General features: G+C 37.7%; 1 protein-coding gene across 5 annotated transcripts; it reads left to right on the top strand.

The window, feature by feature from the left end:
- Window positions 1-37808: 37808 nt before the first annotated feature.
- Window positions 37809-70557, top strand: LOC127623164 (mitogen-activated protein kinase 6-like). 5 transcript variants are annotated; one of them, XM_052097461.1, is made up of 6 exons: window positions 37809-37912; window positions 51529-52668; window positions 65930-66074; window positions 66547-66711; window positions 66947-67148; window positions 68013-70557. In XM_052097461.1, exons 2-6 carry the CDS (start codon window positions 52114-52116, stop codon window positions 69112-69114), a joined length of 2169 nt encoding a protein of 722 aa, XP_051953421.1. In that variant the 5' UTR covers window positions 37809-37912; window positions 51529-52113; the 3' UTR covers window positions 69115-70557. The 5 variants fall into 5 exon arrangements, with proteins under 5 accessions (XP_051953421.1, XP_051953419.1, XP_051953423.1 ...); XM_052097459.1 differs by having other exon boundaries at window positions 37813-37978; XM_052097462.1 differs by lacking the exon at window positions 37809-37912 and adding an exon at window positions 42644-42969.
- The last annotated feature ends 1532 nt before the right edge of the window (window positions 70558-72089 follow it).

The following is a 72089-nucleotide window of genomic DNA, read 5'->3' as shown; positions in this document are numbered from 1 at the left end:
TCGGAAGCAGAGAGCTCAAGCATTGGGACCTGATCGTGGGCAGAAGAAGCCGCGACGCGGGCTTCTGCACCACTCACAGTAGGCTCGGGATCCTCAAATGAAGAATGAGAAAGTGCCGCAACAGTCTCATTCTCATCTGCAAGATCCCGCTGCGAACCCCACGATCTCAACCGCCGCGCTGCCTCAACAGACGCAGGACCAGATCCGTGGGGAACGCGAGCCTGACCGTGATCATCAAAGCACGCCAACCAGGAGCGCAGCACTCTCATGGGTAGTGCTTCACAACTTTCACAGGCAGATCCCTCGAGAGCTGCCTGTGCGTGCTGCGCTCCCAAACAATTCACACATAAAGCGTGCGTGTCCCTACCCGTAATGAAACGAGGGCAGGGGTGCACGCACTTCTTGAACTGTTGGGTGGCCATAATATTTTTAAATCAGACAAACAACACCAAATAAGACAAACAATACACATAGAGCGCTTGAAGAGCGAAAGCTAATGTGTTTGTGTGCCGGCGTCACTTTTATGCATCCGATTATGCCGTCACATATTACGTCATGACGCAACACCAATCAAGATTGGAATAGTTTCATTCATAATTCAGAGGCGCACGCTAAGGAGCGTTCCCCAAAGAGTCGTTTTCAACGACGCAGTGCGAGTTCCCTCGGAAGGGAACTTCAATTAATGTATCGTCAAATCAATGTGTGATACAACAAAATTGATTTTCTTCTCTTCTGATACCAGAGACAATAGCGAGAAGGACAATGAGGACTTTTAATTTAAGAAGAAAATAAATCAGTGACCAAAAACCAGGACTGTCCTGTGTAATCATACACTCACCTAAAGGATTATTAGGAACACCATACTAATACTGTGTTTGACCCCCTTTCACCTTCAGAACTGCCTTAATTCTACGTGGCATTGATTCAACAAGGTGCTGAAAGCATTCTTTAGAAATGTTGGCCCATATTGATAGGATAGCATCTTGCAGTTGATGGAGATTTGTGGGATGAAGGGCATGATTCAGGGCATGAAGCTCCCGTTCCACCACATCCCAAAGATGCTCTATTGGGTTGAGATCTGGTGACTGTGGGGGCCATTTTAGTACAGTGAACTCATTGTCATGGCCAAGAAACCAATTTGAAATGATTCGAGCTTTGTGACATGGTGCATTATCCTGCTGGAAGTAGCCATCAGAGGATGGGTACATGGTGGACATAAAGGGATGGACATGGTTAGAAACAATGCTCAGGTAGACCGTGGTATTTAAACGATGCCCAATTGGCACTAAGGGGCCTAAAGTGTGCCAAGAAAACATCCCCCACACCATTACACCACCACCACCAGCCTGCACAGTGGTAACAAGGCATGATGGATCCATGTTCTCATTCTGTTTACGCCAAATTCTGACTCTACCATCTGAATGTCTCAACAGAAATCGAGACTCATCAGACCAGGCAACATTTTTCCAGTCTTCAACTGTACAATTTTGGTGAGCTCTTGCAAATTGTAGCCTCTTTTTCCTATTTGTAGTGGAGATAAGTGGTACCCGGTGGGGTCTTCTGCTGTTGTAGGCCATCCGCCTCAAGGTTGTGCGTGTTGTGGCTTCACAAATGCTTTGCTGCATACCTCGGTTGCAACGAGTGGTTATTTCAGGCAAAGTTGCTCTTCTATCAGCTTGAATCAGTCGGCCCATTCTCATCTGACCTCTAGCATCAACAAGGCATTTTCGCCCACAGGACTGCCGCATACTGGATGTTTTTCCCTTTTCACACCATTCTTTGTAAACCCTAGAAATGGTTGTGCGTGAAAATCCCAGTAACTGAGCAGATTGTGAAATACTCTGGCACCAACAACCATGCCACGCTCAAAATTGCTTAAATCACCTTTTTTTTCCCATTCTGACATTCAGTTTGGAGTTCAGGAGATTGTCTTGACCAGGACCACACCCCTAAATGCATTGAAGCAACTGCCATGTGATTGGTTGATTAGATAATTGCATTAATGAGAAATTGAACAGGTGTTCCTAATAATCCTTTAGGTGAGTGTATATTCTGTTGTTTTAATAAACTGTGAGAGACATGATGTGGGTGACTTGACTTAATGAAGTTCATAACCACGATGAAACAGCGATGCATGCGATTTTACCAGTTGTCAGGTCCCTTGTCATGCGAAACTGCTTTGTATCTTCTAGTACATCGGATACATACCTGACTTTATGTGTTCATCGTACCAGACACCTCGGTAATCAATGTTATATAGCAGTCTCTGTAGTAGCATTCAAGCGTGCTGAAACAAATTCTGGCTACGTCAATGACATCAGAGGGTGCTACAACTGCTTGCAGACAGAGTGTCCATTTATTTGTTTCATTATTTTTATTAATTTATCACAAATCTAATCCCAAAGTCCCAAAGGTTCGAGTCCGAGTCAAGTCCGAGTAAAGATGCATCCGAGTGCGTAACAAGTCCAAGTCCATTAAAACTGGACTTTTGACTAGTCCGAACTCGAGTACCCCAACTAGAATGCAGTTCACATTTTTCTTGAACATAAAGGTAACACACTCTCACAAGGAAACATAACCATGTTTAGCTGAACACATCCAAAACATTGCTTTTTGTTTCCGTGAAGTCTTAGTAACCCTTCACCTGGTTTTGCATGTGATTTGGCTGAATTTGTTATCCCTGCTGAAAAAACTCCAATAGATATTAAAATGGTTTCCGCTATGAAAACTATTATGAACCATCAGCAGATAACGATTAAAATCATTACCAAATGTTTTGGTAGTGTGTTGTGGGCAATTGTCTATTAGGATTGAATAGTTTGTATTGGTTTCTAATACAAATAAGTAGAGGTGAACCGTGTGGTCCCTAATGGTATACAATGGACATAACATGCCCCCAGTAGAAGCCACATTACCTGTAGAGACCCAAAGGAACCATTATATTTTCCATTAAAACCATTAGAATTTCTGTGAAGGTTTTAATAGTTTTTTCAGCAGGGATGAGAAAACAATCAGAACATCTGTCAGAATACACACTACTGACAGCTTGCATACTGTATCAACACCTCTGTTACCCTTGCGCCAAGGGAAGATATTGAGATCTTTTGCTATATTGAAATTCTATCAGGTAGCATTCCAGCAGAGGTTGCTATGTTAGAGACCTACAGAAAATGAGGAGGAAGCAGGCAGTGAAATAATAAGCCAATTATGAGCTTTTAAAAGTCCTCCCATAAATTGGACACAGGTTTTAACAGTATAATGCAATTAAATATTCAAAACACACAGACATTTTGGAGCCTGAACCTTTATTTCCCCCACTAAAGCAGTTAAAGTCAGTGGTGTGGAAATACTTTGGGTAATTTAAGACCCACGAGGCACCATAAATGTTGATGGTTGCCCAGTTTGAAAGGTTTGTCGCAAAAATAGTGTCGGCTATGGACTTCAAAAACTTCAAACTTACAATAAAGCGCCACCTCCACAAGCGTCATCACAATGAATTTACGGAGATAAATGTAAGTGAAAATACAGTATATATGATAATAAATGATCCACTGCCTGCGACGAGAATTTACAAGTTTGGGACTAAATAGATGTGTGGCCACAAGAAAGCCACTTGTTAGTGAGGATAATCTGAAAAACAGTTTGCTAGGGAGTATAAAGATTGGACTGTGGAGCAATGGAAAAGGTCATGTGGTCTGATGAGTCCAGATTTACCCTATTCCAAAGTGATGGGCACGTCAGAGTAAGAAGGGAACCTTGAACACATGAAGTGCTGCAACCGTCATGCATAGTGCCCAATGTACAAGCCTCTGGAGGAAGTGTTATGATCTGAGGTTGATTCAATTGGTCATGTTGAGGCTCAGGAACGTTATGCTGCAATAAAATGTACTGAATGACCAGGTTATCCCATCAATGGATTTTTACTTCCCTGGCGGCAATAAGGTTATAGAAACAATGCCACAACAAATGAGTACCGTAATCAAAGCTAAAGGTGGTCCAACAAAACATAACTTTTTTTATTTGGCCAGGCATTGTAGATCCCCTTTTTATAATAAAAACAACAACAACAAAAAACAGCTACAATACAGTTTAACATTATTTGTAATGACTCATTATGTTTATAGGTAGACTAATGTAATGTTTATCTTAAAATATGTTTTTTTTTTTTAATTGACCGTTTATAGGACATTTTTTGGTTTAAATTTAGCTATAAATTAATATTAAATAATATTATCAATCCAACATAACAGTTAAACCATGAAAATCTCTTACCGTTACACCCCTAATCACTAAGAACAATAGTTCAGATCATCACATGAAATAACATAAAAAAGAGGAAAACAAAACCAAGCATGTGACCTTCTGAACCTGTTTGTTATTGTGAGAACGGTGGAGAACATTCAACAGAACCATCAAGAGAACATAAGACAGAGAGAGAGAGAGAGAGAGAGAGAGAGAGAGAGAGAGAGAGAGAGAGAGAGAGAGAGAGAGAGAGAGAGAGAGAGAGAGAGAGAGAGAGAGAGAGAGAGAGAGAGAGAGAGAGAGAGAGAGAGAGAGAATCATGTTGATTCTGCAACCCAAAAGACTGCAACTGAGAAAACAGCACTGCACAGCAGGCACATGTGACTGACATGCACACACTGAGAGACATGCTGTGAGATCTTAGCTCCCTCCAAGAGAGCCAGCATGTCCAGAAACAGTTTTTTCTTCTTCAATAAATTGAACATATCATGTAAGCCCTGACTGAACAAACCACTAAGATGGTTTGCTGGTCTCTAAGCCTGGCCAAGCTAGTGCTTAGCTGGATCAGCTGGGAGGGAGTTTGAAAAGACCTATCCGTATTATTTGAACTTTAATAAAGCCACAATGCATTAAAACTGCATAACACTGGGTGTTAACAATTCATTACTACATTATTAGGATAATTGTACTTTTAATTTATTAATTATACATTATCAATTGCTTATTTTAAAACCCCTATTAAAATAAACTTCACATATGATTATAAATGTGGCTGCTTATAATAAACCCACTGAAATAAAAAAATAGCCTACTTATCTGTGAATTATGTAATTATAATATTATGTAATGTGCTAAGGTGAGTATTTTACCTGAAACTGATAGTACAGTCTTTTTAGTGTCCAGGATTTTGCACTACTTAGAGTACAATAAAATCTACATCCATATTGAAAGGTGCACAGCAGGCAGAAGATTGCCGTGCATAAGTGCGATCTTAACAGTAGGTCAAAATAGGAGAAGCATTGTGGAAATGCAGGTTGTGTGCGAAAAACACAAACTTTTCAGATTTGGAAAGGTTTAAATCACAAATTGTGTCTGTGAAACAGTTTCCCTAACCTCCTCAGGGAAAACCAGTCCCATCTGAATAGGGCTTAATAATCATCCCAATTATTTGCTCGTCGGTCAGCATTTCACACTACGTGATCAAAGACTGCCGATTTTGTCCAATGAGGAAAGAAATCTTTTACGATTCACCAATTGTTGGTGTACTCTAGGCTTAAACTGATAAAAGTATGAAAGGACTTGTAATCCAGGTAATATATAAACTAGGAAAGCTTTCAACACAAACGGACACTCTAATTGGCAGTGATAACATGCACATAAAAACCCTGCCTCTCAGCTTTTGCAGAATGTGTGAATAAAGGTGCTTTTAAAAACTTTACAGTGACCAGCTATTAACATTTCAAAACATAGTGATATCACACGTGTCTCATAAAGGTACCTGAAAGTTTAAAAGAGCTGGACTAACAATCCTGTGAAATATGAATCTTCCATGATCCTATAAAAAACGAAATCAATTGCTCCAGTGGTAGAGCATGGCACTAAATATGCCAAGGTTGTGCATTCTAACCCTGGGAAACATGTACTAAAAAATGTATACCTTGAAATTACAAGCTGTTCCCAGGACGTTCTCGTGTTCATAAATATTGATCCACTGTGCAGTGGAAGGGAATGGAACATTGATGACTTGATACATATGTTTAAATCTTTCTATTTACAATTTTTACAATAGTTAGCATGGCAATATTTAACTTTTTTTTTTTATCTTGAAATTGCATCTTAAAGGAATATTCTGAATTCAGTAGTTATGCTCAATCAACAGCATTTGTGGATTAATGTTTACTCCGCAAAAATATTTTTTGATGGCATCAGTTCATCCTCTGAAGTCCATCGTAATAGACTGAAGTGATGTTTTAAATAAAATAAAAAATAGTCAAACAAAAAATGGAAATTAAATCCAAAAATGAAATACAGATATTAAATATGGTAGAGGATGATGAATACAATGAAAATACAAACAGGGCATTAGTCTACCCATATGTTTCAGCACACATCACCTTCATAAATTATTACATCATTCACAGCATTTTAAGCATTTAACACATGCTTACAATTATGCATTTTTAACCAGGCTTTAATGACATTCATAACAGTTTAAAACAACAGAATTCTCATTACAGATGTCCACTTAATTGGAAAACACTTTGAGCTACAAATCATCAAATAAGATATGATTAATTCTAAATTTACATACTCAGTTCCTTGCATGTAGACACAATGTGGTCAAAATCCACTCATGCAATCCATATGCATCCTTCAAAAAGATCTATAAGAAACACTCAATTTATTTTAAATGCAATTTAAAATTAATTTTGTGTTAAAATGTATATTTACCCAAATCATTCTGAAATGATGAATGAAACCGGTAGTTCTCTTACATGTATGTTCTCACATTTCTAACCAGCACATGTGCACAACATGAGGAGTGCCGGAAAGCAGGTGTCGCCTTGTCCAATTTATGATAAGAGTTAAATTACATGAAATTTCTCCTCTTGGCTACATTTAAAAAAAACTAAAATCGAGGAGACAGTGAGGCACTTATAATGGAAGTAAAACTTTGGAGTGTTTAAAAGCAGAAATGCAGATTTTATCATTTTAATAAACGCACTTACATGTATTATTCTTGTTAAAATGTATGTTCTATTTTAGCTGTAAAGTGTTACAGTGTTATATTGTCATGGCAATGAAGTTGAAGTAAAACTGTATATAACTTTACAAAGAAAGGTTATTAAGCAATTTTAGCAAACTAAAATCATGTTAACACACACACTTCGCCAGTCTGAAAACACTAAAGATAATGTTAAAGAGGTGTGCGAATTTGCAAAAATGATGTAAGCCTTTGAAGAGGTTTATCGTAGATTAGTGTCACTGAATGTCTGAAGAATAGAATAGGATTTAGAGACAATTGGAAGAGTTTTTGGGGTAGACCTGACCTGCTAAATAGAGACAGACTCCATCCCTCCATAGCTAAGGTGCCACTCTCCTCTCTAGTAATTTGGCTCATAGTCTTAATAATGATAGTATTTGACTAACTGAGGCCCAGGTCAGGAAGCAGACAAACTGGTTAATCCGAACGTCTACTAGCTGCCTTGAGACATCACTAAGGTCACATAAACTACAACACTTAGAGGCTGTATGACCTAGATATCATATAGAGGCTGTGTATGTTCCCCAAACTACCAAACACAATACCCTCACTAAACCATTTAGACAAAATTTGATTAAGGTCAAACTTGAACAAAACAAACAACTTAAAGATAAACGTCATATAAAGGTAGGGCTACTAAACATTAGATCTCTTTCTTCCAAAGCCCTAATTGTAAATTAAATTGTTACAGACCATAGTTTGGCTGTGCACTATTTGACTGAAGCCTTTCTTAAACCGGATGAATATATTAGTTTAAATAAATCTACTCCCCCAGGTTATTGTTATAAACACGTCTGAAGGGTCGAAGAGGAGGTGTTGCTACAATTTACAGGTTTTTTGTGTTACTCAGAGGACAGGATATACATTTAAGTCTTTTGAACTAATAATGCTTAAAGTGACACCATCAGATATAAATAAAACAAAACTATGTTGTCTTTTACCCTTGCTACAGTTTATAGATCACCTGGGTCTAATTCTTATTTCCTTGGTGATTTGCAAATTTTTTATCAGATCTTGTAGTTACTGTAGATAGAGCTTTAATTGTTGGTGACTTCAACAGTCACATAGATAATGAAAATTACACATTGGGATTAGCATTTATCAATATTCTCAACTCACTTGGAGTCAGACAAAATGTAACAGGACCAACTCATCGCCATAATCATAGGCTAGATTTGATTCTGTCATATGGAGTTGATGTTGATAATATAAATTCTGTTGCAGAGCGATGACATCTCGGATCATTACCTCGTCTCTTGTATGCTGCGATCAGCTAATGTTACTCTATCTATACCATGCTATTGTGCAGGTAGAACTATTATTTCGACCACTAAATATAGCTTCACTAATCATCTTCCAGATCTATCTCACACACTCAGTAAACTCCAAAGCCTAGAAGAACTTGATGAAATAACAGAAAATATAAATACAGTAATTTCTAACACTCTTGATATTGTCACACCCCTTCGATTAAAGAAAATGAAAGAAAAAAGCCTTGCACCATGGTACAGTGATCACACTCATGCTCTTAAGGGAGCAGCTTGGAAAATTGAGCTCAAGTGGAAGAGTACAAAATTATTTCACGGTGCATGGAAGGATAGTGTATGTAGCTACAGAATGGCACTAAAAGCTGCCAAGTCAGCATATTTTAGCAAACTCATAGAAAAAAACCACAACAATCCTAGGTGTTTATTCAGTACTGTGGCTAAATTGTTAGGAATGAAGCCTCAACTGAACCAGATATTATGTCGCAGCACAAGAGTAATGACCAATACCAACCAAGCTCTTAAAAGAGGTTTTCCCTGTAATCTCAGAACCTCTTCTTAATATTATTAACTCCTCACTATCCTTAGGACATGTCCCAAGAAACTTTAAAATGGCAGTTATCAAACTACTTATTAAGAAGCCACAGCTTAATCCTGAAGAACTAGCTAATTATAGACTGATTTCAAACCTCCCGTTTATGTCGAAAACACTAGAAAAGGTAGTTTCCACCCAAATATGTTAATTTCTACAGAGAAATAGTATATATGAACAATATCAGTCCGGATTTAGGCCTCATCACAGTACAGAGACTGCACTTATCAGAGTTACAAATAACTTGCTCTTATCATCTGATCACAGCTACATTTCACTTTTAGTGCTTTTACATCTGAGTGCCGCATTCGACGCGATAGATCACGACATTCTCTTGAAAAGGCTATAGAATTATTTTGGCATTTGTGGAGTTGCATTAGCATGGTTCAGGTACTATTTAGCAGACCTCTTCCACTTTGTCTATGTAAATGAGAAATTGTCAAACCAATCAAAAGTAAAATATGGAGTGCCACAGGGTTCAATTTTAGGGCCTCTGCTTTTCACATTGTATATGCTTCCTCTGGGAGATATTATCAGGAATCATGGAATAAGTTTCTACTATTATGCCGACGATACCCAACTTTATATTTCTTCAAAACCTGATGAGATTTCACAATTCTCCAAATTAGCAGAGTTTATCAATGAAATAAAAAATTGCATGACCAGAAATTTCATTCTACTCAATTCCGACAAAACAGAGGTACTAATTATTGGACCAAAAACCACTTTAATTTAGCAGCTTACCAAAAATAAGCTGCTAAATTATAAATTGACTCCCGATGGATGTACTGTTACATCGTCTTCAACAGCGAAGAACTTATGTGTTATATTTTTAACCAATCTGTCCTTTTAAAATCCAATTTCCTATGTTTGTAGAACAGCATTCTTCTACCTCAGAAATAAGTTAAGACACATGCTCTCTGTTGCTGATGCCGAAAAACTATTTCATGCGTTCATGAACACAAGACTAGATTATTGTAATGCATTACTGGGAGTATGTCCAGCAAGATCAATAAATAAACTACAATTGGTTCAAAATGCAGCAGCCAGAGTGCTGACGAGAACAAAGAAATATGATCATATTAGCCCCATTTTATCGTCATTACATTGGATGAGTAAATTATGAGAATACATTTTCATTTTTGGGTGAACTATCAATTTAAGTATGTACAATAGGATTGCACACTTGAAGTGGATGGGCTGAGTTTGTGTACTTGCATAGAGTTAGTGGGTTTTATGATGTCTGTGTTTTTAATATGCTAATGTGTTTAGATAGAGAAATAATATTTTGAGAAATTATTTTTAACATCTGTTAAATTTCTTATTAATTTTCAAATTCTGTAAACTACGTACAAAGCTTTGAATGGTCTAGTTCAGCAGTACTTAAGTGACCTCCTACCATGCTATATTCCATCACGTTCATTACGATCACAAAATTCTGGCCAGTTAATTAATCCTAAAATATCAAAATCCACAAAAGGAGGTAGATCCTTTTCGTATTTTGCTCCTAAACTATGGAATAATCTCCCTAACACTGTTCGAGATGCAGACACACTCCCTCAGTTTAAGTCTAGACTAAAGACCCAGGCATACCCCTAATTTATCCTTCAACTCACAAGTAGGCTGCTTTAGTTAGGTCTGCCGGAGCCAGAAACAGTGATCATGATCTATAACTCTGCAATAAATTGAATGGCATCTATGCTAATATTATTTTATTTGTTTCCCTGTCTCAACCTCGGGACTCCTATCTTGAGGTCACCAGAACCGGCTCGATCCAGCACCATTCCTGCTTTGTGTTGGACTCCACTGCTACATGTCACTGTGTGATTATGACTAATAGCAGCCGGTGTCAGCCAAACATCACTTCAGTCTATTACGATGGACTTCAGAGGATGAACTGATGCCAACTCCAACCATAAGACATAGGATACATCATATGCCACTGCCTGAACCTTGGACTTACGATGTACCTCATCGAAATGACCAGCCAGGTTGAACTGCGATGCACCTCACTGATCTCTGCCTGCATCACCTCGGTCTATTGATGGACTACACTCTTGAAATGGAATACATAGACTATCAATTAATTGCCAACAAATCCCTTCATCAGCCAACAAACAAGGACAATTGCATCTATGAGAACATCTGCAGTTAATACAGGATGGAGTTCAAAGACATTAGTCATTAATCTTACAGTTCATACAATATCTTTGTATAAACACTGACCCTTAAATCTTACTTAATTTAATAATTTTATACCATGACTTGCACTGTACATAAGTAATATTGGCATTATATTCATGATGTTAGCCAGAGGGGAACTGGCTCCCACAGTGAGTCTGGTTTCTCCCAAGGTTATTTTTCTCCATTAACCAACATCTTATGGAGTTTTGTGTTCCTTACCACTGTCACCTTCAGCTTGCTGACTGGGGTTATAAATACAATTATTATTGAATTACTGTGGAATAATGAAGGCCTCTTTTAAACTTCTTTTGTTGGTGTAGCTGCAGCTGCTCCCTGTTCAAAGGATGTTCTATAGGAATGAGTTTCCTGTCTCTGTACCCTCACATATCCCACATAGCTCAAACATATATGTTATACCCATATAGGTTAAAGAACTATTACATTTGTGAGGGTCCAGCGGAATGTTGTTTTTCTGGACCATATAACGAAGTGCTGAACAATAAACATTGAAGATGGATTTGATAGCATTGGGTCTCTGTGTCATATCTTTCTTCCCTCAGCTGAGCCGCATCGAGACGGGGATTGCAGATCAAGAAAATAAATTAAATATATTGAATGACAAAATTATCTAACAATTACTTATTTTGAAACACAATTCACAATCATATTTATCAAACTACACAATGATGACTCTAAGACATTATAGATATTAAATTTGTATCTTCTGTTAATGCATGATCTTCTGTAAAGCTGCTTTGAAACAATGTGTGATGTTGAAAGGTGCTATACAAATAAAATTGACTTGACTTGACACACACTGTTTACATATCTTTTACAATAGTGAGTATTTTAATGTTTAAAGATTGGGCCCATTCACTTCCATTGTAAAAGCATCACTGTAATCCAGATTTTTTCTTTTTTTGAAGAAAAGGAGGGACAAGTCCAAATAATTTTTGTGTTCATCTACATAATGCTGTCAACAAATGCTGTTGATTTATATGCAGATAGATGCAAGAACACTTCCTGTGTGAATGACCCCTAAGTCACTATGGGAAAAAACATCTGCCAAATGCATTAAAAAAAAACCATTTATTTAATTGTATACAATAAATTACACATTCGTTTTCATACACTTTAACTGCTAGAAGAAAAAGCAACTGCTGCACAATATTTGTACAATCTTTGCACTACGTGAGTATTTTTTCTAAACAATTTCTTCCACATTTTAGAGTATATTTTATTTATATTCTCTCTATTTACTATAATGTATTGTTTTGTTATTTCCTATTCTGTGATTTATTTCTAATGCTAAAACCAGTTGTGTAACTTGAATCTTACAGGCCTCAGTGCAATGAACCTGTCGGGCCCCCTCCAAGGGGGACCTCGGCCATTTTTATCACCTGTCAGGCCTTTTTTTATGGTTCCTTCTGGTTGACCGTCGCAGGCCCCTTCTCATCCTGGGCCCTAAAGCGGCTGCCCACCCTACTCTCCCTGTAGTTACGCCCCTGGCTATAATAAAGTACCATCCCATAATACCCTAACATAATCTAAAAACCACAGAATACATTATTATTTAAACAAGATGGATTAGAATTAAAACAAATCATGGAAATGGACACGACTCGTAAAGTTCAGGTCCAGTGTTGGGTTTGGGACAACTTCAGTGTTAGATATAATATCTTAAACAAGAGGGTTTAAAACAGCTCAAGCCAAAAGCCTTTGGGCTAAATTAAACCAAATAACCCTGACCTTTAACCCAGGCCTTCCTAAGCTAAACTTTAAAATTCTTTTAACTATGTTTCCAAAAATCCGAAATCCAAAACAACTGCCAAATTCACCTTAAACTGCTCACGCACACACGTGACTCAACACATATGCATGTGTTATAAATTGTGCTGTGATCAGTTTTTGTTTCACACTAAAGACCAAAAGAACAATGTGAAAGCACAACTGAGCCGCACATTGAAAAGAACACACTGTCATAAGCCTATTTCTGCATGTTGCTTATTGTTTTAATCCGTTACTACCATGCTTGTTCCCAAATTGTTCTGTTTAATGTGGCGTAAAGAATGTAGATCCATACAACTTATCGATACACATTAGAGGCTACATAGATGGCTTTAAATACCAGGCAATGACCCAGTCACATATTGTTCAGGCTGAGGCAACATTCCTTTAATGGATGGCAGACAGACGTGACAGCAGTGCTTACCACACAGTCCTCTTGGTTCATTGAGTCTCTGTTGTTCTGAGAGCACCTACAGCAACGTTACGCATTAGCTAAATTAAAAGTTTTGTTGTTGATTGCCGATGGACATGTTATGGTTAGACTAGGTTAAACTAAAACGAGATTAACAATTAAAGGAATAGTTTACCCCCAAAATGATAACTCTCTCATCATTTACTCACACTCAGATTTTTAAATGGAGATATGATGTGAAAATCTGTACAATGCAAGTCAATAGGGTTTAAATTTTGAAGCACCGTAATGGACAAAAAGGCAGCATCAAGGTAATCAATGCTGCTCAAGTGGTTTAATCCATGACTTCTGAAGCGATATGATCGGTTTTGGGTTACAAACAAACCTAAATGTATTTCCTTTTTCACTTTCTCATGATTCATTGATATTTATGATTGTATGCCACACGCACACAATATTTATCTTGCTCTCAGCCAGAAAGCTACTCTAGGTAATCAGTCTAATTTGAGATTGTTTTATATACAGCAAATCACTGGCCCACAGTGTGTGTGTGTGTGTGTGTGTGTGTGTGTGTGTGTGTGTGTGTGTGTGTGTGTGTGTGTGTGTGTGTGTGTGTGTGTGTGTGTGTGTGTGTGTATCAGCAATAAAATAGGGACAAATCATGGAAACTAGCAATGGTGTGTTCATGGAGAGAATTATGTAACCGGCCTACCAATGGGTACCTTGCTGCAGTTACCAAGGCAATGCCGCAGGCATCGCACAGCCCGAATCCAGAGTCCAGTCTTAAAATCAAACACACAGCACACAAAATATAATTTCTCTATCTAAACACATTAGCATATTAAAAACACAGACATTATAAAACCCACTAACTCTATGCAAGTACTCAATCTCAGCCCATCCACTTCAAGTGTGCAATCCTATTGTACATACTTAAAGGAATAGTTCATCCAAAAAATGAATATGTATTCTCATAATTTACTCACCCTCATCCCAGATATGTATTATTTTCTTTCTTCTGCAGAAGACAAATTAAGATTTTTAGAAGAATATCTCAGCGCTGTAGGTCCATACAATGCAAGTGAATGGTGGCCAGATCTTTGAAGCTCAAAAAAGCACATAAATGCAGAATAAAAGCAATTTCATCCATACAATTCCAGTGATTTAACCAATGTATTCAGAAACGTTATATGTGTGGGTGACAATCACATCAATATTTCAGTCCTTTTTTAAATGTTTTTCTATAAATCACTTTCACTTTAAAATTCTTCTTTTATTTTTGCCGAAACGCATTCTTCATGCATTTCGCCACCTACTGGGCAGGAAGGAGAATTTATAGAAAAGAAGGACTTAATTATTGATCTGTTTCTCACCCACACCTATCATTTCACTTCACAAGACATGGATTTAACAACAGGGAGATAAAGCCTCTCTGAGCATGACTGCAGATGTATTACTTTTATGCTGCCTTTATATGCCTTATACCTTCTGAGTTCTGGTCACCATTCACTTGCATTGTATGGGCCAACAGAGCTGAGAAATATTTCAAAAAATCTTAGGCTGCATACCATTTCAAATTTGTATCCCCTTCCCTTGCAAACTTCACTCTGTCTCATTCTGTCTCAACTAGAATGAATTGTTAGAAAGGATTAATCAAGATTTGCACAAACGAAAATGTTAACATGACAATGAACAGATAGTTCATTCATCACACATAGTTGAAAATAAGTCATACGCATCTGGGATGTCACAAGGGAGCGTAAATGATGAGAGAACTTTAATTGTTGGGTGAACTAGACTTCTTGTGTTACTATGCAAACCTCAGTGTTTAGAGTGGCAATATATTAAACTTTAAATGTATGTTCCATTAAACCGGATGTGTTATTATTCAGGTAGTTAGCAATAAGCAGATTCACAGTTTAATTAACTTAACTTTAATTAACTAAATTACCCAGCAATTGTCTCATTAAACTGTTGCTCTCCATGAGTGTATAATTAACCTGAAAGAGACAGCTGAAAGTAAAAGAAGACTACTTATAGTAATGCATATACAAGTTTATGGTAATGTCTACTTGCACCCCCTGTGGAAATGCTGAGAATGCAACAAATCATGAGGTCTGTCTCTCTAGATCACATCATACATATGTTTGAGTGAACTGGCTTTCAAGCCGATTTCAAGTACTGTACAGCCAGGAAAAGCCGGTTTATGAGGTGATAATGATTATCTAGCTGTGAGTGGCTAAAGATTACTAAAACCCATGTTCAGAGGTCAGTGGAACACATAGCACCGCCACATAACCTTTCCTGTCTTTTCTGAGCATCACGTGCCCTCAGAGAAGAAGTTTTACAGTCAAATTATTCACTCAATTTATAGAAATCATTCACAAAGTAGAGAATTTTAAAGAAGCCTTTTAAAATTTGAAAGGGTGAGATGCTGCTGATGCAAAAAGTGGTGCAATGTCATCCCATAAACCCTAACTCTAAACTGTAATTCTGTATTCTAACCACAAAAGGCATCGATGAATGAACAGGTGTAAAGTTATTTTTAAAACAAATTGTCCAAATGGAAGGTGTTTTTAAGTTTGTTGTGGTGGTTCGAAACAGCTTGCCAGCGGGAACTACTGTTCCTTCATTCATATACCATCTGCAACAGAAAGCCATTCACTCTTATGCCCAATGTGAGATATGCCTCTAATTATTATTCTTTTGTCTGTATTCTGCCCATACACTCATGTCTGACACCCTTTTATACACCCATGGTTGCAATAGTATCAAATGTCTTTCTTTAAAAAACTAAATAACATACAGCAAAATATCAAGTGCACAGAATGGCCATGAATAGCGTATTAGCGTTAGCATTAGCATAAAGAATTACACATTATTTACTGCACGAGGAATCAAATTGTCCTTGATATTTTGACATATATGAGGTCACTGTAGGGTACAACGGGGCTAAAGGCTCAGCGGGGAAAAAGACTTATTTGATTTTATTTTCTCCCAAAACACAAAATAGCATCAAAAACTAGCACAGCACTTTTCTTTGACACTATGAACTGCACACATTTCCGGATTCATGAGATCATTGTGTACAATGTATAAAGGTTGATTTTGAGGAAATTTGATCTAATATTTAACATTTTTTAAAATGCTTTAAAAATGTAGCTAATGTAAATCCCTAAAAATAACACATTTCTTTTGAGACAAAATACTTATAATTTTCATTTTTGTTTAAGGTAATTACATTTAAAAAAAATTCAATAACTGTCCAATAAGTGAAAGGATAAATATTTGGGGTAAAAAGCCCCCCGTTGCAGGGGCTAAAGGCCCCGACAGGGTTAGGAGTGTTACTTTTAAAATGTATTCCACTACAGATTACTGAATACATGTTGTAAAATGTAATTTGTAACGTATTCCATTAGATTACTAAAAATCAGTAAGGTAATCTAAATATTTTGGATTACATCTTCAGCACTGGTAGATTTTTTCACTTGTTTTGACACTTGCATTTTCTTAAGGGGTGCCTTTATCCCCATTGTACCCTCCTATAAAAACTGTAGCCGGTTTAGGATGAGGCTCAGACAAAAAATACGTTTTAGTTACCACGGAGAGGCCGTTTATTGAAACAGCAATAAAGTGAACAGGGGAATGTGATTTGGCTGTGTAGTGGAAGTGCTCTGAATTCATGTGGAAAATATAACACAAGGTATAGTTATATAAATACACATGGAATAATGTACACAAAGAATAACAGGTATATTATAAAATATACAAAAAATTATATACAAGAAAACACTGGCTCAAGGTCTTTTCTTTATTTAAATTATTGCAATACTTTGTTACATTATCCTTGCATTAAAAATAGCAGTGTGGTTCTGCGATTCATGTGTCTACAGTAAAATGCTGCATGTAAAATGTTGCATGTAAAAAGTATTTTTATTGGATTTTACTACGAGTTTAGTGTAAATAAACTGCCGAACCTCACTGCTATGTTTTATGCCATTAGAATATAACAGGCACAGTGATATAGGCTACATATTAAATAATGTACATTAAGACAAAACAGACTGGATTTATGTTTGGACAGTAATTATATATTTTTAAGCATTTCATTTTCGGTGGTGTTTACCAGCTGCACGTCCAATGCCAGTGTTCGTCAGTTGATTAGCGCCACCAACCTGCTGGATTGAACAGCTGCAATGACTCTGGAAAAATGAAAAAAAGCCCTTATTTCATAGGTCTGTCAGTTTTCATCACAGTCCAAAGGAAGAAAAATCTGACGCTTGTACAGAATGAACAACCACACCTAAAGAGTGGAGTTGGTGTAAACAGGCCTTAAATGTCTGGATTCTTTGGATTCATGGATGACTTCTTCTGAGAACCAAGGATTTAGGCTTTGCAAAAAAATTGAAAAAATCATTACACCAATAAAACAGTATAGGCTAAACCAGCGCCACACTAGCAGACTCCAAACAACTTGATTTTGGCAGAGGGTGTCACACATGCAGACTACTTAGCTGAGACCTCTCTCTCTCCCCTGTTGGAGGCATGACACACTTACAAAGTGGAGGGGTGACAAACATACCAACTCACTGCATCTCTCTGATTTCCTGTCACATGAACTCACCGAAATAACAACAGGAGTACCACGTGAGCATTAACAATTGTAAAAGAGTGACCTGTAGCTTGCTTGACTTTTTCTAAACAGACTAAAATAGTTACAATGTTGCATTTTCTTCAATATTTTAAAACTGACCAAAATCACAATTTCTACGTTCAGATCAGCTTGACGTCTTGCCAGTTCTTCAGTAAAAGAAGAAGCCCATTGTTCACTTGAGAAAGACAGAAGACTCTGCTTCGGCGACAGAGTGATTATTTCAATTTTATCTATTCAGTTTTCAGTTATAACAGTTTTGATGTGGTTTTCCATTGCTGGAACTATTAAATCAGCAGGGAGTCCCAACGATCAACTGATTAAGGACCTCCCACTGGCAGACGCTAATGCATGCTTTTTCTCCCTGGCTGGCAATTATGTTAATGAGGCACAGATCTGAAAATCACTGGAAAAATCATCTAGTGTGTCACCGTCTTAATCAGTGAAAGTAACTTAGCAGCAGAAGCTAAGGGCTAACTAATGGTGTTTCAGAATCACATGGCAGTGCTGTCTGAAAGGGTGAACACTAAAAACAAGAAACTAAATCAGGAGTCTGAATGGATCATAGGGAGATAAAGCCTCTCTGAGCATGACTGCAAAGCTTTCTTTCTTCAAGCTCTCAGAGGGGATTGTTAAAAGGCTAAAGGAGCCTGACTGGCTACCTCTCTATTGGCCCCCATGCTTAAGTCCTGTTGATAAATTGCATGGTTAGCGAGTGCAAATCCCATTACATCACAGAAAACCCAGATTCTGCTGTATCCTAAACTGCTCTCAAGTGCACTCAAAAACACACAAAAGAACATGATGTGACAGTGATGTCTGTCCTGAGGCAAGATAGGCAGTGGAACATTGTTACATCACATAAGCCAGAATGCAGCCAACAACTCATTTCACACTATTCACTGACCCCAGACATGTCCTAACTGAAAGAGACAACCTACCTTCAAGTTTGTTTTATTGTCATGTTCTCAGGATAACAAGTTACACTGTATAATACAATTCTTACTTAGTTTGTTCTCCCAATACTCAACAGAAATTTATAAATATAAAAAGTATAAATAACACAAAAAGATCTGCAGAAATAGCAGAAATATACTCTCAATGACCACTTTATTAGGGTCACCCGTAGACCCACTTATTCATGCAATTATCTAATCAGCTAATCGTGTGGCAGCAGAGCAATGCATAAAATCATGCCGATACGGATCAGGAGATTCAGTTAATGTTCACATCAACCATGAGAATGTGGAAGAAATTTGATCTCAGTGATATCGACCGTGGCATGATATTCTGTCCCAGGCTGGCTGGTGAGTATTTCTGTTACTGTTGATCTCCAGGGATTTTTAGTTTTACAGATAGAATCTCAGAATGGCCAGACTGGTTTGAGCTGACAGAAAGGCTATGGTACAATTGTAGTGAGCAGAATAGTATCTCAGAATGCACAACATGTCAAAACTTGAGGCGAATGGGCTACAACAGTAGAAGACCACATTAGGTTCCACTTCTTTCAGCCAAGAACAAAAAGCTGAGGCTGCAGTAGGCCTACCATCTGTGTACCTCAGCAGAAATCATGATACATCAGACCACATCAGTTATGCTACACTAAGATGATGAGTTGACTGCTAGTTGGAAGCTATTTTTTATTGTTAATAAATTAAAGTTAATAAAGTTTTAATTATGGATTTATTTTTTGCACAAACCTATCGATTTGCTTCAGAAGACATCACTTTATTGAATGGAGTCATGTGGATTACTTTAAGGCTGCCTAAATATGCCTTTTGGACCGTCAAATTGCCTCCAGCCAGATGGCACCTGTTTACTTGCATTGTATGAACAAAAAGAGCTAAAATGTGAGCTCTTAACTTCAGTTCTGCTGAAGAAGGAAAGTCATACACATCTGGGCTGGCTTAAAGGCAAGTAAATCATGAGAGAATTTTCATTCTACACATTCACACCATCTTCACCCTCCACGCCACTGCAGTAACACCTATTGTCTAGTTTGTCATGTGCCTTACAAAAAAATTAGAGTTCACTGCAAACTTGCTGCAAATTCGCCACAAATAATTTTCACACGCAAATGAACTTTGCGCCAAACCTGCAGAAAATTGTCCATTGTTGCCAAATGTTTGCCAGAGGTTCACAACTACTGGTGAAGAGCTGCAAACTTCTGTGTGAAACTGCATGTGAAAATAACAAGTGGCAAATTTGCAGCAAGTTTGCGGCTAGTTTAGATTTTTTTATAAGTGATATTTGTGTGGTTTCACCAGACTTGGGTTGCAAATAGCTGTGCTGTGTGGCAGATGTTATTTATACCAGGGAGCAAATAGTCACCCTGTAATTTTAAATTAATTTAAACCGACTAATTTCGGTTCAAAGGACTCTGTGCTGTAAGTAAAGTGTTAAACTTTTGTTGAACGAGTCAGGTGTCAAAACAACATGGCGGCAATAAAACTACATCCAAAAAAACAACAACAACAACAACAACAAAAAACTGGTTAGAAACTTAATTAAGTTTTTACATCGAAATCATTTTGAGTCAAACAATTAGAGTCTTTTAAAATTTTAGTGATTTATCGTGAAACACCATGCTGCTAAACACATTGTACACTAATGTGTACTTTAGCACTATTTATTTTAGAAAACCTGAAGTATATTTACTGTGCATTATCACATTGCGAATCAATGGGTTTATCACAAAGCTGAACATTTTAGCTTTCAGAGGCTTTTCATGGAATTAGGATGGAAGTGCATTTTGAACTATTCTGAGACCAATGCTGACAGACTGGAGGTAAAGTCATTCACTAAATAGGGAGCAAGGGAGCATCCTATATCTATATCTATATCCATATCTATATCTATAAGTGCAATAGCTCCTAAACCTGGTCAAAAGTTCAGTTTCAGAATGCAGATACTGTTTGCACCACTCAACATGGCAGACATGGGAGAATGATAATTAGTACACAGATTCAGAATTTATAATCAGAATTATAATTATTTATGCAAGTTTCTGACTGGTAAAATGCTAGCACTTGTTTGTTTGATAGTTCAAAGAGAAAACATTGAGATTTTGCTGCCAAAGTAGAAAAAAAAAACTTTGTAACATAAAAATTCAATCAGGTCAAATAATTTTTATTTGTATAGTTTTTTAATTTGTGCTTTCCCAATACACATTGTTCCAAAGCAGCTTTACAGTAATAACCAACACTCTAGGTAACATAATAAACTATTTATTTGAAAAACTCTGACCTTCTATTGCTTGCTATTATTTAACATTTCACAACTTATTCCCACTGTCCACATATGTGGACGTTAATTTTCAGGGAAAAAGCATGTTTATTAAGTGCTATTAGTTACCAATCAAAAAGGGAAATGGAAAATGCACACAGCAGTCAAGCTCAGGTCTCAGGAGGATAATGTCTTAAGAGTCATCATTGTGTACTTTGATCAAATACGATTGTGAATTGTGTTTAAAAATAAGTAATTAAATAATAATTGTATTTATAACCCCAGTCAGCAAGCCGAAGGCGACTGTGGCAAGGAACACAAAACTCCATAAGATGTTGTTTAATGGAGAAAAATAACCTTGGGAGAAACCAGACTCACTGTGGGAGCCAGTTCCCCTCTGACTAACATCATGAATATAATACCAATATTACTTATGTACAGTGCAAGTCATGGTATAAAATTATTAAATTAAGTAAGATTTAAGGGTCAGTGTTTATACAAAGATTGTTAATGAATTGTAAGATTAATGACTAATGTTTAAAGTCCATCCTGTATTAACAGCAGAAGTTCACATAGATGCAATAGTCCTTGTTATTTGGCTGATGAAGGGATTTGTTGGCAAATAATTGATAATCTATATATTCCATTTCAAGAGTGTAGGCCAGCATTAGACCGAGGTGATGCAGGCAGAGATCAGTTAGGTGCATCGCAGTTCAACCTGGCTGGTCATTTCGATGAGGTACATCGAATGCTGTTCTACAAACATTGGTAATTTGATTTTCAGAGGACAGATTGGTATCAAATATAACACCAAAGTTATTTGCTGTTGAAGATGATGTAACAGTACATCCATCGAGAGTGAAATTATTTTAGAGGTTTTTGGTCCAATAGTTAGTACCTCTGTTTTGTCAGAATTTAGTAGAAGGAAATTTCTGGCCATCCAATCTTTTATTTCATTGATACACTCTGCTAATTTGGAAAATTGTGAAATCTCATCAGGTTTTGAAGAAATATAAAGTTGAGTATCGTCAGCAAAACAGTGGAAAATTATTCCACAATTCTTGATTATATCTCCCAGGGGAAGCAGCAGAGAAAATGCAGAGAAAAGAAGAAGCCCTAAAACTGATCCTTGTGGCACTCCATACTTTACTTTTGTTTGGTTTGACAATTCCTCATTTACATTAGCAATCTGCTAAATAGGACCTAAATCATGCTAATGCAGCTCCACAAATGCCAACATAATTCTCTAGCCTATTCAAGAGAATGTTGTGCTCTATCGTGCCGAATGCAGCACTAATATCTAAAAGCATTAGAAGTGAAATGCAGCATGATCAGATAAGAGCAAGTCGGAGTAACTCGGAAAAGTGCAGACTCTGTACTGTGATGACTGATATTGTTCATATATACTATTTCTCTGTAGAAATTAACATATTTGGGAGGATACTACCTTTGCTAGTATTTCCGACATAAATGGCTGATTTAATAACGGTCTATAATAAGGCTCCAGGATCAAGTTGTGGCGTCTTAATAAGCAGTATGCTAACTGCTATTTTAAAGTTTCTTGGAATATGTCCTAAGGATAGTGAGGAGTTAATAATATTATGAAGGGGTTCTGAGATTAAAGGGAATACCTCTTTTAAGAGCTTGGTTTGTATTGGATCTAACAAACATGTTTCGGCTTTTGATGATTCGAAAAGTTTTGTTAGCTCGAAAGCAAAGGATTGAAGTTGCACGTGAGGAAAATTATGAGACACTGTTTTCTGATGTGCATGACAGATGATTGCATAATTCCAATTTTAATTATGATTATTTACATTTTATCAGTAAAGTCATTACCATTGTGCTGCGACAGAATATCTGGTTCTGTTGAGGCTTTATTCCTAACCAATTTAGCCACAGTACTGAATAAACAACTAAGATTGTTGATTATTTTCTATGAGTTTGCTAAAATATGCTGACCTGGCCGTTTTTAGTGTCTTCCTATCTTCCATGCACCACGAAATACCTCTAATTTTGTATTCTTCCACTTGCACTCCATTTTCCGAGCTGCTCTCTTGAGAGCATGAGTGTGATCACTGTACCATGGTGCACAGCTTTTTACTTAAATTTTCTTTAATCGAAGTGGGGCAACACTATCAAGAGTGCTAGATATGACTGTATTTATATTTTATGTTATTTCATCAAGTTCTTCTAGGCTTTGGGGTTTACTGAGTGTGTGAGAAAGATATGGAAGATTATTAATGAAGCTATCTATAGTGATCGAAAGAATAGTTCTACCTGAATGATAGCATGGTGTAGATTGAGTAACATTAGCAGATTGAAGCATACAAGAGATGAGGTAATGATCTGAGATGTCTTCACTCTGCTGCAGAATTTCTATATTATCAACATCAACGCCATATGACAGAATTAAATCTAGCGTATGATTATGGCGATGAGTTTGTCCTGTTACATTTTGTCTGACTCCAAGTGAGTTGAGAATATTGATAAATGCTAATCCCAATGTGTCATTTTCATTATCTATGTGAATGTTGAAGTCACCAACAATTAAAGCTCTATCTACAGTAACTACATGAAAATGTAAATGTAAATGTAAATGTTAACTACAAGATCTGATAAAACATTTGCAAATTCACCAAGGAAATTAGAATAAGGCCCGGGTGATCTATATACTGTAGCAAGGGTAAAAGATGACAGAGTTTATTATTTATATCTGACTGTGTCATATTAAGCATTATTAGATCAAAATACTTTTTTTTATACCACATTTATATCCTGTCCTCTGAGTTACACCAAAAACTTCACTGTAAATTGTAGCAACAATTTAGAGACGAGGCTCATGTTTATAACAATAACCTGGGGGAGTAGATTCATTTAAACTAATATATTCATCCGGTTTAAGGTAGATTTCAGTCAAATAGTGCACATCCAAACTATAATCTGTAATAATTTCATTTACAATTAGTGCTTTGGTAGAAAGAGACCTAATATTTAGTAGCCCTACCTTTATATTATGTTTATCTTTAGTTTGTTTGTTTTGTTCAAGTTTGGCTTTAATAAAACATTTTCTAAATGATTTAGTGAGGGTTTTGTGTTTGGTAGTTCGGGGAACATACACAGTCTCTATGATATATCTAGGTGATACAGTCTCTATGTGTTGCTGTTTATGTGACCTGTGTGACGTCTCAAGGCAGCTAGCAGATGTTCGGATTAACCAGTTTGTCTGCTTCCTGACCTGTGCCCCAGTTAGTCAAATACTATTATTATTAAGACTATGAGCCAAATTACTAGAGGGGAGAGTGGCACCTTCCCTGGAGGGATGAAGTCCTTATCTATTTAGTAGGTCAGTTCTACCCCAAAAACTCTTCCAATTGTCTATAAATCCTATTCTATTCTCCAGACACCACTCAAACATCCAGCCATTCAGTGACACTAATCTACTATAAACCTTGTCTCCATGACGAGCAGGGAGGGGGCCAGAGCATATTATAGTGTCTGACATTTTTTTGGCAAAATCACACACCTCCTTAACATTATCTCTACAGATTTTTGACTGGCAAAGTCGGATATCATTAGTGCCGACATGAATAACAATTTTAGAAAATCTACGTTTTGCATTAGCCAGCACTTGTATATTTGATTTGATGGCAGACGCTCTGGTACCGGAAATGCATTGAACAATAGTGGCTGGAGTCTCTATTTCCACGTTCCTTACAATAGAATCACCAATAACAAGGGCTGTTTCAACATGATTCTCAGTGGGTACATCACTGATTGGGTAGAATCGATGGGAAACCCTAACAGGAACGGGAGAGTGGTGTTGCTTTGCTGAGCAAGTAAGCCGCCGAGACGTCACCCAAATGCCCTGCTTCGGGGCCTCTACATCCAGAACCAAAGTGTGTGTGTTGCTCTCTGTACTGCCCATACAAACAGTATCTACTGGCTTCTCTTTCTCACTGACCTCCACTAGCATTCGGATGTGTGTCTCTAACTCATTAACCTTCTCCATCAGCCTGACTAATTCCTTACATTTATCACATGTGTATCCCTCACTGCTGATGGAAGAGGCTATTGTAAACATTTGACATGCAATGCAGGAAGAAATAACATGAGTGGATGGCATGACTTACCGCATTTGTTTTTTGTTGTTGGTTGTTCTTGAGTGGTGAGGGTTTGAGATTGATGTGAATCCCTCACACAATTGTTTTTTGTTGTTGGTTGTTCTTGATAAGCAGTGCTTTCAGATCGATGCAATAATCAGTGTAAACCAGAGGAGAAAAACAGGCGCGCGCTGTAAAATGCACATAAAAATAGAAAGCGGATGGACATGGAAAATGCACGCAGTTGAATCATGATAAGAGAATAATGCAGGGGAAAACCAGATGCATGTAAAAAATGGCAGATGTTAAGGATTATAGGCTGAAAACAGATATATAAGCGATGCTAAAAAAGCTAGCAGGCTACAAACACAGACTCGAGCTATGCTCCAGCAACAACATGAAAAATACACTTGGGGGGTGGGGGTTATGGGTGTAAATTATTGGCTTGAGTCTAATGGCTTGGGGAAAGAAACTGTTCATTAGTTGGTCCAGGATCTTACACTTTGATATTGCCTTTTTTTGGCATTAGCTTGAAGAGGCTCTGCTGAGGGTGGGAAAGTTAATTGATTATGTAGAAGGCTGTCATGTAGACTCTCTTATGGTAGATGTCATGCAGTGATGGCAAAGCTGTTCCAGTGATGGACTGTGCCGTTTCAACCTCACACTGAAATTCTTTGCGAGCTTGAGCAGAGGAGTTTTCATACCAAACAGTGATGTAGCTGCTGAGTATGCTTTCAAGTTTTTTTAAATGCCATGGCAAATTTTCTCAGTATCTTCAGAAAATAGAGCTGCTGTTGTGCCTTCGTTATTGTGTGTGCGATGTTGTGTGACTAGGTGAAATCCTCAATGATGTGGACCCCCAGAAACCTAAAGCTGCTCACCCTCTCTACCTCAGCATCATGATGTACAGTGACCTGTGGTTTACCTTCCTTTTCCTCATGTCAACAATCATTTCTTCAAAAAGTCCATGAGGAGGTTGTTTTTCTCACACCAAACTGCCAGGTCTGCTACTTCTCTCCTGTAGTCCGTCTCATAATTCCCAGTGATGAGACCTATTATGGTGGTGTCATCAGCAAACTTGATGATTGTGTTGTCTATATGGGTGGAAAAAAATTCATGCGTGAAGAGGGTGGGGGGAGGGGGTGGTTTAAAATCAGGGTGGTGGAGGATCAGTTACCCACTCTGACAGTCTGCCTTTGATAAAGTTGAGTGTCCATTGGCAGAGAGTAGGGTTCAGTCAGAGCTTAAGAAGTATGACTGCTAGTTTGATGGGAATAATCATGTTGAAGGCCAAACTTTAGTCCATTAACAGCATTGCCATGTCTCTGTCCTTATTTTCCATGTGGGTGAGAACTGTGTGGACGGAAAGAGAGATGTGTCCTCAGCTGACCAATTGTGGCGGTATGCAACTGTAAACATTCTTATGCATCTGGGATGATGTTCCGATTGTAGGCCATGATTAATCTTTCAAAGCATTTCATGATGATAGGTTTGATAGCTTCCAGTCAGTAGTCATTCAAACATGTCACCCTGTTTTTCTTTTGCACTGGGCTGATGGTTGGTGTCTTGAAACAAATGAGTACAATAGCTTGGGTGAGAGAGAGGTTGTATAGGTTGGTGAGTACAGCATCGAGCTACATGGCACAAGCTCTGATTGCATGTCCAGGTATGTTGTCAGTACCTGCAGCTTTGCATGGGTGTACTCAGCGGAGTGTTTTGCACACATTTAGCATGGACACAGTGCTAATGAATTGTGGGTAGCCATGCCATCTGAGGCTGAAGGCCTTTTCACACAAGCAGTGAAACAAGAAAGACAACCAAATTAACTATCAGCTGATATGCCACGTGCCTATCACATAGAAGAAACAAGCCAAAAGTAAGTAAGAATTAGAAGTTCCACTTCCATCTTCATTGCCAGTTCTGTATTGATCATCCTTTGACATTTATTGAAAAAACAAAAAGCTCCTGCCATTAGCAACACCAGTGCACTAATATGTGTAAATGCAGCTATAAGTGTAAATGATCTGGACAAATCACCCAAAGCTTCTATCTCAGTCAATCTCGGTCAAACATCAAGGCGTAACCATCCAAAACCAACTCAATTTCACTGCCCACATCTCAAAAACAGCCTGATCATGTAGATTTGCATTCTACAACATCAAGAAACTTCTCTGAACATGCCACACAACTCCTTGCTCAGTCGCTTTTCATATCTAGACTGGACTACTGTAATGCTCTTTTAGCCAGCATTCCTGCATGCACAATTAAGCCTCTTAAAATTATCCAGAATGCAGCAGCATGTCTGGTCTTCAATGAACGAGAGAGAGAGCATTTTACACCAATCCTTGTCTCTCTACACTGGCCGCTGGTTGCTGCACATATCAAGTTCAAGGCTTTGATGCTGGCACACAGAACATTCAATGGATATGCTCAAGCTTACCTAAAATCATTCCTGCAGAGCTATGTTCCCACCAGAAGGCTGTTGTCTGGAAATGAGCAGCGTCATGTCAGTATCAACACAAAATCCCAAAATCACTTTCCCGGACTTTCAGCTTCACGGTACCATGATGGTGGAATGACCTTTCCAACTCCATCTGTGAAGCAGTATTCCTCTCTGTCTTCAAAAAATGGCTAAAGACACATTTTTTCCATGTGCACTTGACCATACACTAAATATATATATTTATTATGGGTGACGTCTCAGCAGCATACTCACTCAGCAAAGCGACACTCCCATTCCTGTTAGGGTTTCCAATCGATTGTCCCCAATCAGTGACATGAAACATGTTGAAAGAGCCCTTGTTATTGACATTAATAATGTGAAAAATTACTATTACACTTTAAAAAGAAATATATATACAGTGAGGAAAATAAGTATTTGAACACCCTGCTATTTTGCAAGTTCTCCCACTTAGAAATCATGGAGGGGTCTGAAATTGTCATCGTAGGTGCATGTCCACTGTGAGAGACATAATCTAAAAAAAAAAATCCAGAAATCACAATGTATGATTTTTTAACTATTTATTTGTATGATACAGCTGCAAATAAGTATTTGAACACCTGAGAAAATCAATGTTAATATTTGGTACAGTAGCCTTTGTTTGCAATTAAACGTTTCCTGTAGTTTTTCACCAGGTTTGCACACACTGCAGGAGGGATTTTGGCCCACTCCTCCACACAGATCTTCTCTAGATCAGTCAGGTTTCTGGGCTGTCGCTGAGAAACACGGAGTTTGAGCTCCCTCCAAAGATTCTCTATTGGGTTTAGGTCTGGAGACTGGCTAGGCCACGTCAGAACCTTGATATGCTTCTTACAGAGCCACTCCTTGGTTATCCTGGCTGTGTGCTTCGGGTCATTGTCATGTTGGAAGCCCCAGCCTCAACCCATCTTCAATGCTCTAACTGAGGGAAGGAGGTTGTTCCCCAAAATCTCGCAATACATGGCCCCGGTCATCCTCTCCTTAATACAGTGCAGTCAGCCCTGTCCCATGTGCAGAAAAACTCCCCCAAATCATGATGCTACCACCCCCATGCTTCACAGTAGGGATGGTGTTCTTGGGATGGTACTCATCATTCTTCTTCCTCCAAACACGGTTAGTGGAATTATGACCAAAAGGTCTCATCTGACCACATGACTTTCTCCCATGACTCCTCTGGATCATCCAAATGGTCATTGGCAAACTTAAGACGGGCCTTGACATGTGCTGGTTTAAGCAGGGGAACCTTCCGTGCCATGCATGATTTCAAACCGTGGCGTCTTAGTGTATTACCAACAGTAACCTTGGAAACGGTGGTCCCAGCTCTTTTCAGGTCATTGACCAGCTCCTCCCGTGTAGTTCTGGGCTGATTTTTCACCTTTCTTAGGATCATTGAGACCCCACGAGGTGAGATCTTGCACGGAGCCCCAGTCCGAGGGAGATTGACAGTCATGTTTAGCTTCTTCCATTTTCTAATGATTGCTCCAACAGTGGACCTTTTTTCACCAAGCTGCTTGGCGATTTCCTGTAGCCCTTTCCAGCCTTGTGGAGGTGTACAATTTTGTCTCTAGTGTCTTTGGACAGCTCTTTGGTCTTGGCCATGTTAGTAGTTGGATTCTTACTGATTGTATGGGGTGGACAGGTGTCTTTATGCACCTAATGACCTCAAATAGGTGCATCTAATTTAGGATAATAAATGGAGTGGAGGTGGACATTTTAAAGGCAGACCAGCAGGTCTTTGAGGGTCAGAATTCTAGCTGATAGACAGGTGTTCAAATACTTATTTGCAGCTGTATCATACAAATAAATAGTTAAAGAATCATACATTGTGATTTCTGGATTTTTTTTTTAGATTATGTCTCTCACAGTGGACATGCACCTACGATGACAATTTCAGACCCCTCCATGATTTCTAAGTGGGAGAACTTGCAAAATAGCAGGGTGTTCAAATACTTATTTTCCTCACTGTACGTATATATATATATATATATATATATATATATATATATATATATATATATATATATATATATATATATATATATATGTAATATTTTTAAGTTGAAATACTGGCTTCTCCGATAACAATGCTACAGCCAGTATATTCTACTTTGAAGTTTCCATTCCAGGCCAGAATTTATGTTTATGTTTTGGCCTGTGTGATCCCACCCACTGCCCACTTACCAATTATATTTTTACACTGCTGGGTTGCCAGATTTTAACAAGTTTGCAGGCAAACAACGCTGTGTGCTGCAACCATGGAAGTCAGCAAACAAACTGGATCAGATATAACAGATTCCACCTGACCTTAAAAAAATTCTCACCATCCATCTAAAAACCACCATGACCAGAGGCACAGTAAAACAAGAATAAATATTGGAGATGCCTTTGGAAGATGCAGAAATCCTTTACAACGGATGCAGTGTTGGCTAATTTGCATGTCAACATTCTGGCAACCCCCATGAGCTTCGAGTCTGGGGTGGGGCAGACAACTCTCCAATATTTTGAATTTGGACTGCAGTACCCATTTCGAACACTTGTTGTTAATCTTACATATAGCACCTTTAAGACATGCCAGTCTATTGCATACTGTCATCTCAAAAACAAACACAAAGACAATGTTAAAATTCATTTAACATTCCAAATAGCTTTCAACTGTGTTTGATATAATGGCAATTGATTTTCTAGTACAAAATTAGCAATTTAGCATAATAACTCAAGCATAAGGTGTTGGAGAGATGGTGGCTGGAAATGGGGTCTGTCTAGATTTGATAAAAAAGTACTTTTTCAAATAGCTGTTTTTACATCAGTAATGTCCTGACTATACTTTGTGATCAGTTGAATGCCACTTTGGTGAATTAAAGTACCAATTTCCTTCCAAAACAGCAGTTTTGGTCACCAGTGTATATATATAAGCTCAGCATAAAAGAAATGTCCCTTTTTCAGGACACTGTATTTTAAATATAATTTTGTAAAAATCCAAATAAATTTACAGATCTTTATTGTAAAGGGGTTAAACCCTTGTTTTCCATGCTTGTTCAATGAACCATAAACAATTAATGAACATGCACCTGTGGAACTTTCGTTAAGACACTAACAGGTTACAGAGGGTAGGCAATCATAAAACAGAGGGTAGGCAGTTATAAAAAAACTGAGGACACTAAAGAAACCTTTCTACTGACTCTGAAAAACATCAAAAGAAAGATGCCCAGGGTCCCTGCTCAGAATCAGAATCAGAATCAGAATCAGAATCAGAATCAGAATCAGCTTTATTGCCAAGTATGCTTTACACATACAAGGAATTTGTCTTGGTGACAGGAGCTTCCAGTCTACAATAATACAAACAATACCAAAAACAGCAGCAAGACATAGGTAATTAAAAACAAAAAAGAACACAAAATAAATAATTATACATATAAGTACATACACTCACCTTCATACACACCCACATACATACACGTAGTGCAAATCTAATACAATCTGTTATATAAAGAACAAAAAACAGTATATTATGTACAGAGCAATGTAAGTAATGGCAGAAGTGGATAAGTTGGATAATATAAATAGAATTAAACTGTATTGCACATCATTATTGCTCAACGGGGCAATTTAATTGTTCATTAGATGGATGGCCTGAAGGAAAAAACTGTTCCTGTGTCTGACGGTTCTGGTGTTCAGAGCTCTGAAGCGCCGGCCAGAAGGCAACAGTTAAAAAAGGTAGTGGGCAGGGTGAGTGGTGTCCAGAGTGATTTTACCAGCCTTTTTCCTCACTCTGGAAGTGTATAGTTCTTGAAGGGGGAGCAGGGGGCAACCAATAATCCTCTCAGCAGACCTGAACTGTCCTTTGTAGTCTTCTGATGTCTGATTTCGTAGCTGCACCAAACCAGACAGTTATTGAAGTGCAGAGGACAGACTCAATGACTGCTGAGTAGAACTGTTTCAGCAGCACCGGTGGCAGGTTGAACTTCCTCAGCTGGCGAAGGAAGTACAACCTCTGCTGGGCCTTTTTCACAATGGAGTCGATGTGTATCTCCCACTTCAGGTTCTGTGAAATGGTAGTGCCCAGGAACCTGAATGACTCCACTGCTGCCACAGTGCTGTTTAGAATGGTGAGGGGGGACAATGATGGGGTGTTCCTCCTAAAATCCACAATCATCTCCACCGTTTTGAGCGTGTTCAGCTCCAGGTTGTTTTGACTACACCAGAAAGCCAGCCGTTCAACCTCCTTTCTATATGCAGACTCATCATCATCTCGGATGAGGCCGATGACAGTGGTGTCGTCTGCAAACTTCAGGAGCTTGACAGAGGGGTCCTTGGTGGTGCAGTCATTGGTGTACAGGGAGAAGAGTAGTGGGGAGAGCACACATCCCTGGGGGGCACCAGTGCTGATGGTACAGGTGGTGGAAGTTTCAACTATGTGAACATAGTACAACAACGTAGTCAGCCTTCACTGAACCATACAGGACTTGCAAAAAGTGCTCTTCAGTGACAAGTTGTGGTATTCTCTCACTAGAGGTGTTGGTTGGACTCGCATTTATCGTAGAAGGACTGAGCGTTACACCAAGGCCTGTGCTCTGGAGTGGTATCAATTTGAATATGGAGGGTCCGTCATGGTGTGGGGCAGTGTGTCACAGCATCATCGGACTGAGCTTGTTGTCATTGCAGGCAATCTCAATGCTGTGCGTAACAGGGAAGACATCCTCCTCCCTCATGTGGTACCCTTCCTCCAGGCTCATCCTGACATGACCCACCAGAATGACAATGTCACCAGCCATACTGCTCATTCGGTGCATGATTTCCTGCAATACAGGAATGTCAGTGTTCTGCCATGGCCAGTGAACAGCCCTGATCTCAATCCCATTGAGCATGCCTGGGACCTGTTGGATCGGAGGGTGAGGGCTAGGGTCATTCCCCCCAGAAATGTCAGAGAAATTGCAAGTGCCTTGGTAGAAGAGTGGGGTAACATCTCACAGAAAGGAGTGGCAAATCTGGTCCAGGAGGGATCCTAATCAGATGCCCGAAACACCTCAACTGGCTTCTTTTGGCGCGTAGGAGCAGTTCTACTCCAAGCCCCTCTCGGATGTCAGAGCTTTGCTATACTATCCCTTAGTGTGAGCCCTGACATCATATGAAGAAAGCTCATTTCGGCCGCTTGTATTTGCAATATTATTCTTGGAACGTACACGACTGGTAAATTGAGAGATTTGCCTTCAGCCTCAGCTCCTTCTTCACCACTACGGTCAGGTACAACGACCGCATTACTGCAGATGCTGCACAGATCCACCTGTTGATCTCATGCTCCAACTTTCCCTCACTCGTGAACAAGATCCCGATGTACTTGAACTCCTCTACTTGGGGAGCTGCTCTCTCCCTACTGTATCTATATCTATTTCTATATCTATATTTTGTTGCAGTCTAATCTCTGTCATGGATAGTATTTTTATGATGCAATTTAAATTTTGTAATGCAGCACTTTTGGAACCACTGTCTCCTAAAGATGAATTGCTTATGTTGTATTTTTCCTCTTTTTGTAAGTCGCTTTGGATAAAAACATTTGCCAAACGAATAAATATAAAAGTAAAAATATTATCACACTCTCAGAAGAAAATACTTTTCCGGTGCTCTGCTATGTTTGATGATTTTTGGAAGGTTTTGGTCATTGCAAGATCAGCTAAACCAGCTGAACACCAGCTTGGACAAGCTGGGAGATCATTTTGTACTGAAAACCAGCCAAGCCAACCTCCAAGACAAGCTAAAACAACTTTAATCAGGCTTGCAAACCACCAGGCCGGTTTAAACTGGTCTTTTCAACAAAGAATTTTCAAGCTTGGTCTGAATAGGCCTTGACTATTTATCCTCACATCCTCAAGCATTCTATCACTGACCTCAGACTCGGTCTAACCAGAAGACTATATCCATCCGATTAAACAAAGTGAATGTGTTGTTTGTGTTTGATTTGTGTCCCTGTTGCTCTCTGTGTTGTGACCTTTTCTCCAGATGATGGGAAAAAACATATTACAGATAGCAATGAAGGTTCTTCACTCACCCTTTGACCTCCTTAAACAGTCTGCTAACACACAAACATTCTAAGAAGTTCTCTTTTCTTCTTGGGAACCTATCAATCAGTCAAAGTCTGATTTCTTAACCTGTAATGAGTCAATCCTTATATCATCATCAGCAGCAGATATGCTTTAAAAGATAAACACAAACACTTAACATGACTGAAACATTGACTCAAATCCCTTTGACCTCGAGGTTACCAGCAAATCTGGATAAAGGATCTGATTATGACCTTTTACCAGAGAAAGAGAGGGAGGAACATACAGATGTACACATGTTGCATGTCCTTGCAGTGAAAGACTACTGAAATCTCTTTGTTGTCTGATCACCAATTATCTTGGATGAGATTTTGAATTACAAATAGCAGTGAGAATGTAATGAAAGTCTGGTGCAGACTGGTACTATCCGGAGGTATAGCTGCAGAGGTATAGCTGCAGACACTCTCTGCATGGTGCTCACAGCCTTTGGAAAGGGTCATGAAGCGTCTATTATTCCTCATTGATTTAGAGTCTTGGTGATGGGGCCTTAACTGCTCTTAAAGAGCACCTATTATGGTTTTTCAAATATTACCTTTCATGTAGTGTGTTATATAGCTGTGCATGACATAAGTACATGACAAATGGAGTTATAGACTCTCAAAAGAAAGAACCGATTCTGAACACCTGAAATGAGCTGTTAGTAATTCCAGACTTACTTCCTGTACTAACCTACGTAATTTGGTAACAAAAACCTGCCTCTGTTCTTCATTGGCTGCTCACGAACAGCTTTGACCCACCCTCAAACACTACACTAAGTGGTAGACCAATCACAACATACTGGGACTTCTGACCAATCAGATCAGAGTATGAAAATGAAGGCGTTTAGAATGAATGCTTTAGAACAGATCATCGAGTCGTTTTTGACACTGGGAATAAAAGGTAATGCTGCAATTTAAATTATGAGAAAATTAAAATGTTTTTTGACCTTGGAAGCATGTATATCTATGTATGAGACCTTTAAAACAAAATTAGGCATGTTTAAAACCCATAATTGGTGCTTTTTAAGAGTTTATTGGAAAGAGATCGGAACTTGGTATTGGAGGATGGGGAGTGGGAAAGGATTTAAAAAAATATTAAAATTATGTCTAGGGATGCAAGGGTATGCCTTATTCAGTTTAAGATTTTGCATTGTTTCTACAGGACTACCATTAGATCAGAGATGCCCAAACTAGGGCACGAGGTACAAATTTGGCTAGGCTTGATGTATATGTCAAGTGTGGGGGAAAAATAAAAAATACTATTGATGCAGATACTTATTGCATTAATTTAGCAGATTACAGAGTATTTTTTTATTTATTAAATCGTGGAGGGGAACAAGGGCAACTTTCATATTTAATATAATACAGTAAGCAGAGCCTGAAATTCGGCGAGGGATTGCAAATATTGAGGACAATTATAAGAATTCCCACAATTTCCACGTTCATAATGCGGAAAATTCCAGCACACTTTTATTCACTTTACAGAGTTGCTGCGAATAAGTAAACCAATAGATACAGATGAACAAATCAAAGCAATAAGCTTGTTTTTGTATCAAACTGTAATTCAAGAAGCTGTCAGCAGTGTCAGAAGTGTAAGCACGCGCAGTGAGAAAGTGCTTTGTTGCATGGTTACTGAACTTAAGATGCAACAGATGTATAAACCTTTCTTAATCTGTTAATTCGACATGAAATGGCGTTATACCGTGTCTCCGTAAGCGAACAACACGATAAAACAATTATTCCTGTTTATAAGCACCAAAGCTGTGAACATTTCAACCACATGCGCCTTTCATATCTTCGTGCTCCCTCATTAGTCATAATGCAGTAAATTTGCAAGAAAGGCAGAAATAGCTCAAATGTTTTGTGTAATGTACCAGCTGCTTGATGAAAGTTTTAACAGCTTTTACATCTCTCATCTCTATCTCTAGTTCCATCTAGGCTCGGAAATTAACATAGGCTCTGGGCAAAAATATTCCCCTGCAAACTGATATTGTTCCAAATATATCCAATGCGATCTTCATTTCTGAACATTATTTGTTTTGTGCGTTCTGTTGGGCAGATGTTGTCGTGTCAGAGGTGGATGTTCGCACCATAAACAAGCACAGACAGGCACTCCACTCCTCATGCTCCGCATCAGTTTGGTGCTGTGATACTGCACGAAAAATACCAAATGCTTCAATGCAGTTAATAATAATATGAGCTAAAATAATATCTGGATGTGTTAAATAGCCTTGATTTTAAATAAAATGTTATCTGCGTTGGGAGGGTTACTTTTGAAATGTATTCAACTATAGATTACGGAATACATGCTGTAAAATTTTATTTGTAACATATTCTGTTAGATTACTCAATGCCAGTAACGTAATCTAAATATTATGGATTACTTCTTCAGCACTGGAAGATTTCTTTTCACATGTTTTGACTATAAAAATCTGCCAGTACAGTAAGACAAATTACACATGTTAAAAATACATTCTCAGAAAAACCAAAATATCTTTACACAAACACAAGCTTTATTTCTATATCTTCTGCTTCAAACGTACTTCTCTGTCTGCTCGTATGAATGTAACACATCATAAGAAAGTGTTTCACTGCTGTTCAAATGCACTTTGGATCACATCATTTATATGTAGAAATGTTTTCTATCTCAATGGATTAAAAATTAAATGAAACAAATGACAAATAAAGTAAACTCTTCTGTAATCAAAATACTTTTTGTATTTAAATTTTATTTAAATACCAATTATTTAAATTGTAAATCTAGTGGAATACAGTTACTTATATTTTGTATTTTAAATATGTAATCCCATTACATGTATTCTGTTACTCCCCAACCCTGCTAATGATACAATAATAATTTTACAGAACATTAACCACTTTTGGTGTATGAATCATATTTCTGACTAATGTTCATTGTTTTATTAAATTGTCTTGAAGGAGTTGCTAAGTTTTTTTTTATATAAGCTCCTCATTCCAACTCTGGAGAAATGCTGCCATCTACTCTGTGTCATGCATTTGTTTTGTAGGCTGTTAATATAATAGCCAAAATATTTGGAAATATGTGAATGAGAAGAAAAAAATGGTAATGGTAAAAATTTAATAAATTGTTTAAATTAAAGAATTTGACGGAGTCATAAGGCTAGAAAAATTCCCCCCATATGAGCCGTGTAAGGGGGAATTCATTTTCAGAAATTAATTTCAGGCCCTGAGTTTGTTATAATGCAATGTTCTCTTTTGTTCTCAATTAAGTTAGATTTTTGGCACTTTGTAAGAAAAGGTTTTGGCACCTCTGCTTTAGATTGTTTAGGCTTGGTCTTAAAGACACACTTTGAAAGTGTCTTTAAAGACACACTGCGCTAAGACACAAGAATTCTGGGTAAAAGTCCAGAATTATATCTGTGAGGTTTTAGATACTCAAATGTAATTCTGCTCCAGGCTATGTTTATTGGGTGATGGGGCAGTCATTAAGGTAGGTGACAAATATACAAAAAGCTGGGTCTAAATGGGAGTTCAGTTTATTCTGTGTGTACGTATCTGCTCTGTTTATTTCATATTTAACATAATAATCAATAAAAATGTTAATAACATTTGTCATGGAAATAATGTCACAGCAATGTCAACATATCTTAATTGTCCTTAAAATAGGCTTCATTTACTTATTAAAAGTGATTTTTTTTTTTCTCTCTTTTAATTTTGGGGTGAAATGTGACTTGGACAGGTTTTCACAGATTGATCATATGACAAGAGCTTAAAAAGCTTATTGGCACTTAACGCACAGTGACAGTCACAGAATGACTGAAAGACAAATAGATACAAAGAGAAAAAAAGGAGGAATTTAAGAAGGGAGAGAGAGAGAGAGAGAGAGAGAGAGAGAGAGAGAGAGAGAGAGAGAGAGAAAGAGTCAGTCAAGTGTTCTGTAATAGGAATAGAGTTGGCACTGGCTAACAGGACCATACACAGAAGAAACTCCGCCCACTTCTTTCCCAGCCTATAAGAGTCCACCATGGAGCCGGAGTCCAGAAACAGATGAGTGTTCTTCCACACCACTAACACTCTGGACACCCTCTTGCTGTCTGTGACGGACTGTCTTTAACTGGACTGGATACAATCTTTTGGATACTTTTTCTCTCCTCTTTGGTACATGTGCATGGATTAATGACATAAAAATGTTCTTCCAGCAGTCATTGAATGAATTCAGCCATGGTAAGTTATCCATTCCCAACTGACTAACTTGCTGAACCTTGCTGCTTAACTTGTGACCCTTGGTGGAAGGACACTAATGAGGTGACGCTTTCAAGACCACACGCATACTTTGAAGGACCTTGCTGTGTCATTCTCTCTTTGGTGACATGTAAAATAGACACAGAATGTTGGGCAGATTTATGATGACAGGTTTGGGTAGGGTCCAGGGAACACAGTGAACATGTACAGCTTCAGGATTTAGGAGTGACAAGAAGGTCCTGGCATGGCTCAGTTCTGCATAGCACAGCCTTAAAGGGATAATTCGCCCAAAATGAAAATTCTGTCATCAGTTCTTCCACTTTCTTTCATGGAACACAAAAGTAGGTATTTAGTAGATTTTCCAAGCTGGTCTTTTCCATGTAATGAAGTGGATGTGGACCAGGGACAGTTACGGTCACCATTAACTTTCAGATAACTCCTTTTGAGTTACGCAGAAGAAAGGGGCTTGAAACGACATGAGGCTGAGAATATGATGACAGAATTTTCATTTTTGGGTTTACTTTCCACTTAAACCTGCACTGATGGACTTTATTTAGCTTCTTTTGAACATCATTAAGTGAATGGTATTGCCATGCGTATTTCCTAAAGTAATTGTAGGGTGTGATAATCAATGATTTGCTATGAAGAGCCCTGTCTCCTTAATAAAACACTAATAAGAGGTTGTTTGACAGCATGTATTCACAGACAGTAAACAAAGCGTGGTACACAGGGCAAGGAGAGAGTCGTGAGAGGGTGTAGGAGGCTCATTGGACCGTTAAAACTGGCTCACTGGATTATGTAAACTATAGATCATGGAACATTCCTGTATGGCTTTATTGCTTTCATCAGTCATTTCTCAGTGATGTCTGGGACCACAACAGTAGGATGAAGCTGTCAATCATCTAACAGTTATGTAATTTATGGTGTCAATGTTGGATGGTGGTAGTCTACTAATTAATGATCAGGGCTACTTACAAAGGTTTTGGGTTGGTACCATGTAGGGGTGACTGAGGAACAATAGAGTCACACTATCAACGCTTTGCCCTTGGGGAACCTCGAATTGCTACCCTAATGAGCTACAGTATTTCTACCTGATCTAACCCTTAAAATGTATTTTATTGGCACAGCCTAATGTATTCAGGTTCATTCAGTGATATTAAATACTATTTTTGACTTGATTCAAACCAGTTAATTTGTTAAAGCACACTTAAAAAAAAAAAGTGTATGATAGTGAGAAATTTGGGGAAAATGTGCTTAGCTGTTTGGTTGTTCTAAGTTTGGTTGGTTGCAAAGTTGTTCTAAATGGTTTCTAGAATGTTTTTAGGCTCTTCTACAGTAGGTGTTTGCTAGGGTGCTTCTAAGTGGTTGCTAAGGTCTGAGGGGTTTCTTGTGCATTTCAATACACAAGACAGTTGCTAAGGTCTTCTGAATGGTAAATATAGTGCTTCTATAGTGTTCTAGCTGATTTCTAGGGTGTTGCTAAGTGATTACTAAACAGTACATAGAGTGTTTATGGTTTTCTAGCTGATTGCTAGGGAGTTGCTAAGTGGTTGCTAAGGTCTGAGTGGTATCTAGTCCATTTCTATTGAATTTTTTGTCGTTTTTATGGTGTTGCTAAGGTGTTCTGAACAGTTTTCATAATGTTTCTAGGCTCTTCTACAGTATATGGTTGCTAGGGTGTTGCTAGTGGTTAGCAACCACTAGTGGTTTCTGGTGCATTTCTAGGGAGTTTGCGGTAGTTGCTATGGTGTTGCTAGGCAGTTGCTAAGGTCTCCTAAATGGTTTATAAAATGTTTTTGGGTGTTTTAGTTGGTTGCTATGGTGTTACTAAGAGGTTGGTTAGGTGTTCTACCTTTAAGGACAGTGTCTCTATGACATTGTTAAGTGGTTGCTTACTGCACCAAGTCAAAAGTGTCCACAACCAAATATCTATGATGTTCTGGTCTCTAGATAATAGTCTGGTCCTGTCAGTGTAAGTTTAACAAAGTCGAAGTTTTGACATCTGACAGGCGAAAGTCATCCATCTGATTTCCTCAACAAGCTGCACAGCATGGCATTAGAACAAATGGTGTGGGACAAATAATGCATCAATGTTTAATACTTAGGGTTATAGTGTATATATATATATATATATATATATATATATATATATATATATATATATATATATATATATATATATATATATATATATATATACCCATCAGCCAAAACATTAAATCACCTGCCTAATATTGTGTAGATGAGATTATATTCTTCTCACCACAATTGTACAGAACGGTTATTTGAGTTACTGTAGACTTTGTCAGTTTGAACCAGTCTGGCGATTCTCTGTTGACCTCTCATCAACAAGACAATTTCATCCACAGAACTGCCCCTCACTGGATGTTTTTTGTTTTTGGCACCATTCTGAGTAAATTCTAGAGACTGTTGTGTGTGAAAATCCCAGGAGATCAGCAGTTATAGAAATACTCAAACCAGCCTGTCTGGCACCAACAATCATGCCACAGTCCAAATCACTGAGATCACATATCTTCCCCATTCTGATGGTTGATGTGAACATTAACTGAAACTCCTGATCCGTATCTGCATGATTTTATGTATTGCTCTGCTGCCACACGATCGGCTGATTAGATCATCACATGGATGATTGTTGCGGGATGGCGCTGTTTTGGCGGCACGAGCGGGAGCTACACAATATTAGGCAGGTAGTAATGTAAGGTATTTCATAAAAATAAAGTGAATTCACAAATAAATAAAATGATATTTGCAAAAAAAAAAAAATATATTTACACACATATTTTTTTTTTTAACTTACAAACGCAATTCTGTCCAGCATTCATTTGTAGATCACTTCCTCTGCATTTGTGGATCGCTACACACATTCGTAGCTTTTGAAACAAATCTAGCATCAAGACATACTCACAAATCTAAAAATAGGTGGACTCCACTCATCGTCTACTCAAGCCAATCAGATAAAGGACACATTATTCTGACCAATCGTAGCACATTCTATCTTCAACCAATCACGCTTCATTATACTATAATGGCGGAACCAGAGTCACAGTGCTCTCATGAGCATGGAATCAAGCACATACAGATAAGCTCCCAGGCAACTTTTAAAGAAACGGATGTCAGCAGAGGAATACTGTGACTTAAGGCTTGTATCATTTTCTCTCGGCTATAAACGTGTAGTGTCTTGTTAAATTAGAGTATCCTGATCATTAGCTTTATAGCTAACCTAGCTGACTGTATGAGTCTGCTATTTTAATTTTAACCAAGTTTCTTGACTGAAATGTGTCGTCAAAACCTTTACTCTTAATGTTAAATGGCAGATCCAAACAGACACACTACTAGACACTACAAAATATCAATAGTACAGATAGTGTCTTTATAAAACATGAATCATATTAGATGATCTTAGGAGCCCAGACCATATATTAATACCTTATATTACACCATGTACTAGATCTGCTATGGCATTAATTTGGTTTCACATTATGTTAATGCAGATAAAAAAAGACTATTCACTGCTTGTGTTTATTTGTATCTATTGTCCATTAAAAGGCCCTCTCCAGTCACAATGTTTGCCGTGTGTTGTGTGAGTTCATCTGGGCTTCTAGAGTGTCTGACCTATAAGACGTTTGGTGTGAAGCAGGGCTGTGTGAAACTCTTCCGTCATAAAATGTTAATTAGGGGTAACGCTATATGTCTCTTGAGTTGCACAACATCTTTTTCACTATTGAGATGGGAAGGGCACTTAATATTTACAATTTCCAATGTGATGTGGTACAGACTTGGAAGCGCATTCTATAACCTCTATATATGCAGTACATCTTTAAACCTGTTTTAAAGACAGACAGTAGCCAAATCTAAGGGACAAACAGACCAACAATCATACAGATACAGTATCACACATAATAGGGGCAGAAATTAAGCATGAGCCAAAAATGCCCTTACAATAATGAATATAACACATAAAAAAAATATTTGTTACATCTACTGTATTTCTTTAAAATTTTATTCTTAGAATAATTAGTGTCCTTTTTAATTGTTCTCATTAGTCGCATGGAGATTTTATTTTAATTAACTGATTAAACTGAGGCATATGACATAGTTATAAAAAAGCATAGCATGCAGTATGCCCAAATTTTGCCCCTTAATAATAATAATAATCATAATCATAACAATTTTTATTATTATTGTTTTTAATCATTTTAATTCATATTTAATTTTTAAATTATTATTATTATTATTATTAATATTATTGTTATTATATTAAAAAGGTTCATTCAGACATTGCTACAAAGTTGGCATAACCTAAAGAACGCCCATATTTTTGTTAATGTTGTACAATTTATATTTTTATGATTGGGGGGTGAGTTATTAAGTCAAGGTGTATCATATGCCTACTGTGCTTTTTGTAATCCCAAATGTTTTGTATTAATAAAGGTAAAATAAAAAGTACATAATGTGTTAGTAATATAATAATACAATATGGATGACCAAAAAAAACTACATTTATGCACACAACATAATGCCTAAAGTTGTGGCGTTCAAGAGGATATTTTGTTTGTATATTGTGTGATGGGTCGGGCGCACGCATGGCAGTGCTGTGGTGTTGTTAAGCGCAGTCATAGTGCGGCAGACGCGAGCACATGGGGAGTCACAGGTTGCTGGAGCTGCGCCGCAATCCATTCATTCAGCACTGACGCACTCCTGATCATTCTCTTCCAGCTCATGTAGCTCATTTTAGCGACGTTTAGTGTACCTCATCAGTCAGTGGATATCTTTGCTGTAGGACTTTCAGATGGCGTTTGGACAGCTCGTGTGCGCGGCTGTTGCAGCATCATCCTGCAGTCTTCTGTTGCAGTCCTCTGCTCATAGCCATATAAAGCGACTTGGATAATGTAATCATAAAGATTATTCTGGAAATAACCGAGACGGAACGCGGTTTGATCGACCCAACTGCAGTAAGTGGAGCTGCATAAGAACATTCAGTCCGCATATCAGATCAATAGCTTACCTTTGCAACATTAAATTATGCAAAGCTTAATGTTTTTCTGTATAGGCTAGTTTCCTACCTGTTACTCTGTTTAATTTTTAACAAGTGACGATGTTATCCAAAATGTGAAAATAAACGTAAAATGTGCTAATCACCCAAATAAAATAGATAGGCCTAATAAAGTAAACAGATACATTTTCAACATTAAGAACCTTCAAATGCAAGACAGACTATTCCAAATTAACTGTCAAAATAGACTAAGCACTATTAGTACAGCAGCGTTTTAATGGCAATAAATCCTGAACGATGGGAACATTGAGGTCTTTAGCAATCTGCCCCTGCTGGCGGATCCAAAATCAGCAACGACTCAGTTCATTGAGAAATACAGTCGTAACTTTTATTTGTATAGCGCTTTTCACAACACACATCGTTTCAAAGCAGCTTTACAGAAAATCATGCATGAACAGTCCTTGAAACTGTGATATCTATAAAGTCTTAGAGTCCTCATTACGTAATTGTAAATTGTGTATAAAATAAATAATGAAATATTTAAATAAAAATTGTATTTAGAACAACAGTGAGCAAGACTGTGGCAAGGAACACAAAACTCCATAAGATGTTGGTTAATGGAGAAAAATAACATTGGGAGAATCCAAACTCACTGTGGGAGCCAGTTCCCATCTGACTAACATCATGAATATAATGACAATATTAGTTATTTGTGTGCAGTGCAAGTCATGGGTTAAATTATTAAACTAAGTAAGTGTTAAGGGTCAGTGTTTAAACAAAGATATTGTATGAACTGTAAGATTAATGACTAATGTCTTTGAAGTCTATCCTGGATTAACTGCAGAAGTTCACATAGTTGCAATTGTCCTTTGTTTGTTGGCTGATGAAGGGATTTTTTGGCAATTAAGAGTGTAATCCATCAATAAACAAAGGTGATGCAGGCAGAGATCAATGAAGTGCATCTTAGTTCAACCGGCAGGTAATTTCGGTGAGGTTCGGTGGGGTCCATCCTAAATTCAAGTTTCAGGCAGTGGCATATGAAGTATCCGATGTCTTACAGTTGGAGTTGGCATCAGTTCATCCTCTGAAGTCTGTCGTAAAAGTTTTAAAGTGATGTCTGGCCAGCACTGGCTGTAGTTTGTCGTCATCACTCAGCGACACATAGCAGTGGAGTCTGACACCAAGCAGGAATAGAGCTGGATCTGGAGGCTCTGGTGACCTCGGGATATGAATCCTGAAATTGAGACATGGAAACAAATAGAATAATATTTGTGTAGATGCCATTCAGTTTATTGCAGAGGTGTAGATTACGAGAAATGTTTCTGGTTCTGGCAGACCTAACTAAAGCAGCCTAATTGTGGGTTGAAGGATAAATTAGGCTAAATAGATGAGTCTTTAGTCTAGACTTAAACTGAGTGAGTGTGTCTGCATCCTGAACAGTGTTAGGGAGACTATTCCATAGTTTTGGAGTCAAACAGGAAAAGGATCTAACTCCTTTTGTGGATTTTGATATTCTAGGAACTATTAACAAGCCAGAATTTTGTGATCGTAATGAACGTGATGGAATATAACATGGTTGAATGTCACTTAAGTACTGTGGAGCTAGACCATTCAAGACCATTTAACAGAATTTTTAAATTAATATGAAATTTAACAGGCAGCCAATGTACCGATGATAAAATAGGGCTAATATGATCATATTCTTCTAGTCAGCACTCTGGCAGCTGCATTTTGAACCATCCATCCATCCATCCATCGTCAACCGCTTATCCTGTGTACAGGGTCGCGGGGGGCTGGAGCCCATCCCAGCTAACATTGGGCGAAAGGCGGGGGACACCCTGGACAGGTCGCCAGTCCATCGCAGGCATTTTGAACCAATTGAAGATTATTTATTGTACTTGCAGTACATCCTCCCAGTAATGCATTATAATAATTTAGTCTTGAGTTCATGAGTGCATGAAATAGTTTTTCACCATCAGCAACAGAGAGCATGTGTCTTAACTTATTTCTGAGGTAGAAGAATGCTGTTCTACAAACATTGGAAATTGGATTTTAAAAGGGCAGATTGGTTTAAAATATAACACCTAAGTTCTTCACTGTTGAAGATGATGTAACACTAAATCCATCTAGAGTCAAATTATATTTTAGCAGCTTATTTTAGTGGTTTTTGGTCCAATATTTAGTACCTCTGTTTTGTTGGAATTGAGTAGAAGGACATTTCTGGTCATCCAATCTTTGATTTCATTGATACACTCTGCTAATTTGGAGAATTGTGAAATTTCATTGGGTTTAGAAGAAATATAAAGTTGGTTATTGTCGGCATAACAGTGAAAACTTATTCCACGATTCCTGATAATATCTCCCAATGAACCTGTGGTTGCAAATACAAAACGTTAAAAGAATAAACTGACCTTAGAACAGAACAGAACGACCTCTGAGTTATCTCCGATGAGTATGTCTCCATTAGGAATTAAACTGTTTTAAAACAGATAATCAATTATGGTTAAAACTAGCCTACTGCACCAGGCCCATAAAGTTGCCATAAGATACTTTTTTTTGAATACCACACATAAAATGTCCCTACTACCTGCCAGCTAACACTTTTCTCTGTGACAGTCCTAGTTAGGGCTAAATAATTTGACATGGCCCACACTATGTTAGCCAGTCAGAAAATTTGGAGCTGGTTCTCTGCCAACAATGTGATTTTAGGGGCGGGATTATCTGTTTGTTTGACCAATGGACTGTGGGGGGAGGGTTTTGGAAACTTGATTTGAAAAAAAATTGTTATTCGTAATTCCTCTTGGTACTCTAAATGCACTGACCAAATTACTCCAAACTGACCCGACTAAAGGAATAAAAATGCAATAATTAGCTCAATAAGTAGTCCTTACAATTAGTAAGTCTGTGTGATTGTTGACTGTAGACAGACATTCCAATATTATCACAAAAAAAAAAAAAATATGCAATTTGGATACTAACTTTTATTATGATGAAAAGCTAAATTATACAATTAGATTTGTGTGACTAGAAATATTAGGAAATGTTTAAAACATAATTGTGTTTCCTGGAATGGTGCAAATTTAAGATGTATTTATTTAATTGTTTATTGACTTAATGTGTAACATTACAATTTCATTATTTCAAGTGGTCTGAGGCAGGGAGCGTAAAAGCGTTCAATACGCATGCGTGTTAACGCGTTGCATCTTATCACGCGGTTAGATATAGAAACGCACAGTGCGCAGGCGCATTAGCGCTTTAAAACACAGGGCTTGAACACTAGCGCTTCTCACACACTGCAGTCAGCACGGAGGACGAGTAGGGAGTGCATGTATACCTGGCCAAAAGCGGCTAGGAATAAAGCATACATGACACCCACAAGAAGAGTAAGTTCATGTATAATGTTTTTCTTTTAAATATGATTGTGTCTGTAGAGTATATGTGGTTATTCTGTAAGGTAAATCTGGTTATTTTAACAGTGAAGGGCGGTGTGAGGATCAGACGCGGTACAATAATCTTCTTTGTTCAGGTGACGTTCCGAAGCGTCCTCAAATCATGAAGATTTTACACTTGAATCGTGTACAGTGTATACAACGTTCATTTGTGATATTAGTAGTTATGTTTAACAGTTATAATACCCTTTTCAATTGTTTTTTAGATTAATTTATTCGATATTGTCTTTGGTTTCACTTCGTTATAACATTGTTTATATACATTAGATTTTCCCGCTTTTACTGGGTAATTGGTCGTATTTGTGTGTTTTGAGTGTAAACCGTGTTTTAGACCCTGAGCCGGTTTAGCTTTAGCATGTAGCCAGACAGTAAAATGGAGGACTAACTGAACAACAAAACCTTAAAAACACATCCTGATCAGCTGTACACTTCACAAAACTACAAATGACAACTAACGAGTTCTCTGTTACGTATTCGAGTGTGTTTACCTCATGATTATGTTATTCTCCTTAAAGTCAATATGCATCTGATCCTGTTAACACACTATTGCGTCTGTGGTATTCTTCCTGCTTCGAGTGTTTAATGTGGCAGCATATTGTCAGCGAGGGTGTTTATTTGTGAATGAATGGTTGATGTGCGTGTTGGTCCATAACAATAATCTAGTTGTGGGTTTGACTTTCTCTTATAAGTTATAGTAGTCCTAATACTTAAGGGTCATTGGGAAGGTTGTCCAAGCTGTTGAATCAATCTTAAAAGGAAAAAAAAGAAATGTAGTTTGAAACTCTTGTCATATTCTCAGAAATGTAATCTTTGTCAAATTTGGTTTCATACATGTTTAAAAAAACTTCATAACATTTTCTGTACTACCCAAAAAAAAAAAAAAAAATCATATGTGGTTTAACCATCAAATAAAAAGTAAATTAATACTTAAAAAAAAAACGTAATTTCCCACAAAGTTTTCAAACATTTTTTTTTAATAAATATTTTTTTAATTTTGGAGTCAAGAATATCAAGAAGCTTTCTCAGGGTAACACCGCATGAATTGGATAACATGTGCTTTTTCAAAAAATGTCAATGAATATAAGATGTTTTTTAAAACTTCATGCTCTCATGAAGGTCTAAATTGCTCTTTAATGTTTTTTTTGTTTGTCAACATAAACCAAAAAAATGGCTACCATGATGATTTCACCCAATGAATTGGACTAAAGCATTTTAATTATTAATTATATTTTAGAACACAATTGTTTCACTGGTTAATTTAAGAAATAACAAAAGATTATTGTGCACTGGTCATGCCAACATTTCTTTTTCGGGATGTTTTTTTTTTACATTTTCTGGCCACCCCACACATTTCGACATTATAATTTTTTATTTTTTTTTACTTTAATCCCCAGAAAAAAAACATTTTGACTTTAAACTCAGAAATGGAAAATATACTCCTCATAGAAGAGGTGTATTCAAGTAAATGGTTTGTGTGAATTGCATTTAAAACTTTTTTTAATGTATTTTAAATGTAATCGATCTGGACAAAAATGAGCATCACTTCATTGACTGTTAGGATACATGAATATAATATGCACCTGTTACCCTCCGTTATTGTATTTTATGATTCATTCTGTGAAAAGAATCCCACCGTTAAACTCATGATAACTGTTTTATCTCTTGATCACTAGCCCACTGTCACAGACATTTATTTTTTTCTACTCCAATATCTGAACTAGTAAAGGAAGTAGAGGTCGACCGATAATGTTTTTTTCAGGCCGATGCCGATCTTTTGAATTCCGGGTCGGCCGATTAATGCAGCCGATTTATTTTGGCCGATATGTGCTTGTTTTTAACCTCTTATTTGAACCTTTTATTTGAAAGATAAAATGTAACACAAATAATTACTTAAGATAGACAATTTCTCAACAAATACATTTATTGAACACTTGACCAATCTGCACTTGTACACTTATACATTTTTAATTTAATGTAAAAACATATTGTATAAATAATGTACAACAAATATATTAAATAAACGAAGCAGGTGTTACGAACTGCTCTGAGACACGACGGTTGAGATCCAAATGCAGCTTTAATTAAGGGGCAATCCAGACACGTAATATTCAGAGCATCTAAGAGAAGCACAGGCATAAGGATGGGTATCGGTAAGGTTTTAATGGTATTACTATCTTACCAATACTCCTTATCAATCCGGTACTTTAACGTTCTTTTGAGATATATATATATATATATATATATATATATATGTATATATATATATATATATATATATATATATATATATATATATGTATATATATATATTACACAAAGATAAACGTTATATAGGCACAGTGATTTAATTTCAGGAAGGTCTACTAACATTACTGTTCAGGTGTGTTCTAAAAAGAAATCTAATAAAGTTATCAATTGTAAAATAACACTGCATAGTTTATCATAGATTTATTAATGCAGAAGTTATTCATTCAAGAGCTGTAAGTGATTTTCTCTTTGCCTTTTGTTGTTTGATTCGCAGTAATGTCTCAATCGTCAGCATGTTTATTATTAGACCGCTTCCCCTTTAAGATCGAGTTCAGATATAATAGGCTCCTGATGCAGCATATTTTCTCCCCAACTATTTCCATAACTACGTCCATTTAAGACATAAACTGTGTTTAAGTGAATCTCCAAGCCGGTCGTTTTGACATATTTTTGTGTATAGTTGATCGTTTAGACGCATGAAACCCAATGTAGCCTATATTTTGCTTGTCTCGTTGCGGTGTGTTTCGGAGCGCGCGGCGCCTTGGGAACGGTATCTCTTGCGCTCTTTTTATTATTAAACGCGTCCCGCAATTTAGCATCAGTAGCTAGACTGCATTTTACAACAATCACCGATCGTGCTGATTCTGACGTTAAGTTTGAGTTTTAGGGAGAAATGTCAGTGCAGCGCTGTGAAGGGAAGGAAGTTGTGCTAGACAGAATGTGGCTTATGTATAAATATTCTTTTTATTATCTTTGGAAGGCGAAATCTAAAATAAAATCAGACTAATAATCACAGATCTAAACCAGGCTACGTTTGAATGTTTAGTTCTGTCACTCATTTAGCAGGGCTCGTGTTGTGCTCGCTGTGTCACGTGAGCGAGATCTCTCTCTCTCTCTGACTGCGAATAGCTAAATTGCATCACAGACAAATGGTTTCATATTATACATAGAAATGGCTGGCGAGATAAAATAACTTTCTCTTTATAGCAATAAAGAATGTATTTTCTTAATTTCTCCAGTAACGACAGCAGAACCGATAACGTCCGAGCTTACCAAAGCCAGTCCTTCAATAGCCTATAGTGCGTTGGTATATTTTTTATTACTTATTTCTCTGCATTGAGTGACAACCCTCTCAAATATAAGACACACAAACAGAACAAATAAAAGTCTCAGATTCACTGTCTGTAATTGCAAAATTCTTGCTTCCTTATTGTGACATGATAGCAACCCTTCTGCTGTGATAATGCAACTTCAACTACGCTATCAATATCCAAAGTAGCCGAACGTCATGTCGCGTTTTTTCTCGAAGTTGGCAGTAACATATCAAAAGTTTTTAATTAAATATAAAGAAGTTATACAAATTTAATCCTTACCGTTTTCTCAAAGGAACTCCTTCCTTAAGCACTGGATGAGGTCTGTTCACTCTGCTGGAAAATGACTCTAGGGGCAGTGTGCGTCGAACACGTGTTCCACAACAACACTAGGCTGCCCACAGATGCGCCTGCCTAATAATCGGCTTGATATACTTGGATATTGGCCGATGCCGATTATGTTAAAAAATGCAAAAAATCGGCCGATTAATCGGTCGACCTCTAAAAGGAAGTTTGGGCTGTTTCTATGAAGGATGCTTAAACCTTGGTGTTATAAAGTTGTTCCACGCACGCAAGTATTATATGGGCGAAACTCTGACAATTGGTTAAATTGAAAACATGTACATGTTGTATCTGAACACTTGTCATAGCAATATCTCACCTTTTGTTCTCTTCTTTTTAATGAAAAATATAGTTTTACTAAATATTTTCTTGAACTGTTAATTTTCCAAGTGCGTGAAACTTTTGAATTCGTGCATTACCTTCTGTGGCGTAAGTTTCATGTGAACACTAGGAAGGACAAATCAATGCATTGTTAAACTCCGACATTTGTGTTTTCAGAATTCCTGAGTCTTTTTGCTGTGTAGACCGCGCACTCCGATTGCGTGACTAAAGCGTCACCTTGGCAGAATATTTCCAAACTGTTAAAGTGTGAAGATATAATTGTGCGATGTCACCTATAGAAACTTTGCAACCCCACACATGTCGAAATCAAATTCTGAGCAGCTATTTGCCCTTTATTTAAAGTCTGTTATCAAACTAAGAAGATTTAATATTTTTCTTGCATGATTAGTTCTAAGTAATGCATGACAATTGATCTTGGGGGGGTTACAAGGGGGATGACTTTTGGAATTTATTGCAACAAGGGGGTGGCATCCCCCCTCAAATCAAGCCCTTGTTGACAGCCTTTTGGCTATCATTTCCCTCTCTCACACACAGTACTGCAACATGGTTGAATCATCACTAATGAGACCTATGATAATCCATTACATATGTGTTACGATCAGTTCGTAGTGTGTTTTACTGTCTGGGGAGGAGAAGCAGGAACCCATGACATGATAGCGTAGGGACGTCAAAGATGGGGTACCAACACACACAGGAAACATTGGCCAAGGTTTCAGATTTAACTGTAAGATGGAACAATTTCATTCAGAAATTTCAGAACTGAATGATTAATAGTGTGTTTCTTAGTGTACCCACTGTTCCCCGTTTTAAACAAGTATGTTCAGTCTAGATTATGTTAAATCCAATTCGGTATCTTTTATACCGTCTCATTAATTTTCAAAGTGGCTCAAATTCATTCCAGCTTGATGAGATGCGTCTCACAGCATTTGATCAATAGAAAAGAGAGGTTGTATAAGTGTATGATAAATGGTATAATAATCAGCTTTTGTGTTTTGTCTCCAGAGATGTGGCAAGTTGCTAATATGTTGTTTTTCTGCTGTTTTGTAGGGCACCCCAGCTTAAAATGGAGGATAGTTTCGATTGTGACTGCGGTGAGCTGGAGCCGCCTGATCAGTGAGAAGGAACTGTCTCTCTGAGAACGGCAATTCCCTTCAGTTTTTCCTGGATCTGGTGCTTAGAATTGTAAAAAGCGAAAAATATATAGAATTCTCACCGTTTATTTGGACTGTTTGAAAATGCTGCTGCTCAGGGCCAGTCATACACTGAAATCTGCTGCACTGTGATGATGGTTTTATAGGTAGTGACTAAGTTATGTTTTGATTGGCCTCCAAATTCATTCCATAACACCCCACTAAACATTGAAATAAAGAAAAAATTCTCCCACGACCTACGTAAAAAGCTGCTGAAGGTATTTCAGATGATGACAACATATATTCGTAACATATCCCAATCTGTTCCCGTCATCTCTCTGAATACGCTGTGACAGCCGGTCAGGTGCTGCTCGAGTCCTCTGAGGCTTAAGGTTTCTCGACTAGCTATAGTAGTTGCAATAAAGATCTGCTGCATATCGGTTAAATCCGAAATTCTTCCTGCTATAATATCTGCACAGAGCTGCTCCGTGTGACCAGAAGAATGGCAGAGAAATTTGAAAGCCTTATGAACATTCATGGCTTTGACCTGGGCCCACGCTACATGGATCTGAAGCCACTGGGCTATGGCGGAAATGGCCTTGTGTTCTCTGCCGTTGACACAGATTGTGATAAGAGGGTCGCCGTGAAAAAGATCGTCCTGACCGACCCTCAAAGCGTCAAACATGCGCTGCGTGAAATCAAGATCATCCGCAGGCTCGACCATGACAACATTGTGAAAGTGTTCGAAACGCTGGGGCCCAGCGGTCGGCGGTTGATGGAGGATGTTAATTCTTTGACGGAGGTTAACTCCGTCTACATCGTGCAGGAGTACATGGAAACAGACCTCTGTAAAGTACTGGAACAAGGCTTGTTGTCTGAGGATCACGCACGGCTTTTCATGTACCAACTGCTGCGGGGACTCAAATACATCCATTCGGCAAACGTGCTTCACCGCGACCTCAAGCCCGCCAACCTCTTTGTGAACACAGAGGACTTGGTACTGAAAATCGGGGACTTTGGACTTGCCAGAATTATGGACCCGCACTATTCCCACAAGGTATTTATTTTCCCTTCAGATTTATTTCAGATTCTTTTTTAAAATGGTGTGTTGTGTTGAGATATGAATGGGCTTCCATTCTAGTGTTGTCAAAAGTACCGGTACTTCGGTTCCATGTCGATACTAAAATAAAACGGATGTAACGTACCAGTTTTTCTGTAGTACCGAGCACCGACTCTCTGGTACCAGCATGCAATATGACTGACAAATGACCGCTTTAAAAATGCTCACAGGCTTCATTTAAACGCGTGCTCTGTTACTCCTTTTACACTGAAATGGACAATTTCACATTAATTCACGTTGTATCAAATGACAGAGCAGAGCACTAATCCACTGTGAACCATGCAGCACATGTAATATATGTATTTGTATAATTAAATCACAGCATTTGTGCTTTAATCTCCACTCAAACATTATTTATATAGCATTTTAAACAACAGAGTAGACCAAAGTCCTGCACAGTAATACAATTTAAAACATAACATTTAAAAATTATCACATACTCAAACATCAGTAATCTAGAATATAAATACTCCAAAACTGTGTCCTACATTTTATCAGACTAAAAGAATTGTGTAAACAGATGAGATTTCAGAACTTACTTAAAAGTCTTCAATTGTATTCAACACTGGACCACGTTGCAAACTGTTTATCCAGTAAAGTGAAGCTTCTTGCAAAAAAGCACACGTCATAATAAAGGATTTATAATAAAAGCTAGATGGCTGAAATTGAAGGCGATTTAAATAAAATGTATTACAACTGTATAGTAATGTAATAATAATAATCAAAATATCACAAACAAAACTCCTGTTGAATAACATTTTGGCAAAAAAATGCATTGACATGTTGAAAAGTTCTATTTTCACCTTAAAAGTTAAGAATTTATTGATTCGACATTTTTATGATGAAATTAATTAAAACTTTAAAACACGTTCTGGAAAATATGAATAATTAAACTATAGTTATTAAATAATTTAAAATAACTGAATGTGTTCAATAGCACATTATAATATTAGCATAATTTTGTTGTGGTATAGAAATTAGTATAGAGAACAGTGAAAATTCACTGCCATCGGTACAGACTACTGAAATTTTGGTACGGTGACAACACTATTCCATTCATTGATTTGTCACAGGAAGTAAACAGTAGTGCTGCAGTAATCCCGCAAAACTTAAAATAACCCCTCAACTTCCTGTTTCTGTCAAACCCTTTCCCGTACAATACCTTCCAGTGTGGTTTCCGCATGCAAGAAGTTGTATTCCACTACTGCACGCATGTGCGTGCCTTGTGTATTCTGGAAGGAAGCTGGTAGGAACACTTCAGAAACATCATGAAAAGAACCCCACAGGTGTTCTTTCATCATGCACAATAGAAACTGTAGAATTTCCAACATTTGACATTTCTCATTCTCAATTGTGAAATCTGAATAGGGTTTAGAATTCAGCAATCTGCTTTGGTGTGTGTGGTTTTGTATGCATGTTGTGGAGAGCGGGTGGTAATGTTTTGGCTGGATTCAAGTGCACATGTGTCTTAAATTTGTTATCGGTTCTCTGCTATGGCCTCACATGATCCATATGCTAGCCAGATCTTCTCACGTGCATGTACTCTGACTCAGTCACCTCCTCTGGATCGTTTTAGAGAGAGACAGGGCTGTTCCTGCTTAATTTCTGTGAATAGCTGCAAACTCTTGCCACACACATTCTGCTCTGGGTTTTTTGTACAGGGAACAAGGAAATAGAGGGACTGTGTCCGGTTCTGTAAGCACAAGACTTGGGTAAAAGTGTCAGCTGCTCTGCAGACTTGTGATTTACTTACCAAAGTTTGAGAACTGAAAGATCCTCAGTTCAGATTAACTTTTTTCATCATATATGTTCTTGCTGAAAGAAACTGCAAAATTGGAGTATATATACACTCACCTAAAGGATTATTAGGAACACCATACTAATACTGTGTTTGACCCCCTTTCGCCTTCAGAACTGCCTTTTCTACGTGGCATTGATTCAACAAGGTGCTGAAAGCATTCTTTAGAAATGTTGGCCCATATTGATAGGATAGCATCTTGCAGTTGATGGAGATTTGTGGGATGCGCATCCAGGGCACGAAGCTCCCGTTCCACCACATCCCAAAGATGCTTTATTGGGTTGAGATCTGGTGACTGTGGGGGGCCATTTTAGTACAATGAACTCATTGTCATGTTCAAGAAACCAATTTGAAATGATTTGAGCTTTGTGACATGGTGCATTATCCTGCTGGAAGTAGCCATCAGAGGATGGGTACATGGTGGCCATAAAGGGATGGACATGGTCAGAAACAATGCTCAGGTAGGCCGTGGCATTTAAACGATGCCCAATTGGCACTAAGGGGCCTAAAGTGTGCCAAGAAAACATCCCCCACACCATTACACCACCACCACCAGCCTGCACAGTGGTAACAAGGCATGATGGATCCATGTTCTCATTCTGTTTACGCCAAATTCTGACTCTACCATCTGAATGTCTCAACAGAAATCGAGACTCATCAGACCAGGCAACATTTTTCCAGTCTTCAGCTGTACAATTTTGGTGAGCTCTTGCTAATTGTAGCCTCTTTTTCCTATTTGTAGTGGAGATGAGTGGTACCCGGTGGGGTCTTCTGCTGTTGTAGCCCATCCGCCTCAAGGTTGTGCGTGTTGTGGCTTCACAAATGCTTTGCTGCATGCCTCGGTTGTAACGAGTGGTTATTTCAGGCAAAGTTGCTCTTCTATCAGCTTGAATCAGTCGGCCCATTCTCCTCTGACCTCTAGCATCAACAAGGCATTTTCGCCCACAGGACTGCCACATACTGGATGTTTTTCCCTTTTCACACCATTCTTTGTAAACCCTAGAATTGGTTGTGCGTGAAAATCCCAGTAACTGAGCAGATTGTGAAATACTCAGACCGGCCCATCTGGCACCAACAACCATGCCACGCTCAAAATTGCTTAAATCACCTTTCTTTCCCATTCTGACATTCAGTTTGGAGTTCAGGAGATTGTCTTGACCAGGACCACACCCCTAAATGCATTGAAGCAACTGACATGTGATTGGTTGATTAGATAATTGCATTAATGAGAAATTGAACAGGTGTTCCTAATAATCCTTTAGGTGAGTGTATATATATCCAATTAACCTAGTAATGCTAACTTTACTTGCTTGATTTACGTTAATCATCATGATTAACTTTTTTTGTTTTGCTTCTTTTGTAACCCAGCCAACCTGTATAGCTATTATATTGTATTACATTCTGTTAATTATATTATGCAGTAGTAAAATATTTCTGCCTTAAATTCTTCACTTTCACACATTATTTTAAGGCTCTGATTAACTCACAAGCCCTTATTTCTCATGAAGGAAGACTTTGAGATTCTGTTTCTTGAATGTTGTCATTTCCACAGAAATAACTTCAAAACAACCCATCCATGCATGTCAATTAACTAGCTCCCTTAATATTTACTTTCCAGGAATGTTGCGGAATGTTCTTTTGTACATATATTCCCACTGCGTGAATAAACCCACAATGACCACGGATATGACATTACATGGCTGTTAAGTGAAACTGGAGTGCTTTGCGTTCACAAGGTATAAACGTATTCATTTTGTTTGTATTTTCGTGGGAGTTTGGCGCAAGTCTCTGTAGACTGTGCACATCAGAGCACTTGAAGGTGCGTACACATTGCCAGCGACTTTGTCGCTGCAGGTCGCCAGTGGCTGGCGGTGAAGTCGCTAGTGGGCGTTCCCACTACTGGTTACCTAGTAATGTTTATAAATGACATTCACGGATGTCATTCCATTGCTGTTGACAGCGAATCTCTTTTCTTGCCACTAAAAACAAACATTTTGGAGGGAAAAGACTAAATATAAATGGAATCAGTACATAAAATGCTTTATATCAAAGATGAATGAGAAACAAGGCACGCTGTTTGCCATAGCGGCTGTTTATCTGCGGCGAAAATGCAAATGCCGGTCTGTCTGGGTCCATAAAATCCCCGCGATCTCAGATACACCTTTCCACGCAGTATTTTTCTTAAAAATGTGGAAGAGACATATCATAGAGCACTGGAAAATTTCTAACAGCAAGAATTAGCCTTTCATCCATCTTTCCGTTACTGCAGGAGCTGAGAGAGAGAGCGCGAGAGAGAGAGAAGGATCACGTGAGCTCTCCCGTCTTCTCTCCTATTGGCTGTCGCTTCCGTTAGTCGCTCTTCATTTGAATAAAGTTGAACTTGTCTCAACTTTGTCGTGTCGCTGGACACGCCCACATCTAGTCGCCAACGGTCGCAACAGCTCGTGTCGCCGGAAGTCGCTGTGCTCTCATTGAAAATGAATGGTATGGAGTTGCTGTCGCGCGCGATGTCGCTGGTAGTGTGTACGCACCTTGAGAAGTGGTTCATCTTCACATGATGTCTGTGGTGCAGTTCCCTGAGATGCTCTGATTTCAACTGAATGAGACACCAGTGTTTTTTCCTGTGTGCAGACACCAGTGTTTTTTCCTGTGTGCATGAGCCATCATGCAGGGAAAGACTAGGCTGAATCCAGCTTCTTAATAAACTGCTTTTAGTAAAAAACTAAACTAAACAGAGAAACTCTGTGCTTTGAAGCTACACAACTCTATCACTGGCGAGTGAAATGTTAATATTTACTTGTTGCCAGTGGCTAATAACAGAAATTTGAGGCCGCATATTGTGAAATTTACTCTCATATGTGAGTGATTTACATGCAATGTAGAGGGGTGGTTAACATTACTTGCCACCTCAACCAAATAAGTGTGTGTGTGGGGCAGCGGGGGAGGAGCTGACTGGTGCACGAGAGAGTGGCCAAAACGCTACCTTTTATTTTATGTTATGAGACTGAGAAGTGTGAAAAAAAAAAAAAAAATAAAAAAAATAATAATAATTTTGGTTCATTACGAGACCATTGGGGGCAAATTAGACTGTGGCGGGCTGCCATAGTTTAGTCAATTAATGGGAAACACTGACTAGTAAAACCATTGTTTAACTAAACCCTTTTCTAAAATTAATAAATCAACATTTTAACTTAATACCTGCACTATTATGCTACAGGCATCAACATAACACGCAGTACAAACTCTGCACATATATTCGGAATCTGTACATCACTATAGAAGGTTCATTGCTATTCAAATGGATACGAGGGATGCTGTGACGTGGCTCGACTGTTTTAATCATACATAGAAATCATAGAAATCACATCCTCATCAGCGGAGTAGAGAAACGTATCGTTGGCAATGAAAACCTCAATCGCTTTAGTTATTGCTTAATGCCTGTCTGACTCAGCACTGAGTGCTTGCTTAAAAAAGCGTGTATGCAGTTTCGGCTGATCTGCGGTTCTTTTCATGGTGATTTTGACATAAATGATCATATGTCAATGTATTAACAGTGTTTGGTAAATGGTTTAACCAAAAAGAAAATGTTTCCAGACAGGAGACGTGAATAACTTCAGGAGGTTTCTCTATCAGCAGCTCGTTTTCTCCACTTGCCATTTTCAACTACTCGCAACACTTGCCAAACAGTGGTGTTATCAAGTTGACCTACGTGAAACGGACGAAGTGTATCCATTTACAGATCCATTCAGGTGCATTAGCGGAGGTTGTCGCTGCATGTCTATTTAATGCTTTTTGTGCTCCAGATGTGGATGATGCTCACCACACACCAGCTGGTGGTGCAGAGTAGAGTGATACAGCCAATTGAGTATTATTTGGAGGCCATGATAAAAATTTTAATTCTCTCATTTATTTGCCTTTCTGGCATCCCAGATGTTTGACTTTCTTCTGCAGAACACAAATGAAGATTTATTAAATATTTCCACTCTGTTGGTCCGTACAAAGCAAATGAAGAGGTGCAAAAAAAATTAAACTCTAAAATCCATATAAAGGGAGCATAAAAGTAATTAATATGAGTGGTTAAATCCATGTTTTCAGACACAATATGATAGGTGTGGGTGAGAAACAGATCAATATTTTTAGTCATTTCTTTTGTCAAATAGTTTTGCCTGCCCAGTACGGGGCGATATGCATGAAGGACTTAAATATGATCTTTTTGTCACCCACACCTATAATATCGCTTCAGAAGATTTGAGATATTCTTCTAAGAAATCTTTGATTGTGTTCTGAAGTAAAAGTCAAACACATCTGGAACGGCATGAGGGTGAGTTAATCATGAGATGATTTTCATTTTTGATTGAACTAACACTTTAAGCAAGGCAAATGGGGGGAATTTTGCCAGGATACCAGGGTTACACCTCTGCTCTTAAGAGAAGTGCCCTGGGATTTTTAAATACCACAGAGTCAGGAACTCTGTTTAATATCACATACAAAGGACTGTGCCTGCTTAAAGTATAGTGTCCCCGTCAACGTTAGGACCCACACAGACACACACTAACACCTTTTCCAGCAGCAACCTTAGTTTTCACTGAAGGTCTTTACTCACCCTCATGCCATCCCAGATGTTTGTAGAAAAATGTCCGCTCTGTAGGTCCGTACAATGCAAGTGAATTGTGGCCAGAACTTTGAAGCACCAAAAAGGCAGCATACAAGTAATCCATACAACTCCAGCGGTTTAATCAATGTTTTCAGAATCCATTTATTCTGTTCAGGGTCAGAACAGCCCAAAATAGAACACCTTCACTATAAATCTTCACATCAGCAGGCTCCTTTTTAACAATTATGATTTCAAGCTCGATTACACTTCCTAGCATCATCTAGGAAGTGTAATTGAACCTAGAGACTGCAATGGCAAGATGTTCAGTGAAGTTTGTTACATTTTGGTCTGTTTTTACCTTAAGTGAATTGGATCGCTTCAGAAGATATAGATTAAACCACTGGAGTCGAATGGATTACTTTTATGCTGCATTTATATGCTACACATCTGGGATGTCATGACTTGAGTAAATGATGAGAATTTTTATTTTTGGGTGAATTATTCCTTTAACAAAGTATGCACAAGAACCGTAATGGTGATGCTTTCCTTCGCAAGCACCACTAACAACATTTGTCATAACACCAGTCCCTCTTTGTCTTTGCTACTTCCATTCATCTCTCTCTCTCTCTCTCTCTCTCTCTCTTTGCTGCGATGTATTGTCAGACTGCTGTGTGCCCACTTTGCTGACCTGTTTAAGCAGTTTTGTGCATTGATGGATGGAAAAAGGGTGTGTGTGTGTGTGTGAGTGTGTGATGCCTCTGCGAAAATGACCATTTCCTGCAGTCAGCACTTTAGTGGTGGCTTGTGGAGGTTTGTGGAAAGCAAATATCAACCCGATGCGGTCTAGTATTAAATTCACCACATATTACTGCCAATGCATCTGCTTTTCCATTGCAATTCCTAGAATTTCTCTACATTACATTATTAAAGGAACAGTTCTCCCAAAATGAGAATTAATTTACTCTCCCTCAAATAATTCCAAACCCATCTGACGCTCTTTCATGGAACACTAAAATAGATATTTTGCATGAAAAGAACAGCCAGGACATGTAAATCTCCTTTTGTCTTCCATGAAGGTCATATAATTTGAAGGTAAAATAGTGCCTAAATGGTTTGCAAGCGCATTGTAAGTTTTGTAGAAGTGTAAAAAGTTACAAGCTTGATAGAAATGTAAGTATTTAAGTAAGATTTGTGAAGGGGTAAATCAAATTGCAAACGTAAAAATAAATAGCATGCACACAGGTTTTTGTAAAGTTGCAAGTGTAAGAAAATAATATTAGCAATACTTTAATGCTTAAGTGTAATTAATGTATTGTGGATTTACACAATATGTGGTCTGTATTCTTCAGACTTGATTACTTTTGTTTTGCTCTTACACTTGGCTCCGTTTTTGCACCTAAACATCCAATAAAGCCAGTCTTCCAAATGGCCAACATTCAGTAAGAAAGGGTTTGTCACACGTAAACGGGGTCAATTTTAAAGGGTAATATGATCTACATGCAAGCTATAAATGCAAATGGGCCATTTAAGTGCTAAGCATAAGCTAAGGCTCTGGCTGAGACATTTTCCTGTTAAGAGTATGGAATTACTAGTCGGAGCTGATGAAAGTGTAATTGGAGAATGTTTGAACATTGTTTCTCAGATCCAGAGAAAGGTAATGATTCACCCTTGATTGGAGGCCCTGGCTCTAAAACACTTCTATGTTCATACTGTTGTGTTGGATGTGTGTTATGTGGATTATTGTATAATGTCAAAGATAATTTTTGCTAGAAGGTATTTTTATTACATTTCTCCTTGTGATGTTCTTAAACTGTCTGGCTTTTGGAAGAATGTTTATAAAGAAAAACTACCTGTACCCAACATGAAATTATATTTATAAAGGGGTCATCTCATTGAGAGATTGATTTTACTTGCCATTTTTAAATAATAAGCCCTTTTTCATATTGCAAGAGAATTTCTGTATTAAAGGGCAGCTGCTTGTTTTTCAAGGGTTTTTTCGTGTTGAGCTGCTCTTCTATAGATATCTGACCCAGTCTAGGGAATGTTTGGAATTCACGTGCGGATCCACCCCCCACTTCCCAACCTTCTATCCTTCTCTTTGTCTGGGTTTGGCTAAGCGCTATGGATTCTGGTCCTCCTCCAAGTGCTGTATTTGTGTGTCATTGGATTCAGACATGTTCTGCCTTGTCGCTGCTGCTGGTTGAGGTTTTAGGAGAGTTTTTGTCGAGCAACCAGAGGCTTTTTTCACAGCCGTATAGGGACTCCTGTTAGCTTTGCTCATGTGTATGTTTAACAAAGTGTATAAAGACTGTGCATTTGAGAGGCATACATCAGGCCTGGCATGTTACAAAGGATTTCACATGTCTCGAATGTTTCTCTCACACTGACTGATTATTTTACAAAAGATCATTCCACAACAAGCACTAAAGTCAGTCTCCATTACTACACTTTGAATCTGACCCACTTTTGTGCTCTCTTATGACCCAAACAGAAATTTACAGGGGTGGTTTTTTATCTACGGTCTACATCCTGCATTCTTATGAGACTAGATCAACAATGAGGTGTTACTTCCCTTTATTGTGTGAAATAAAGTGTTTCTATCTGTTTCAGGGTGTCATATGCCGTAGTTTTAATAGTTCGATTAGATGGTTGTTCAAAACTTTAACAATAGTGAAGAGCAATAACAATGGTGATTCTTGCCACTCGTGTGTTTGTCCTGTCGGTCTCATTTAAATGTCCTGCATGTTGGTTTGGAGCCCCTCTCGGTCTGTGTGTGTCATCTGCCACCAGCGAGGGTGGATTTATTTAACATTCAAATGAGTTGCTTAAAATGTGTTCTGGCTGGTTTGGTCCTGTGGAAGCACACTCTCACAACGGTGTCTTTCACACATTTTTATTTCATCTCATTGAACTTGCATCACTTCCTGAATGAGCAAATGCTGACAGATTGATCTGGTTGACGTTGCGGAGTCTGTGAGAACCGCAGACAGAACTGTCTGGAAATAAACCTAATATCTTCGTAAACATGTTCCCCAGGCCCCTGTTGTTCACAGTTGGGTGTGATATAGACTAACCACAACACGCTCCAACTACTGCTTTAAATGAGAGGATGAGTTTTCTTTTCCAAGTTTCCCACGTTGTTGATACCCAGTTTGTCTCATTAGAAAAATTTATTTTGAGCATCTTTTATAGCTTTTTAGTTTTGTTTTAACCTGATTTTCGCCATCAAAATAGATGTTCCAGAATTTGGTATTGCCGTATAATTTAGTTTTCGTAGATTCTTCAAAATAGGGGTGGGCGATATGACCAAAATCTTATTACGATAACGATATATAACGTGAGTATAGTTCTTTTTTCTGGAAAACCAATACTAAACCATTAATATAATAAATATCCATATTGTAATGCTTATTTTTGAAAAATCTAGTTGGTGAAATACTTTTGAAATGAAATCTGCATCCTTTTATATAATTCTCTCTATTTAGATCTTAACAAAGTTACAAAATAAACACCGTTTTAAATCACCTTTACCATAATAATCAATTTCACATTATGCCACATTTCAGTCTGTTTACCCGTTTTTATTATAAATTGAAACTGAAGACCATTTTAAAGCGACGTAACCGAAAATAATACATAATTTTAGTAAATTATACACAACAAATATAACCCGTCTTGCAGATAAAAAAAAACAAAAAAAAAAACAATTATAAACATTTAAGATTTAAAAAATTCTTAAGCATGCTTCATTTTAAGGAGGTAAAACAGATTGTTTGTAATACTACAAGTGATTATCGTCATGCGACAGTTTGCTGATTTAAATTTTTCTAATCTGTCAGTTTATGTGAACCAGATGTAGCACCTGTTTTAATAACAAGCTCCCCTTCATTTTTTATCACTTCAGCAAATATTAAGCATATGATGGAGACGTACAGATGTGCGGTGTAGTTGCATTATGTAACCCAGCACTAGACCTTTTGTGCAAAAACTATGACTGACTGATTATTTCATAATCCCTTTTGGGCTGGTGTTCTTCCAAACGCTTGTGCCATTTTAAGAGGAGCAGAGTTCACAGCGGTCGGATTGTGATAATGAATGTTTAGTCCGTTTGGCTCTGCAGGTGTGTAGTAGGTGTATAGTAGGAAGAGAGGATGGTTTTGTTTCTAATGTTTTAGGAGTCAGTCGAGAGAAGTTGTTCAATGATAGATTCGGAGCATATGTTCTGCAGTAATCTGGCTTTAACAATTTGACAAACACTGTTAGAGAGGATCAAAGACCACAGAGACCAAAATAACCCTCACACTGAAAAGTGGGAAATATCCAGCCTTTGGAATCACTGAACTTTGAACTCATGTGTCTTGGGTCACTGGATGGACACTTGTGTTTCTGTGTGAAGAGTGGCCCAGAGGTGCAGATTGGTGTCACTGTCTTGTCATGTCACAGGAGACTGATTATCTTTGTTCTTTGTCCAGAGGGACTGCTGCTTGTCTGTCTGTTTGGCTGTCTACTCCATCAGTCATAATCTGTAACTTGCGTCCTTTTGCCCTTTAGCCCTGGATTTGCTCTCTCTGTAACTCTGGATGCAACTATATGGAAGTTCTAGGCTGAAATGATAACCTATAATTTTTATCTTTATTCCATCAAACCCTTTAAACTGGAGGTTCTAGTTAATTAAAAACTGCTCACTTTAAACAAAATAGGTGTAGATTTAAAAGCTCATATGCTGAACAGTTGTTAAAACATCATACAGATTGGATAGTTGGCCTATATCATTACTTTGGAAAAGTGTCAACTCGTAAAATACAGCAAGCGCGTTAGTTTAACACTCAAATTGGGGCTTTTAGCCAAATTTGCATCTCATTTCACTCTGGGGATTATTTCAACCTCTCTGTACCTTGTTTCATTGTGTTTGGGCTCATTTTAATCAGGATCATCTACTGTAATTGATGCCACTTTAGTTTTTTTGTATATCAAATAAAAAAAATTAAAAAAACTTTACAACTGCAATTCACACAATTATTTGGTTCTCCTCCTCCTATGATGAACATGTTTTCAGTTACGGAATTTTTTGTGATTGGGGGGTTTGTGTAACCTTCCGGAGACAGTTAAGGAAAATCCAAGGAAAAGGAAATGTTGGCATGAGTAGTGCAGAATTCACTTTTATTATTATTGGTTAAAATAAGCAGTGACATTTTTATTTTCAAATAGGATTAATATTTGGATAACTTTTGTCTACCAAACCAAAGTCATGTGGTGTAACCATGTTGGTAGCCATTGAGTTGTCATGTGACAACATAAAACACTTTAGACTTAAAGTCATTAACCCTTGTGCATCAATTAAAAAAAGTTACACATAGGTTCATTATGGACAAAAATGTCCATGTCCAAAAACTGTCATAAAAATATTATAGATTTATATTTTTTTCCACTTTCACTGACATAATTTTAACCAGCATCAGCTCTAATAATAATAACCAAACATTCATTCATTTTTAGAATTTTAACCCTTTAAACACTGGTTTGTTTACATAATGCCACTGTTGTTTTTTTAAGGAAAAAATTAAAAATAGTAATTATTTTCAATTTAATAGATGCTAAGCAGAATTTTTTTTCTTTGATTATTAGAGCCTCGGATATGTCAATGATTAACAACAACATTCATTTTGATGCTTTCATATTTTTTATGCAGTATCAGATTTTAAAAAAAGCTACCACTTAGGTCCATAATGGACAAAAATGGCCATGTCAAAAAAGTGTCATAAAAATATTATAGAATAATATTTTTTCTACTTTCACTGACTTATATTTTAACCAGCATCAGTTCTAATCATAATTAACCAAACATTCATTTATTTTCAGAATTTTAACACTTTAAATGCCGGTTTGTTTACATAATGCCACTGTTGTTTTTTATAAAAAATATAATAATTATTATTATTTTCAATTTAATAAATGCTAAACAGAATTTTTTTTGTTTTTATTATTAGAGCCTCAGACACATTCAAACCGCACTCTGAAATCCATACCAACACACTCACACAATTATATATTCATAATGTATCTAATTGGCTCTATAATATGCATAAGCCAAAAACAGCAGAAAACAACAACAAAAGCGATGATATGCCAAACCTGAAAAAATGGCACGATCTGATAAAAAATATTTAAAATGTAAATTTTGAAGCCTTGCCAACATAATGAAAGCATGTTAAACAAGATTGCATAATTTTATAGTTAAATGGCACTGGGATTAAAAATTTTAATGGGTTTTAATGGGTTTCAATGTGCCATTTTTGTCCAAAACGACGCTAAGAGGGAGTATTTTGTGTAACTAGTGCAAAAAATATTTTTTTAAAGAAAATATGGTGAAATATTAAAATTCCAATAAAAATTCACACCTGTGGAAAATTTTATGCAGTTAGCATTAACACAAAGTTATCAAAAAAATGTCCACAAGGATGCACAAGGGTTAAAAAAAATTGTAGAAAATTCTGTAATGTTTTTCAAATAAAAATAAGTGTGTGTGTGTGTGTGTGTGTTTGAATTTTTAGCACTACATACAACCTTATTTGTCAATGTAGTGCATAGATGTAGAAATAATCCTCACAAAGCCCAATGAATGACATGAGGAACATTAATTAAATATCATGTGCTCATGCAGTATGTAACATTTCTATAATATTCAAAGATTTGTTACCGCTGCAGTGTTTAAACTGGATGTTTTTATTCAGGGCCTTTTTTTCTGGAACTGTAACTATGTAAAATGTAATCAATTTGTAATGACCATAGTTATCTCTCTCTTGTAGGGGCATCTGTCAGAGGGTCTTGTCACTAAATGGTATCGTTCTCCTCGTCTGCTCCTTTCCCCAAACAACTACACCAAAGCCATCGACATGTGGGCCGCAGGTTGCATCTTTGCTGAGATGCTGTCTGGAAAAACACTCTTTGCAGGTACATAAACATTTTGTGTATAAAATGATTTGTGCAGTCTAGCCATTTGTCTCTGCCGCATCTGTTCAGTCAATTTTTGGTAGTTTATTTCATCGTGACACTGATTAGGTAGTGGAAGGTCATTGGTAAGTAGTGTTTTGTTTACTCAGTGCTAAAATAAACTGGGACAAGGTGTTTTTCCCACAGTAGTGAAGAGCAGCAGCTTTTATGTGAAAATGGAAACTAGGACCGAATTGTTGATTTTATATAAAGGTTTGTGTGTATTAAAGTTTAGATGCAAGTTTGGGGTTACATCTTTTTAATTGTAACATCCAGGCCTATAGAACTCATGGAAATTGATCAAATTGTAAGACGTGGAAACCCTGTGGTTTTCTAATAGCTGTCAACCTTGCCTTCTGAAGTTTACAGTGCCAAAAATTGGCAGTATTGTTGCCTTGTCAGATTTTATTTTGATAAACATTTGTGGTTGCAGGAGCTCATGAGCTGGAACAGATGCAGCTCATTCTGGAATCCATTCCTGTTGTTCATGAAGAAGACAGACAGGAGCTTCAGAGTGTCATACCTGTCTTTATCAAGAATGACATGTCAGAACCACACACGCCTCTCGCCATGTTACTGCCTGGTGTCAGCCCTGAGGGTTAGTTACACAAGTATATTCGCAAAATGCATACATTTCCTAGAAACACGTAGGCCTCTTTGACTCTCCCCTCTCTTATGACCAATTCCTCACCAATCCACTGTTTTCTCAATTTTAGAAAAACATTAGGGGCATGTGGTTTGGCAAAGAATAACTGAATTTAAAAAAAGTTTAACTAAAGGAAAAGGTAGTAGAAGTAGCCTAGTCTAATCTCTTGTCCATTCCTTCAATACAGCTTTGGATTTCCTGGAGAAGATCTTGACCTTTAACCCGATGGACCGGCTCACTGCAGAAGAGGCTCTTGCTCACCCATACATGAGTGATTACTCGTTCCCTCTTGATGAACCGGTGTCCACGCACCCCTTTCACATTGAGGATGAGGTGGATGATATCTTGCTCATGGACGAGAGCCACAGTCACATCTACAACTGGGACAGGTGAGCTCACACCTAATGGAAAAATCTAGATTTAGTTTGTCCTTCAGTAAGATCTTGGTTAAAATATAGAGCAGATGGTGTCTTAAGTGATTTGAGACTTGAAAGCAGAGCAGTTCAATGGGAAGAGTTTTCATGAAATCGCATGCTCTAATCTAATTGGTTGGGTTTACACAATTTCCAGGAGTCAGGGTAGACAGATTTTATCAGTCTGCTGGGAGCCAAAGTTATGATATTTGTCTGCAAAAATGAGCTAGGCAAAACCTCCATGGGAAAACAAGAACAAGTTTGAGGATGTTCAGGAGTTTTCAGATGGCTGCAAGTTAAGATGATATTTTCAAAACAGTCTCTGGTTTCAGAAGTCTGGTTGTCAGAAGTAGAGGTAGACGGATATATTGGTTTTACTGATTAATCCGTGCTGATAGTTTCTTTTTGGAACTATCGTTATCAGCAAAAAACTGCGCCTATTGTTGCAGATAGTTTTTTCATAATTACTTCACTTCAAAATAAGAGTCCCTGGAGTATTTTGTGCTTGCTTATTCTTTATTCTGGTTATTTTGGGAATTTTGGTTGAACAATAAACTGAGGTTTTATTAATCTTGGACTTTTGTCATAGTAAGGAAATAATAAGATGGGGTTTTTTTGTTGCCATTCTTAAAATCAATAGGTTATCAGCCTTTCCACCACCTTAGTTATCAGTATCGGTAAAATCCAGTATCAGTCAACCTCTAATCAGAAGTCTGAGTCTTTGTTCATGCGTCCTATTTTTATAGCATTTGTAGGAGTTATACTTGTGAGAGTCAATTATATTGGTATTTTGGCTGTAAGTGATGTTTTCTGACATTGGCTGTCCTCTTCCTTGTGCAGGTATCATGACAGTCAGTTCTCAGATCAGGACTGGCACCTGCACAGCACCCATGAGGTGGAGGATGTGCAGCGTGATCCTCGAGCCATGTCCGACTTCACGGATGAGGAGGTTGTCCAGGTCGACCCACGCAAATACATGGACGGAGAATGCGAGAAATTCCTTGAGGATCCTTTGTTTGACCTTCCGGAGCGCTCATGGCAGCTAGATGATCACCATGAGAACAAGTATTGTGACCAGGAGTGCAGCTACACTTGCAACTACAAAGTTGTGTCCCCATCCTACCTGGACAATCTGATCTGGAGGGACAGCGAGGTGAACCACTACTATGAGCCCAAGCTCATCATTGACCTCTCCAACTGGAAAGAGCAGCAGAGCAAAGAGAAGATCGACAAGAAGGGCAAGAGCAAGTGCGAGAAGAATGGACTGGTCAAGGCCCAGATCGCCCTGCGAGAAGCGTCTCAGAATCACAGTGTGGCCGAGAAGGACCGCGAGCAGGAGAAACACCACTTCGACTTTGACTCGTTCATCGCCGGCACCATCAAACTCAGCCTGCAACCGGAGCCTGGTGACGTGGATATCCTGAACGAGCTGAATACATCAGTTTCTCAGCTAGACACCCGTTTCCCCAGCGGCTCCATGTCCAAGTCTATCAGTCAGGAGAAGGAGGAGAAGTGTCTGGTGAACCTGGCACAGCTCAGCTTCCAGGCACCTTGTCCTTGGGAAAGTTTTACAGACAGTGGTGGCGACGAGAGCAGCATGATCGACGAGGCCTGCTGGGATGTCCGTAAAGACGAGCAGCTCCAGAAGGAGAACAGCAGCTGCCAGAGCAGTTACCTCGATCGGCTTTTCAGCAAGCGTGAGGAGGTAGAGTCTGAAATGCCAGAGCCCATCGAGGTGTCCACTCCGGTGGACGACTTAATTTCCTGTGGCGCCGAGATCGTCTTTAACATGCAGCTGGAGTCTCTGGCCATTCCAGGGTTTGAGGGAGTGGACAACATTCCTCTGAAGTCCATCCAGGCCACGCTAACGCCCTCTGCTGTTAAATGCTCCCCTCAAATCGTCCACAAAACCTACAGCAGCATTTTCAAGCATTTGAATTAAAAAAAAAAAAACACACCCGTTCAAGCAGAGTCCAGCTTATTTTTTATAGAGTTCTGTATTTCTGTACTTGAATCATTTCATATCTTTTTACATATTGGTTACTTTTTAAGGAAACTTTTATTTTTGTTTTTTATTTGTGGATTAAACATGGATAAATTCAGTTTGTAAATTCGTGCTGGACTGTGTTCCCTGTTCGCACGCATGAACAATGTTTTGGCCCCTACTAATTGTCAGTTTTCAAACTCTGATATGAATTTTTTTTTTTTTTTTTTTAATTAACGGCATAAAATTTGCACACTGTGTACTGTAGATTCAGAAACATAATATGGAAAGACAGTGGAACAACTGTTAAGCAGTGAAATAGATGGTATATTCAGTGTTGGCAAAGGAATAGAGGGCGGAATAATGCACTAAACGTGTGGGAGACGCCTTCCCTGAAATCATATTGTGACCTTCTGACTGACCACCAATAGGACAGACTTGAGCAAGTGCATATTTGCATTTCTCCTCTTTTTTTTTTTTTTTTTTTTTTAAACTAAGGCTAATTTATTTATTGATTTGATTTGATTTCTCTCTCTCCCACCTCATTTCCATTAAAAGCAAAGCCTTTTGCTATTTTGTTGATACTGTAATCTTCCTCAAACATGATGCCAGCACAGCAAGCGTTAACCATAGGTTTGCGATACTTTAACTGTAGGTTCGTAAAGGCGTTATCTACCTCAAGGTAACAGCAGAAGGTTCTGTCTCCCATCTGTAGTGCTTTAACCAAACACTTGCCCTCTCAACAATGACTTCTGTTGTTTTTCATTTTGCATTTGCCATAGTGAAGTGTTAAGATCATTATTTATTTTAAAGCAGATGTGAGATATTTATTTTAAGAACATTGTAATTTTTTTCAATGTGAGGCATTGGACCTCCATTCTGGTCTGTTTTGGCGCTCTGTTTGTGTAGCCTTTGATGATTGCTCATCCGTTTGAGTTGTACAGAATTCTTGACACTCTCCCAAGTTCCAGCATTTGTTTTAATGAATATTCACTTTTTTTTTTTTTTTTTTTTTTTTTTTTTACTTGTAGGTGCTTTTGTATGAGTGGAATATTGTTTAATGACATTTTATGCACCTAAAAGTCTTAATTTGTTTTTTTTGTTTTATATATACATGCAATGTTAGAATTGTGCATATGGAAGAAAACCAATGGAAGGTACATTAAAATGAATTTAATGATGAAATATATTTTAAGTCATTAATTTTATTTTAATTGTATGTTTTTATTACAAATGTGCCCCCTCCCCCCAAGCAAGCATGGTTCAGATTTAGCATGTAGAACACTTAAAATATTTCTTTTCTTAATTTTGCTTTTTAAGTGTTGGTTTCTATTGTTATCATTTGTTCCATTGTAAAATAACATCAATAAAATGGCCAGCGAATATTAATGTCTTTTTTTTTTTTATTTTACATTGGGAAAAATACACCAGGGCAAAAATGTATATTCTTTATATTTACACACGGGATTTCCCTTTGTTAGTGCACACCTGTGCAGCTAAAGTTATTACATTATTGAAGAAAGACAGGTTTGTGATATGTTCATGAGTCTGTCACTGATCTGGAATCTACAGCTGCTCATCTTTGGCAATAAGAGTCTTGTGAGAACTTATCCATGTGGATTCCAGATCACAAATATTTGACATATGTAAACTATTGTGGGCATGGGGCATTCAGAGACCGCAGGGATCACACTGTACAATTGTGTGAGCAGATCAGGACACCATTAGTTCTTTACCAACCCTTAAAATGCATATTAATGTGAAAGTACAAACAGAATTCCGTTACTCCTTTTATCATGCCCACCACCCGACTGAACACCCTTCATTACGGAGTAAGACCCTCCCTTTTCTAAACAATACTGTAAGCTCACAGTTATATTCATTAAATGCAACCACCTTGTTAACACTTGTGTGTGTACTTTCAAGTATTTGAAGATATTTGAAATTGGCTGTTTCCAATGGCATGCTAGTGTAGTGTATTTTTGATGATCGTCATCTGGGTATTAGATGCACACACAAAAATAGGATGCTGCACAGTACGCCATATATGCCAGAAATGTTAATTAGTATGGTATAGTAGTATGCTGTTTGAAACAGCCATTATTTCCAAATCTGGTTTTGATTCGCCTAAAAAATTCTAATTAAGGTTATCCTATAGGTTTCTTCTCTAATACACATATTTTGAGATTACAACTAATAGATTTCAAGTAAAGTTCAATATGTCACTATCGCTGAATCGCATTTACCATTTCAGAGCTCAGATGCAGATCATCAGTAGTGAGATCCTGGGGCAGAGGTGTAGCTTTTTGATAGAAACAATCTTCTTGATAAGTTTGTAATTAGCACACTATGGTAGCAGCAGATCTCATTCAAATACACAGGCTTAACATGGAGTGTTAAACTCATCTAAACTGCTTCATCGTTCACACTGTGACCATATTGTCCTTATGGACACCAAGGAGCCTGAGTCCGTGAATGTGTTAACACTTTATAAAACTAAACTGTAAAATATTTTTGTAAGTTTATAGTTGATTCATTATTTCTACATTGTTAATACTCGAGTATATACAATAGTATTTTATTCTGGTAACACTTGACAATAAAGTTTCATTTGCTAACATTAGTTAACAACATTAGTTAACGTGAACTAACAATGAACAACACTTACAGCATTTATGTAATATAGTCTTGTAAATGTTAATTACGACATTAATACATTTTTAAAATCCAAAGTTGTATTTGTTAACATTTACAATTTAACAATGAATAAAAGCTTAATAAATGTTGTAATATGTTGTTCATTGTTATTAATGACACCTAATGCTTTATATGCCTTATTAAATATTTATTATTATAACATTAGTTAGAGTTCTCATTTAAGGTCATGCAAAATACTTGGCAAACAATTATTCTGTGCTTTATTACAACCTTTA

This window comes from Xyrauchen texanus, chromosome 29, assembly GCF_025860055.1.
Source record: "Xyrauchen texanus isolate HMW12.3.18 chromosome 29, RBS_HiC_50CHRs, whole genome shotgun sequence".
In the NCBI taxonomy this organism is placed as follows: Eukaryota; Metazoa; Chordata; class Actinopteri; order Cypriniformes; family Catostomidae; genus Xyrauchen; species Xyrauchen texanus.
Note: the sequence above shows the minus strand (reverse complement) of the source record. Positions and strands in the feature narration are given on the sequence as shown.

Coding starts and splice junctions, on each gene's coding strand:
- LOC127623164 (XM_052097461.1), top strand. CDS start 52,114: ATGGCAGAGAAATTTGAAAGCCTTATGAACATTCATGGCTTTGACCTG. Junction 52,669..65,929: donor ACCCGCACTATTCCCACAAG/GTATTTATTTTC, acceptor TCTCTCTTGTAG/GGGCATCTGTCAGAGGGTCT. Junction 67,149..68,012: donor CACATCTACAACTGGGACAG/GTGAGCTCACAC, acceptor TTCCTTGTGCAG/GTATCATGACAGTCAGTTCT.